The sequence below is a fragment of the Thamnophis sirtalis genome, unplaced genomic scaffold (assembly GCF_051295495.1).
Source record: "Thamnophis sirtalis isolate CommonGarterSnake01/CBP01778 unplaced genomic scaffold, rThaSir2_p1.2 scaffold_17, whole genome shotgun sequence".
NCBI lineage: Eukaryota > Metazoa > Chordata > Lepidosauria > Squamata > Natricidae > Thamnophis > Thamnophis sirtalis.
The window spans coordinates 1,663,772-1,735,069 of NW_028261397.1; the positions used below are offsets into that span (position 1 = coordinate 1,663,772).

The 71,298-nt window shown below is 48.0% G+C and overlaps 2 protein-coding genes across 2 annotated transcripts in view; both read left to right on the forward strand.

The window, feature by feature from the left end:
- Nucleotides 1-1,011: 1,011 nt before the first annotated feature.
- On the forward strand, nt 1,012-22,961 carry SSH2 (slingshot protein phosphatase 2; the record flags this gene model as incomplete). The annotated part of the gene is given in 7 exon segments (XM_087702920.1): nt 1,012-1,105; nt 2,068-2,196; nt 3,799-3,845; nt 6,071-6,217; nt 8,661-8,861; nt 15,363-16,266; nt 21,019-22,961. Coding segments are annotated over 7 exon segments (3,355 nt in total), but the record flags the coding sequence as incomplete, so codon positions are not given.
- A 16,243-nt stretch (nt 22,962-39,204) lies between these two features.
- Nucleotides 39,205-71,298, forward strand: part of CORO6 (coronin 6) — a 44,070-nt gene continuing 11,976 nt past the window's right edge. Inside the window, 6 exon segments of the mRNA XM_087702805.1 lie at nt 39,205-39,256; nt 45,682-45,900; nt 57,714-57,836; nt 64,450-64,579; nt 69,694-69,875; nt 71,149-71,268. Coding sequence (XP_087558931.1) covers nt 45,703-45,900; nt 57,714-57,836; nt 64,450-64,579; nt 69,694-69,875; nt 71,149-71,268 — 753 coding nt within the window. The 5' untranslated portion in view covers nt 39,205-39,256; nt 45,682-45,702.

Here is a 71,298-nt window from a genome sequence, read left to right on the forward strand (position 1 = left end):
TGTTAAAAGTTTGAATTTGGCCCCGTTTTAAAGAGCTTCCTCACCACTGCGTTTCAAGCGAACCGCCGCAGTCCTTAAGTTAGTGGCACGGTTGTTAAATGAATCATCGCGGTTCGTCGCTTGGTCGTTAAGTGAATCTGGCTTCCCCCCCATAGACATCACTCGTCGGAAGGGATCGCGTGACCCTCCCGGAACATTGCGACCGTCATAAATATGAGTTATTTTTCAAGTGTCGGGCATTTTATTCATGGGGGATGCCTCAACGGTCACCAGTGTGAGAAACATAAGACATACTTTTTTCAGTGCCGTTGCCATTTTGGTCGCTAAGTGAACCGTCGTAATTCGAGGACCGCTGTATGTGGCTTCCACACTCAACCGAGGGACTCCTGGCCATAGCTTACACTTCTAGAACGATAAAAACCATTTAAAGAACCATCAAAACAATAAAAGCATCCATAAAATAAATCAATATGGGACACTGTGGCTCAGGGGCCAAGACGCTGAGCTTGTCGATCACAAAGGTCGGTAGTTTGGCGGTTCAAATCCCTAGTGCCGCATAACAGAGTGAGCTCCCGTGACTTGTCCCAGCTTCTGCCAACCTAGCAGTTCGAAAGCAGGTAAGAAATGCAAGTAGAAAAATAGGAACCACCTTTGGTGGGAAGGGAACAGCGTTCCGTGCGCCTTCGGGCGTTGAGTCATGCCGGCCACATGACCACGGAGACATCTTCGGACAGCGCTGGCTCTTCGGCTTTGAAACGGAGATGAGCAGCGCCCCCTAGAGTCGGGAACGACTGGCAGATATGTTCCTGGGAAGCTTTACCTTTACCTTAAAATAAATTAAGTTGAACGCATAGATGCCGCCCACGGATGCGCCAGAGGGAAAGGGAACCGGGAAAGGAAGAGGTTGTGGGGTGCTGTCAGATTCTGCGCCCCTTTCGACCCCCGAGGCCCTTCCTCGCCCGCGTCCATTTCCTCCTCCTGATTTCCCCCTTGTGGCTTCCCTCCTTTCAGCCCCACGGAGCGCGAGCGGACGGAGCGCTTGATCAAGACCAAGCTGCGAGAGATTATGATGCAGAAGGATCTGGAGAACATCACGTCCAAGGAGGTGAGTGGGGTGGGAAGGGAGACCTTTGGGGATCAGGGATCGGACGCTCTTTGGCTAGTCTCCATCAACGGATAGAAACTAGCCAAGGAGGGAGGAAGAGAGAGAAAGAGAAGGAGAGAGGGTAGGAAGGAGAAGAAAGAGGAGAGAAGTAGGGGAGAAGTAAGGGAAGGAAGAAGGGGAAGGAGAGGAGGAAGGAAGGAAGTAGAGAAATGAGGGAGGGAGAAAAGAAAGAGAAAAGGAAGGAAGGAAAATGAGGGGAGGGAAGGAAGGGAGGGAAGGAAGGAAGGAAAGAAATGAGAAGGAAGGAAGGTAGAAGGGAAGGAAGAAAGGAAAATGAGGGGAAGGAAGGACAGAATCTCAACCTGGAGTAAAGGAGAAAAATTCTGACAAAGTGAGAACAATTAATCAGTGGAAAGGTTTTCATTCAGAAGTTGCAGGATTTCCTTGCTGGAGTTTTTAAAGAAGAGACTGGACAACTGTTTCTCTGAAATTGTCTTGGGTCTCTTGCTTGAGCAGGGGGATGGACTAGAAGACCTCCAAGGTCCCTCCCAACTCTGCTAATCTGTGCCCGTAACTCAAGGACTAACTGTATTTTATTTAAAATTGTTTTGCCTGTTTTATTTAAAATATTTCATTTTTAAATTACTTGTTTATTTTTTTAATTTATTTTTGCAAAAAATGTTTTGGGAAAGCTGAGTCCTCTTCCCTTAAGGCCGCCTCAATTTAGAACTGATGATAAATTTCCTGACAGTGAGTACAATTAACCAGTGGAACAACTTGCCACCAGAAGTTGTGGATGCTCCAACACTGGAAGTCTTTCAGAAGACGTTGGAGAGCCATTTGTCTGAAGTGGCGTAGGGTTTCTTGCCTAGGCAGGGGGTTGGACTAGAAGACCTCTAGGGTGCCCTTCCAACTCTGTTATTCTATTACATTCTATTATCTCTCACTCCTTCCCACCCCAGATCCGAACAGAGCTGGAAATGCAGATGGCGTGCAACCTGCGCGAATTTAAGGAATTTATTGACAATGAAATGATCGTCATTCTGGGCCAGATGGACAGCCCCACGCAGATCTTCGACCACGTCTTCCTGGTGAGGCTTTCCTGCCACCGGATAGTCTCACACAAATGTACCCCTCACTTCCAGTTCCACTAGTGAAACCGCTTCCAAAGTTGGAGTAAATTCCCCAAAGTTGATTCATGGGTTGCGATTCTGCGTGCAGCGTGGTAGAACGGAGAGTTCAGTTTTGGAAGAATTGTACAACTTAGATCAGGGGTGTCCACTTTAAGATCTGTGGACTTCAATTCCCAGAATCCCCCAGCCAGCATGCTTTAAGAGGGGAGGGCTTCCACTCCCAGAATCCCCCATCCAGCAGGCTTTAAGAGGGATGGGCTTCCACTCCCAGAATCCCCCAGCCAGCATGCTTTAAGAGGGATGGGCTTCCACTCCCAGAATCCCCCACCTAGCATGCTTTAAGAGGGGAGGGCTTCCACTCCCAGAATCCCCCATCCAGCAGGCTTTAAGAGGGGAGGGCTTCCACTCCCAGAATCCCCCATCCAGCCTGTTTTAAGAGGGGTGGGCTTCCACTCCCAGAATCCCCCATCCAGCATGCTTTAAGAGGGGTGGGCTTCCACTCCCAGAATCCCCCCATCCAGCGTGCTTTAAGAGGGGTGGGCTTCCACTCCCAGAATCCCCCATCCAGCGTGCTTTAAGAGGGGTGGGCTTCCACTCCCAGAATCCCCCATCCAGCATGCTTTAAGAGGGGTGGGCTTCCACTCCCAGAATTCCCCAGCCAGCATCCTTTAAGAGGGGTGGACTTCCACTCCCAGAATCCCCCAGCCAGCATCCTTTAAGAGGGGATGACTTCCACTCCCAGAATTCCCCAGCCAGCATCCTTTAAGAGGGGATGACTTCCACTCCCAGAATCCCCCAGCCAGCATGCTTTAAGAGGGGTGGGCTTCCACTCCCAGAATCCCCCAGCCAGCATCCTTTAAGAGGGGTGGACTTCCACTCCCAGAATTCCCCAGCCAGCATCCTTTAAGAGGGGATGACTTCCACTCCCAGAATCCCCCAGCCAGCATGCTTTAAGAGGGGTGGGCTTCCACTCCCAGAATCCCCCATCCAGCAGGCTTTAAGAGGGGAGGGCTTCCACTCCCAGAATTCCCCATCCAGCCTGTTTTAAGAGGGGAGGGCTTCCACTCCCAGAATCCCCCATCCAGCATGCTTTAAGAGGGGTGGGCTTCCACTCCCAGAATCCCCCATCCAGCATGCTTTAAGAGGGGTGGGCTTCCACTCCCAGAATCCCCCATCCAGCGTGCTTTAAGAGGGGAGGACTCCAACTCCCAGAATTCCCCAGCCAGCATACCAATCTCTGTAAACCTCAGGGACTTTAAAACCTGTGAACTACAACTCCCAGAATTCCTTGCGGCCTGAGGGATTCTGGGAGTTGAAGTCCACCCTTTTCAAAACTGCTGAAGTTGAGAATCTCTGGGTAATTTTGCACAGTATCTGAGACCAATCGGAAGGCAACAACGCTCCAAAGAATTCTTAGCCGGCAGTTTCGAATATTTCCGTCCCCTGATATCGCCATGTTTTTGCATTTTTTTAATTATTACTATTATTACTCGCGTGACCAGCCACGCTCTTGGCTGACGTGACAACTGTTGTGTTGTGTTTTCTCGCCCGCTTCTGCAGGGTTCGGAGTGGAACGCCTCCAACCTGGAAGAATTGCAAACCAGAGGGTGAGTTGTTAGGGTTGGGATTCAAAAATTTTGGGACATCGGTTCTCTGCCCTCTGGTTGCTGGGTGGGCGTGGCCCACTTGGCCTCCTGCACCATGGGGCGGGGGGGGGCATTTTTGCCTATTTCTGAACTTCCGGGAGGCCCGTTTTGCCCCCTCCCAGGGACTCTGCGCGGGCCCCGCTCTTAGCTGGCATCCAAAACGGGCCTCGTGGAGACTCCTGGGAGGCGAAAGGGGTGGGCGCGGCCAGCCAGTCCTTCCAACTACCAGTTCGGTGACCCAGATGTAAAATTAGCATCCGAACCGCCTGAATCCCACCGCTGGTGAGTTGGCCGTGAAAATTGTCCTCACGACAACACAAGCTTTGCTCTTTTGCATGCCCATATGCCTTTTCTTCTCTCTGCCCCTCCAAACCCCTACCCGATTGCGAGCCGCCAACAGCTCTTTTTTTGCTATATTTATAAATATGTTTGCACAGAGACCAGCCGGGGCTTATCTTATCCTTGGCTGTTGCCAAACTCCCTGCAGGAAAAGGGTTCCCAGGCTGAAAAAGGAGGTTAAGCCGAAGGGGAAGAAGTGTGATGGGCTCCAAGGACATTTGCAACATCTGCAGGGAGGAGGGGCACAGATACTTTCACACCTGCATCTCTGTTGGAGGCACTTGGTCCTCATCCCTCCCTGTAGCAAAGGGAGAGTAACTGCACCCAAGGCCAGAAGGGTGGGGGTTTTGTTTGTTTTGTTATTTGCTTGCTTATTTATGTGTTTATTTGTTTACTTTGGAGTATGAGGTTTAGTAATATTTCTCTTTGTCTGAAGTGGTTTCTTGCCTTAAGCAGGGGGTTGGACTAGAAGACCTCCATGGTCCCTTCCAACTCTGTTAGTGTATTCTTTTCTATTCTATTTCTATTTCTTTTCTATTCTATTTCTGTTCTGTTCTATTCTATTCTTTTCTATTCTATTCTATTTCTGTTCTATTCTAATTCTATTCTAATTCTATTCTATGTTCTATTTCTATTCTATTTCTATTCTGTTCTTATTTCTATTCTATTTCTATTCTATTCATTTCTATTTCTATTCTGTTCTATTCTGTTCTATTCTGTTTCTATTCTATTTCTATTCTATTCTATTTCTGTTCTTTTCTATTCTATTTCTATTCTATTTCTATTCTATTTCTATTCTATTCATTTCTATTTCTATTCTGTTCTATTCTATTTCTATTCTATTCATTTCTATTTCTATTCTGTTCTATTCTGTTTCTATTCTATTTCTATTCTAGTTCTGTTCTGTTCTATTCTATTTCTATTCTATTCATTTCTATTTCTATTCTATTCATTTCTATTTCTATTCTGTTCTATTCTATTTCTGTTCTATTCTATTTCTATTCTATTCATTTCTATTCTGTTCTGTTCTATTCTATTTCTATTCTATTCTATTTCTGTTCTTTTCTATTCTATTTCTATTCTATTCATTTCTATTTCCATTCTATTCATTTCTATTTCTATTCTATTCATTTATATTTCTATTCTGTTCTATTCTATTTCTATTCTATTCATTTCTATTTCTGTTCTATTCTATTTCTATTTCTATTCTATTCTATTTCTGTTCTATTCTAATTCTATTCTAATTCTATTCTATGTTCTATTTCTATTCTATTTCTATTCTGTTCTTATTTCTATTCTATTTCTATTCTATTCATTTCTATTTCTATTCTGTTCTATTCTGTTCTATTCTGTTCTATTCTGTTTCTATTCTATTTCTATTCTATTCTATTTCTGTTCTTTTCTATTCTATTTCTATTCTATTCATTTCTATTTCTATTCTGTTCTATTCTGTTTCTATTCTATTTCTATTCTATTCTATTTCTGTTCTTTTCTATTCTATTTCTATTCTATTCATTTCTATTTCTATTCTATTCATTTCTATTTCTATTCTGTTCTATTCTATTTCTATTCTATTCATTTCTATTTCTATTCTATTCATTTCTATTTCTATTCTATTCATTTCTATTTCTATTCTGTTCTATTCTATTTCTATTCTATTCATTTCTATTTCTATTCTGTTCTATTCTATTTCTATTCTATTCATTTCTATTTCTATTCTGTTCTATTCTAATTCTATTCATTTCTATTCTATTCTATTCTGAATTATATTCTCTTCTTTGTATAAACAATAAAGGCAGGATGCAAACAAATAAACGAGCAATGCAACCCCTCCCATTTCCCTGCAGGGTGAGGTATATTCTGAACGTCACTCGTGAAATTGATAATTTCTTCCCGGGAGTTTTCGAATACCACAATATCCGAGTTTACGACGAAGAGGCGACGGATCTGCTGGCTTACTGGAACGACACCTACAAGTTCATCTCCAAAGCAAAGTGAGTCCCTTCTTGCTGGCTTCCTTTTGGGTCTGCAATTCATTCGGCCTCTCGTGGTGGCTTCCAATATATTGGGCAGTGTAGAATCGTTCAAGAGCCGGGGCGGAGCGACTCCCAGAATGCCTGGCTGAGGGATTCTGGGAGTTGAAGTCCACCAGTCTTAAAGCTAAGATGGCTGAGGGATTCTGGGAGTTGAAGTCCACCAGTGTTAAAGCTAAGGTGGCTGAGGAACTCTGGGAGTTGAAGTCCACAGGTCACCATGTTGCCTGTAGCTGCCCGTCCCTGTTAAAGAGCCTGGTGAACTTAAACCAGGGGTGTCCGATCTTGGCAACTTTAAGACTTGTGGACTTCAACTCCCAGAGTTCTGGGAGTTGAAGTCCACAAGTCTTAAAGCTAAGATGGCTGAGGGATTCTGGGAGTTGAAGTCCACCAGTCTTAAAGCTAAGATGGCTGAGGAATTCTGGGAGTTGAAGTCCACCAGTCTTAAAGCTAAGATGGCTGAAGAATTCTGGGAGTTGAAGTCCACAAGTCTTAAAGTTGCCAAGATTGGAGACCCCTGATTTAAACTACAGCAAAATGGCTGAAGCAGGAGGAGGGAATTCCATCTGATTAGGGAAATCAAGACTTGGGGTGCTGATCCCTCACTTTTGGGAAACACAGCTCTGACACAGACTCCGGTGTGTGTAAGTTGGTAGATTTCGGTCCTGCTTTTCTGCCTATGAGATCAAAATGGCAAGATAGATGGATAGAGGCCGACAGGCAAATGAAAGAGAGAGGTAATGGAGAGACAGACACAGACAGACAGACAGATAGATATACACGGACAGACAGACAAACCCATATAGACAAAGAAAGATAGATGAGAGAGAGAGAGATTGTAGATTAGATAGATGGACGGACGAATGGACAGACGGATGGATGGATGGATGGATGGATATAGACAGACGGACGGACAGACAGATGAGAAAGAGAGAGATTGCAGATAGACAGACAGACAGACAGACCTGATGGATGGATGGAATATATAGATATATGATGGATGGATGGATGGATGGATGGATGGATGGATGGATGGATGGATGGATGGATGGATGGAGGGAGGGAGATATAGAGAGAGGGACAGACGGATGAGAGAGATTGCAGACAGACAGATAGACAGGCAGACTGCATGGATGGATGGATGGATGGATGGATGGATGGATGGATGGATGGATGGATGGATGGATGGATGGATGGATGGATGGAATAGATAGATATAGGATGGATGGAGATATAGAGGGACAGACAGATGAAAGAGAGAGATTGCAGATAGACAAATAGACAGATAAACAGGCAGACTGGATGGATGGATGGATGGATGGATGGATGGATGGATGGATGGATAAGAGTTAGTGAGAGATGATGGATGGATGGATGGATGGATGGATGGATGGATGGATGGATGGATGGTAGATAGATGGATGGATGGAGGGATGGATGGATGGATGGATGGATGGAATATATAGATATATGATGGATGGATGGATGGATGGATGGATGGATGGATGGATGGATGGAGGGAGGGAGATATAGAGAGAGGGACAGACGGATGAGAGAGATTGCAGACAGACAGATAGACAGGCAGACTGCATGGATGGATGGATGGATGGATGGATGGATGGATGGATGGATGGATGGATGGATGGAATAGATAGATATAGGATGGATGGAGATATAGAGGGACAGACAGATGAAAGAGAGAGATTGCAGATAGACAAATAGACAGATAAACAGGCAGACTGGATGGATGGATGGATGGATGGATGGATGGATGGATGGATGGATGGATGGATAAGAGTTAGTGAGAGATGATGGATGGATGGATGGATGGATGGATGGATGGATGGATGGATGGATGGATGGAATAGATAGATATAGGATGGATGGAGATATAGAGGGACAGACAGATGAAAGAGAGAGATTGCAGATAGACAAATAGACAGATAAACAGGCAGACTGGATGGATGGATGGATAGATGGATGGATGGATGGATGGATGGATGCAATAGATATATAGATATAGGGGGGGAGGGGATGGATGAGTGGATGGAAGGATATAGGCAGAGGGACAGACAGGCAGATGAAAGAGAGATTGCAGAAAGACTGACGGACGGATGGATGGATAGATATAGACAGATGAACAGTCAGATAGATGAGAAAGAGAATGCAAATAGACAGACAGACATGATGGATGGATGGATGGATAGTAGGTATATAGAGAGACAGACAGACAGTTCGGTGGATGGATGGATGAGAGATGGACAGATGGGCTGGGTAGGTGGACGGACGGACGGACGGGCAGGCGCTGGGCAATGGCCAGAACCTTCCCTCCTTGTGCACATGATGCGCTGACCCTCTTCTCTTTCCTTCCCTCCTGCTGTGCCCCCCCTTGCCTCCCCCCCAGGAAGAACGGCTCCAAGTGCCTGGTCCACTGCAAGATGGGGGTCAGCCGGTCGGCCTCCACCGTCATCGCCTACGCCATGAAGGAGTACGGCTGGAACCTCGACCGGGCCTACGATTACGTCAAGGACCGCCGCACCGTCACCAAGCCCAACCCCAGCTTCATGCGCCAGCTGGAAGAGTACCAGGGCATCCTCCTGGCCAGGTGGGCACAGGCGGCTGGAACGGGGGGGGGGGGGCTGGGGGGGGCACACACACACACATGCAAGCAGCCTTCGACGTACAACAGTTCATTTAGTGCAGTGTTTCTCAACCTTGGCGACTTTAAGTCCTGTGGACTTCAACTCCCAGAATCCCCAGCCAGCTTTGCTGGGAGTTTCCGATTCTGGGAGTTGAAGTCCACAGGACTTAAAGTCGCCAAGGTTGAGAAACACTAATTTAGTGACTGTTCGGAGTTTACATCCGCCCTGGAAAAAAAGGGACCGTGTTTCACACTTACGACCGCTGCCGTCACATGATCAAAATTCAGCCGGTTGGCCACTGACTCGTATTTATGACGGTTGCAGCGTCCGGGGGTCACGTGATCCCCTTTTGCGACCGGCTGACGAGCAAAGTCCGTGGGCGGAAGCCGGATTCACTTAACAACCAGGTTACTAGCTTAACGACCACAGTGCTTCGCTTAACAACCGTGTTGCTAAGGTAATCTTGTAGCGGCAGCGATTCACTTAATAAACGTGGCGAGAAAGGTCGTAAAATGAAGTGAAGCTCACTTAGTGACCATCTCACTCAGCAAGGGAAATTTTGGGGCTCCGTTGTGGTCATAAGTTGAGGACTGCCCGTAACCCCTGGTCCTGGCAACTGACTCACCTATATGACGGTTGCCAAGTGTCCCAGGGTGGTGGTCACGTGATCCCTTTTTGTGAACCTCTGACCAGCGAAGTCAATGGGGAGGCCAGATTCACTTTAACAACCGGGTGACTCACTTAACGACTGCAGTGATTCACTCAACAACGGTGAGAAGAAAGGTTGTAAAAGGAGGCAAAACTCACTTAGCAATAGACTTTTGGGCTCGGTTTTGGTCATAAGTAGAGAACGACCTGTATAGGGTCGTCCTCAAGCGTGGGGTTGGACTAGAAGACCTCCAAGGCCCCTTCCCTTCCTTTATTCTGTTATTATTCTGCTACTAGCCCATAACCAAACGTAATTTCTAATGTTGGATTTTCCCCCTTACCGGAGGGAGCCCCCTCATGGAGAAGTGTGAAGCCGTTGGCAACTCCACTGCGCTGTACAGTAGAAGCCATTTTGCAGCAGTACAGTAGAAGCCGCACAACAGGCTGTATCTTAACAGAATACACACCCCGAGGGGTGTGAGGGGTGTCTTACCCCCACAGTATTTCTCTCCAGGGAGTAAGTCCTCTGTGTTGCAAGTTTGGTTGAAATTGCTCAAGGCGTTCCAGAGTTATGCTGGAACACACACAGACAGAGACACCCACGGCCGTGTTTATATCTATATATAGATATAGATTTCTCATGCAACCTCCGGGCTTGTGTTTGTAACAGGAGCCACAATCTTTGGCAACTTGTTTTGTGTTTCCAGTGACCAGACTCCCCGTTTCCAGCCACGTGGCTGTCAGATGCCCCGGGGGGGTCTCGGATATCAGGGGGTTTCGAAAGGGTGTTTTTGAAGGAGCAGCTGGCCAGAAACGAGACCGGAGGGAAGGAATTTGAAACGGGCCAGAGATGGGCTGGCTCCCATCCGAAAGCTTCGCAGTTCGGCCAATCTCAGTGCGGCCGTTGCGAAGGAGGCTGAGGAAGCTCCTTTCAGAATGCAGAATGGGAGGAGACCTTAGAAGGTCCTCCAGTCCACCCTGCTGCCCAAGCAGGAGAGTCCACATCGTTTCAAACAAAAGGAAGGTTGTCCAACCTGTTCTTAAAAGCACCCACAACCTCTAGAGGCAACTTCTGTTCCACTGGTTAATTGTTCTCACTGTCAGGAAATTCCTCCTCAGTTCTAAGTTGCTTCTCTCCTTGATTAGTTTCCACCCATTGCTGCTTCTCCTGCCCTGAAGTGCTTTGGAGAAGTGGTTGACACCCCCACTTCTTTTGGGGGGAAACCCCTTAGGTATTGGAAGATGCCATCATGTCAACCTATTACCTCTTTTCATTAAACTAGACGTCCCCAATTCCAGCAACTCTTTTTCATACCTTTTCGCCTTTAACACAATAACAGAGTTGGAAGGGACCTTGGAGGTCTTCTAGCCCAACCCCCTGCCTAGGCAGGAAACCCTATACCGTTCCAGACAAATGGCTCTCCAGCATCTTCTTAAAGACTTCCAGTGTTGGGGCATTCACAACTTCCGAAGGCAACTTCTGTTCCACTGATTAATTGTCCTCACTGTCAGGAAATTCCTCCTTAGTTCTCAGTTGCTTCTCTCCTTGATTAGTTTCCACCCATTGCTTCTTGTTCTACTCTCAGGTGCTTTGGAGAATAGCTTGACTCCCTCTTCTTTGGGGCAACCCCTGAGATATTGGAAGACTGCTCTCCTGTCTCCCCTGGTCCTTCTTTCTATTAAACTAGACATCCCCAGTTCCTGCAACCGTTCTTCATATGTTTGAGCCTCCAGTCCCCTCATTATCTTTCTTGCTCTTCTCTGCCCTCTTTCCGGAGTCTCCGCATCTTTTTTTATATTGTGGTGACCACTGTCAGGAAATTCCTCCTTATTTCTAGGTTCTTTTCTCCTTGACGATTTGCTTCTTGCCCTGCCTTCAGGTGCTTTGGAGAATAGGTTGACACCCCCTCCCTCATCTCTATTGCAGCCCCTCAAATATTGGAAGACTGCTCTTATGTCACCCACAAGAATATCTTATGTTCTCAACCTCTCTAGTTTTGGTCACCCACATTATAAAAAAGATGTGGAGACTCTGGAAAGAGTGCAGAGAAGAGCAAGAAAGAGGATTAGGGGACTGGAGACTCAAACATATGAAGAACGGTTGCAGGAACTGGGGATGTCTAGTTTAATGAAAAGAAGGACCAGGGGAAACATGATAGCAGCCTTCCAATATCTCAGGGGTTGCCCCAAAGAAGAGGGAGTCAAGCTACTCTCCAAGGCACCTGAGGGCAGAACAAGAAGCAATGGGTGGAAACTAATCAATGAGAGATTCAATCTGGAAATAAGGAGAAACTTTCTGACAGTGAGAACAATCAACCCATGGAACAGAAGTTCAGAAGTTGTGGGAGCTTCATCCCTGGAGGCTTTCAAGAAGAGACTGGGCTGCCATCTGTCAGAACTGCTGTAGTAGGGTCTCCTGCTTGGGGCCAGGGGGATTGGACTAGATGACCTCCAAGGTGCCTTCCAACTCCGTTAATCTGAATAAAGAGACTTTGGGAAAAGTGCAGAGAGGAGCAAAGAAGATGATTAAAGGCCTGGAGACTAAAACGTATTGAAGAACGGTTGCAGGATTTGGGTATGGCCAATGTAGAGAAGAGAAGGACCAGGGGAGACACGAGAGTAGCATTCCAGTATCTGAGGGGCTGCCCCAGAGAGGAGGAAGAGGGTCAAGCTACTCTCCAAGGCACCCAAAGGCCAGAGAAGGAAGAATGGATGGAAACTGAACGAGGAGAGATTCAACCTGGAAATAAGGAGGAATTCCTGACAGTGAGAACCATCAACCCATGGAACAGAAGTTGTGGGAGCTTCATCCCTGGAGGCTTTCAAGAAGAGACTGGACTGAAATGAACAGAAAACAGCCTGTCAAGGATCCTTAAAACGATCCAAAAACAAGCCATTCGGGGCCAATTTCTGGGCTGTTTTCAGGGGTTGGGCTAGAGGACCTCCCAACGTCCCTTCCTACTCTGTCAATCTAATCTAAATCCTTCCGTTCCCCCCCCCCCCATCCAGTCAGATCTGAAGAAGCTTCTTGGATGAGAAGCGAAATGTCTTCAGAGAAAGAGAAACCCCTGATGGGCAGCCAGAGGGTCCTTGGGCTGACACGACTGACCCTTCCCCTGGTCAGGGCTGGGGGGCCGCAGGAGGTGACCTGGCACCTTTCTCCTTCTTCCTGGAAAGAGGCCGCAGGGTTCCTGGGAACAGGTGGCCAAACAGGACCGGCAGCTGACCGGTGGCCAGAGCGTGTGACCGGGACGGAGGGCCCAGTCAAGGGACAAAGCAACCTGATCTCTGGAGGCCTCAGAGCTTCATCCCGAGCGGATCCCCTCCGTCCTGTTTTTCTCCTTCACCTCTCCTTGCTCAAGTCTGCAAAAGGCTTGCGTAATATTTCTTCTCCCTCGGGTAGTCCTCGACGTATCACCGCTATTGAGCCCCAGGTTTCTGTCGTTAAGCGAGGCTGTTTGCCTCGTTTTGCAGTCTTTTTTTGGTCCCCGTTGCTAAGTGAATCCCTGCAAACGTTCAGTCGGTGATACGGTTGATAAGTCAGTATCATTCCCTTTGCTCATAAAATGCAATCGCATAAGCCCGGGACGCTGCAACCGTCATAAATACAGGCAGTCCTCGACTTAGGACCACAACGGGGCCCAACATTTCTGTTGCTGACTGAAACATTTGTTAAGTGAATTTTACAACTCTTTTTTTTTTTTTTGGCCGACGTCATTAAGTCAATCACAGCAGTTGTTAAGTTAGTAGCACAGTCGTTAAGTGGGTCTGGCTTCCCCCGTTGACTTTGCTCATCAGAAGGTGACAAAAGGGGATCACATGAACTGCTGCGACCGTCATAAATACGAGTCAGTTGCCAAGTGTCCAAATTTTTATCACGAGGACGCCACAAAGGTCATGCGCGTGTGAAAAACAGCCGTAAGTCCCTTTTTCCAGTGCCGTTGTAACTGTGAACGGTCATTAAGCAAATTGTTGTGAGTCAAGGATTAGCTGTCTATGCCGGTTGCCTAATGTCGGACTTTGGATCATTTGGCCATGGGGGGTGTTGCCAGCGTCGTAAGTGCAAACAACGGTACAAAGCGGGGGGAATTTGATTTAAATCACGCTGATTTAAATCACGCTGATTTAAATCACGCTGATTTAAATCACGCTGATTTAAACCACGCTGATTTAAACCACAATTTAAATCACGCTGATTTAAACCACGATTTTAAATCACGCTGATTTAAATCGCGCTGATTTAAATCACGCTGATTTAAACCACGATTTAAATCACGCTGATTTAAATCACGCTGATTTAAATCACGCTGATTTAAACCACGATTTAAATCACGCTGATTTAAACCACACTGATTTAAACCACGATTTAAACACGCTGATTTAGACCACGATTTAAACCACGCTGATTTAGACCACGATTTAAACCACACTGGTTTAAATCACGATGATTTAAATCACGCTGGTTTAAATCACAACGATTTAAGTCATGATTTAAATCATCGTGATTTAAATCACTCATAAAAAGTCTTGATTTAAATCCATTCGATTTAAATCATGCTCTTTAAAGAGCCGCAGCGGCTCCTCCTCTGAGCCGCGGTTGACTCACCGACCGTCCCATTCACTTCAATGATGCGGCAAGGGTGATGCAGCGAGGACACTACCAGGTGAGGGACGTGGCGGGCAGCAGGCGAGTGGATTCCCGCTCCCAGGCGCTCCCCGGGTGGGTCTGAAATGCCAGGCGCTCTTTCAATGGAAGGACTCCTGGATGGCGGTTGGAACCTTCCGTGGGGTGATTTGCAAAGGAAATGAAGGTTTCCTAGGGAGATTTTGCAGATCCCGGAGGCTTTGGGGGAGTCGCCCAAAAATGTCGATATCGCCGCATCTTCAGCCTCCTCAGGCTGCATAACGAAGCTCCCTCCACGCGGAGCAGAAACTCAACGATTAACGCATCTGACGTAGAAAACGACATTTGGATAGATTTTTTTTTTACTCCAAAGGCATTTTATTAAAAAAAAACATTTGATTTTAAAACATCTGATTTAAATTTTTAAAAAACCCGATATTTTTAAAGCATTTTTTTAAAAAAAAAAACATGGGTTTTTTTAATCCAACAGTAAATTTTATTGTTGCTGTAACTTCAAACAGTCTCTAAATAAATGACTATAAGTTGAACACTATCTGTGTGTAAAATAAATGAATTAAAAGAACCCTCCATTTTCTCTCTCTCCTTCCCTCTTTCTGTCTTTCTCTCTCCCCCTCTCCCTCCCTCCTTCTCCCTCCCCCTCTCTCCCTTGCTATCACTCTCTTCCTCCCTCTCCTTCCCTCTCTCTTTCTCTCTCTCCCCCTCTATTTCTCTCTGTGTCTTTCCTTCTCTTTCTCTCTCCCTCCCTCTCCCTCCCTCTCTTCCTCCCTCTCCTTCTCTCTCTTTCTCTCTCTCCCCCTCTATTTCTCTCTGTCTCTTTCTTTCTCTTTCCTCTCTCTCTCCCTCTCTCCCTCCTTCTCCCTCCCTCTCTCTCCCTCGCTATCATCCTCTCCCTCTCTTCCTCCCTCTCCTACCCTCTCTCTTTCTCTCTCTTTCTCTCTCTCCCCCTCTATTTCTCTCTCTCTTTCTTTCTCTTTCCTCTTTCTCTCCCTCCCTCTCCTTCCCTCTCTCTTTCTCTCTCTCCCCCTCTCTTCCTCTCTTTCTCTCCTCATCTCTTCCTCCCTCTCTCTCTCTCCTTCACACCCTCTTCCTCTCTCCCTCCCTCTCTGTCTCACACCCTCTCCCTCCCACACACACCCTCCCTCCCTCTCTCTCTCTCTGTCTCCCTCCACAGCAAACAACGTCACAACAAGCTCTGGCGTTCGCACTCGGACAGTGATCTCTCCGACCACCACGAGCCCATCGGCAAATCGGGCATGGAGGTCAGCAAAAAGGAAATCACCACCTCGGCCGACCGCATCTCCGACAGCAAGTCCTCCAGCAGCCTCGTGGCGGTGCCCGTGGGGATGGCCGCCAGCCCGCACGGACCTTTGCTGTGCCATTTAGGCTCCGGGCCTTTGGCGAACCTTCCAGGCAAAGAGAGGGTCATCCAGTTACAAATCGCTCCCCGGGATTTCGAGGCCGAGCAGATGGAAGACCAGCTGAATCTGAACAACCTCAACGGGTGCCCTTCCGGCGGCTGCCCGGCGGAGTCCGAGTCGCCCCTCGACAACTGCAACCCACCGGAGAGTTTACTTCAGCAAGCGGGGGGCGCCATGAAACCGGCCGGCGGGTTTCCCGATTTGGCGGTGTCCGATTTGGAAAACGACGCCCTCAAACCCGGCGACGGGAACGTCCACCTGATGCCCATGGAAGAGTTGGAGTCCTGCTTGCGAGACACGCCCAGCCCGCCCGCCAACCTTTCTCAGCCGGAGGAGGAAGAGGAAGAAGAGGAGGAGGAGGAGGAGGAAGAAGAGGAGGAAGAAGAGGAGGAGGAAGCCACGGCCGGAGGAGACTTCGGCACGGATCGGATCGACTTCTTCAGCGCTTTGGAGAAGTTTGTGGAGCTCTCGCAGGAGAAAAGGCCCCGGGCCTCATCCCGGGTGGAAGACGTGGGCAACGGGCGGAATGGAACGCCCCGGATCTTGGCCTTGGAGCTGCTGCCTTGCGATCCCACCGAGCAGGCCCAGCCAAGTGCCTCTGCGGGCAGCTCACCACAGGCCTCGGAGGCCTCCTCTGTGGAGGAGGAGCAGCTGAAGGTACCTAAGACCAATGCGGGGGGGGGGGGCATTTTGAGATGGCCCCCATCACTCCTAGGGCCTTCTAAAGCAGAAGTCTCCAAGCTTGGCCACCTTAAGACTTGTGGACTTCAACTCCCAGAATTCCCCAGGCAGCCATGCTGGCTGGGGAATTCTGGGAGTTGAAGTCCACAAGTCTTTTAAGTTGCTAAGTTTGGAGAGCCCTATTTTAAAGCTATAGATGGGGGCGGGGGGAGACAATAGAAATAGTGGGGTGATAAGTGGGGGAACAATAGAAATAGAAACTTTGGGGCCCAGGAAGGCAGCCTTCTCTGCCTTTGCCCCCACTGTGTGGAATAGCCCCCCCGCTGGAGGTGAGATGGGGACACACAGCCTCTCCTGGAGAGGAATTGCAGATAGATATTGAGAGACAGACAGACAGGTTGTGTGAGTGAGAGATTCTAGATAGAGAGATGATAGATAGATAGATAGATAGATAGATAGATAGATAGATAGATAGATAGATAGATAGATAGATAGATAGATAATAGATAGATAGATAGATAGATAGATAGATAGATGATAGATAGATAGATAGATAGATAGATAGATAGATAGATAGATAGATAGATTGATTAATTTGATATAGATAGATAGATTAGATATGATAGATAGATAGATAGATGTAGATTAGATATGTTATGATAGATAGATGATAGATAGATAGATATAGATAGATAGATAGATGATAGATAGATAGAGATAGATAGATAGATGATAGATAGATAGATATAGATAGATAGATAGATAGATAGATAGATAGATAGATAGATAGATGATAGATAGATAGAGATAGATAGATAGATAGATAGATAGATAGATAGATTTGATATAGATAGATAGATTAGATATGATAGATAGATAGATAGATGTAGATTAGATATGTTATGATAGATAGATGATAGATAGATAGATATAGATAGATAGATAGATGATAGATAGATAGAGATAGATAGATAGATAGATAGATAGATAGATAGATAGATAGATAGATAGATAGATATAGATAGATTTGATATAGATAGATAGATAGATAGATAGATAGATAGATAGATAGATAAATAGAGAGATAGAGAGATAGATGATAGATAGATAGATAGATAGATAGATAGATAGATAGATAGATAGATATAGATAGATTTGATATAGATAGATAGATAGATAGATAGATAGATAGATAGATAGATAGATAGATAGATAGATAGATAGATAGATAGATAGATAGATAGATAAGATAGATAATATAGATAGATATAGATAGATTTGATAGAGATAGATGAATGGATGGATGGATGGGCAGACAGAGATGATAGATGGATAGATGATAGATAAATAGATAGATAGATAGACAGATAGACAGACTGACTGACTGACTGATTTATAGACAGATGAGAGATTGATTGATAGATAGATAATATACAGACCAATGGTAGGTAGGTAGGTAGATAGATAGATAGATAGATAGATAGATAGATAGATAGATAGATAGATAATAGATAGATAGATAGATAGATAGATAGATAGATGATAGATAGATAGATAGATAGATAGATAGATAGATAGATAGATAGATAGATAGATAGATTGATTAATTTGATATAGATAGATAGATTAGATATGATAGATAGATAGATAGATGTAGATTAGATATGTTATGATAGATAGATGATAGATAGATAGATATAGATAGATAGATAGATGATAGATAGATAGAGATAGATAGATAGATGATAGATAGATAGATATAGATAGATAGATAGATAGATAGATAGATAGATAGATGATAGATAGATAGAGATAGATAGATAGATAGATAGATAGATAGATAGATTTGATATAGATAGATAGATTAGATATGATAGATAGATAGATAGATGTAGATTAGATATGTTATGATAGATAGATGATAGATAGATAGATATAGATAGATAGATAGATGATAGATAGATAGAGATAGATAGATAGATAGATAGATAGATAGATAGATAGATAGATAGATAGATAGATAGATATAGATAGATTTGATATAGATAGATAGATAGATAGATAGATAGATAGATAAATAGAGAGATAGAGAGATAGATGATAGATAGATAGATAGATAGATAGATAGATAGATAGATAGATAGATAGATATAGATAGATTTGATATAGATAGATAGATAGATAGATAGATAGATAGATAGATAGATAGATAGATAGATTAGATATGATAGATAGATAGATAGATAGATAGATAGATAGATAGATAGATAGATAGATAGATAGATAAGATAGATAATATAGATAGATATAGATAGATTTGATAGAGATAGATGAATGGATGGATGGATGGGCAGACAGAGATGATAGATGGATAGATGATAGATAAATAGATAGATAGATAGACAGATAGACAGACTGACTGACTGACTGATTTATAGACAGATGAGAGATTGATTGATAGATAGATAATATACAGACCAATGGTAGGTAGGTAGGTAGGTAGATTAGATAGATGGATGGATGGATAGATAACAAGACAGACAGACTGACTGATTGATTTATAGAAGATGAGAGATTGATAGATGAGAGATTGATAGATAGATCATAGATATAGACAAACGAATGATAGGTAGGTAGGTAGATTTTCGTAGATTCATAGGTGATAGATATAGGCATAAATGAGAGGGAGGGAGGGAGGGGTAGTTTGTGGGGGGTCCCTTTCTTGACAGCCCCCCCCCTGGATTTGGGGGTGGGTGGCTCATGGTGGAGACAAGCCCTCCTCTCCCCAGAGAGCCACGCAGGCAGCTGCTCCAGTTCCCTTGGCTGCTGGCGCCCCCTGCTGGTCAAGGAGTAACCAGGGCTCTAGATCAGTGGTCCCCAACCTTTTTATCGCCGCGGACCAGTCAGCCTTTGATAATTTTACCGTGGCCCACTGAGCGCGTCAATGACCAGCGCTAGTAGCGTAGCCTTGCGCAGGCGCAGTTCAGTATGGCTAGCGTAGATAGCGTAGCACAAACTGCGCCTACGCAAGGCTACGCTACTAGCGCTGTCTACGGTAGTCCTACGTAGCTGCGCAGGCGCTCTTAGGTTTTTTTCAGGAATCGGCCAGCGCTGAAGCGCTGAAAAGGAATGAGAAGGGCGGCGCTGGACACAGGGGGGCGGTGGGCCGCTGGTGACGTCAGAGTGCCACCAGCGGTCCAGTAACACCCCTTGTGCCAGTTAGCCCTAATTTGCATACAGAAAGAAACTATGGCCCCCGGCCGCTGCAGCGATCATGGCCCCCGGCCGCTGCGCGGCCCGGTGCCAGGTACTCCACGGCCCGGCACCGGTCCACGGACCGGGGGTTGGGGATCACTGCTCTAGATAGCATATTTGCTCCATTCAGGGGAGGTACAACCCCAACCGGAGCCCCCTCCCCTCCTCCCTCCTTACTAGATGGGAGACCCCCAACCCATTTCCAAGCCAGTCTGGGTCTTGGCCCTATGGACTGGTCAAATGGAGTGTAACCACTCCATTGGTTTGCCATTATAGACCATATTCCTCGACTTAATGACTGGTCATTTAGCCACTGTTCAAATGGGGGGGGGGGATAAAGGTGGTCCTCGACTTACGTCCACAATTGAGCCCAAAACTTTTGTTGCCAAGTGAGACATTTGTTCAGTGGGTTTTGTCCTATTTTACGACCTTTCTTGTCACAATTGTTAAGTGTGACCACTGCGGTCGTTAAATTAATAATGCGGATTTTGCTTGTCAAAAGGGGGGGTAATCACATGATACACACCCACCACCACCTCCCAGGATACGGCAACCGTCATAAACGTGAGTCGGTTGTCAAGCATCCAAATATAAATCTGGTGGCCATTGGAGATGCTGCGACGGTCGTAAGTCTGAAAAATGGTCCTCCCAAATCACTTTTCTCAGTGCCGTTGTAACTTTGAACAGTCACCAAGTCAACCGTCGTAAGTCGAGGACTACCTGTACTTAATGGCCCATCTTTGACGTCCCAACAGTCTCCCTTCCACCCCAAAGTCACCTGACTTCACTACAGGTGCAAACTGCAACATTTGTGTTATGACTGCAGATTCACTTAACAACCACAGATTCACTTAACAACCACAGATTCACTTAACAACCACAGATTCACTTAACAACCGATGCAAAAAAAACACACGCCAGCCTGAGATGATAAGTTTGAGGACTGATCATGCACAGAAAGTCCATTGTAACTTTGAAAAGTCGAAATTTAGAAATACAGGCACTCCTCGACTTAACGACCAGAATTGAACCGCAAATTTCTGCTGCTCAGACATTGAGACATTGGTTAGGCGAAGTTTGTCCTGTTTTACCACATTTCGTGCCCCAGTTGTTAAGCGAATCCCTCCAGTTGTGGAGTTAATAACCCGGTTGTTAAGTGAATCTGACTTCCCCTCGCTGGCTTGGCTGGTCACAAAGTCACAAAAGGGGATCGGGTGACCCCCAGGATGCTGCAACCGTCATAAATATGAGTCACTTGCCAAGCATCTGAATTTTGACCACGTGCTACAACGGTCGTAAGTGTGAAATACGGTCATACGTCACTTTTTTCAGTGCAGTTGTAGCATTGAATGGACACTGAACAGATGGTCATAAGACAAGGACTACCAGTATGTAATTTGACCCGATCTGACATGAAAATATTGTTGGGATCGTTCATTAAGCTTCTTCCCTTTTTTTTTCTCTTTTTTCCAGCTCTCGGAACCAGAGCCATCCGTGGGCCTGATCCGCTCCCATTCCCCCGTCGTCTCGGTCAAAGAAATCGTCACGGAGATCGAGTCCATCCATCAGGGAGGATCCCAGGGACCCGTCAAGGCAGAGACCACCAGCAATCCGCTCCCAACGCCCAAGAAGACCCCCCTCCACGAGACCCCAGCCGAGGCGACCTGGCCTTCGAACACCAAGCACGGGAAAGCCGAGGAGGCAGTGGACGCGGCTGGTCCAGTCCCGAAAGAAGCTGCACGAGAACCGTTGAAACCGGAACACAAAGAGTCTTTGTTGCCCCCAACGCCTGCCTCTAAGCCAGACACGGAAGGGAGGGGCTCAGCCGAAGACCCCACAGAAGTCCGAATCCTCCCTGGGCCCAAATGGTGTCCCGGTTCTGTCCGACGGGCCACTCTGGAGTTTGAAGAGCGTCTACGGCAGGAGCAGCAAGATTTGCAGCACGCTTCTCCGGTCGCCCTTTTCCCCGTCCGGAAGAATTCCCGGAACGAGTCTGATTCGGGCGCAAAAGGTAGAAATGACGATGCAGCTCACGAGCCAACCCAATTTTCGAGAAATAAGGAGATCTCGAGAACAGGCAACGGCTCTGAGACGGAGACTGTCTCTGAACCTCCAACGTCGTCCGAGCCTTCCCATCCACCGGAAGTCCCTGCGGAGTTGCCAAGCGTGACCCGCGAACACCGGATGGTGCTTTGGATGGAGGGTGACGAGGGACCTCCTCTGCTCAGCCCTCTCCCCAAAAGAATTGAGATCATCGAATACACGCCCGCTTTGCCAGGCACGGAGGTGGCCGAGAAGGGTATCACTGCCCGGACCCCGGAGAAAACCCTGGATGAAAACTGCAATACCGCTTTCTGTTCGGAGACTCCTGGGTGCAGCCCGGATTTGTCTGGGACACCAGAACAGGAGGGTGTCCCCTTCAGTGAAGCCCTCTTCTCTTGGGGAAGCCCGAAAGGGGGGGAAACGCGGGAAACACCGTCCAACCCTGAAGCTCCCTCTTCTTCGGCCGACCAGGCGAGACACTCCCCTCCACCCTGTTCACGTCAAAACTACCGTCTCGGTCTGGAGGGGGTCACTCAGGACAGCACAAGCACTGAGCCTGAGCCAGCTCCCTCGGGGGGCTACGCTGGAAACGGGCACTTCTCCCTGGAGGAGAGGGGAAGGGCCTTCCCGTCCTGGACACGCTGGGACCCCAATCTGGGGAAAAATCCTCCGGGCATTCCCTTGACCTATCCTCTTCACTGCTCTCTCCCTCGCCGTTCCAGCTGCGACGGCTGCACCAAAGACAACGGCCAGGGGACAGGCCTGGTTAAGCAGCTGGCGAAAGAACTGGAATCCCGCCTGCGGCAAGCCGGACTCACCGCACCCTCTCAAATGAAACGCTCGGCGTCTTTGGCCAAACTAGACTCTCTGGGCTCGCTGAAGGACGACTTTCCCCGCGGTGGCTGCTGCCTGCCTACCAGCGCCCGAGCCGTCTCGCCGGAATCTCTCCGGATCCCCACGCCGGATCCAGCCATCTCTGCCCTGACCCTCCTGTCTCCCGAACCCACCCGGCATTTGGTGGAACCGGTCAAGCTGTGGGAATGCCTAGCCCTGAGCCGGCCGGTGGAACGGCCCCTGGCTCAATTCGCCCAAGACTTCACCCCAACCTGTGGGCCCCCGGAAGGAACGTGGACTTGGGGCCACAACTTGGGGCAGCCGGCCGCGCTCGCTCGAAATCCCCCCGTCAGAACTCGGCTGCCCAGGAGGTTAAAAAAATCTAACGAACGAAAACGAACCACCAACCCCATCTATAATACGATGTGATCCCTGCCTCGGTTTCCCCTCCCTTCTCTTAACCCCCTCCTCCTCCTCCCCCCCCCCCTTCAAACTTTTCACAATCCCTCGCAGATGTAATATATATACCGAAACATGCACTTTATTAGTTAGGTTATTGTTTTATTTGTACGGTCCCTACGTTTTTTTGCATGTACATTTTCGAGGCGGCTGAAATTCGAGTTTAAAAAAAACAAAACCCAACCTCCATCCGTACGAGTGGACTGCGAGATGACCCCCCCGTGGCGTTTTTTTGTGTGTGTGTGTTTGTTGTTTTATTTCATTTTTGTTCTTCATTAGGTGGTGGTTGTGTGTTTTTTTTTTTTCTATGACAAGATTTTACCTCTATTTTTTTTTCCAGCTTTGCCTTAAAAGAACACCCTTTGTTTGCAAAAAAGAAGTCGTCGTGGTTTTTTTTCCCCTCGCCAATGCCCCGTTGTAGGGTTGGGGAGCAAAGCCCCGCTCTGCTAATTGGGGTGGGGTGGGGGCTCACCAGAACCCCCCCCCCCCCAAGTCTCACGTCCTCCTTCCTGGGTTGAACCCCTGGATCCAAGCAGCTGTGAAGTTTATATTTTTTTTCTCTGCTCGCCCCCAAGATGTCCAGTAGAAGCCACAATATTGTAGCACACACATCGGGACGATATTGTGCTCGTAATGCCACCGATTTGCACAACGCCGCCCCCTCCGAACCCCCAAAAGGGCCATCCTGATGCATTTGATTAGGGGGTGCAACCAGCGGTAGGGATCTAATCCACTTAACAACCGGTTCGCCGGAAATGTGAGTGTGTGTTTCCGCCACATGGCGAGATTCTGCTCGGCTCCATTTTCGCTCTCCGGAGTGGCGGCTGCTTCTCTCCACTTCTCCTCTTCCCGGGAGAGAAAGTGTTGCTTGTGCAGTTTAGCACTTCTGAGCCGCCGCTTTCCTCTAAGTCCCATCTGTGCGGCACAGAGAAGCAGCAGCCATGTTGAATGGGCAGCGGCTCCAGGGCGGAGCTGGGGAGTGTCATGTCCCTGGGCCGCCACCCAAGGCGAATTGCGAGCGAGCGGCATGCTTACCTTTGGTGAGCAGAGCAGGCGAGGCACGGAGATTAGCTGGACGGTCTGGACCGCGTGGCAAAGGGAAAATAATATATTGGGTGGGGATAGCGGATGGTCGATTATACCGGTTCTCCGAACGGCGCAAAATCATAACAACCGTTCTGAACCTGTCCGAAAACGGCTGAATCCCACCCCTGGGTGCAGGTTTTTGGCCCGAGAGGACAATCCTCCAAGGCTTGTCCCCGATTTTCTCCCCTTCTTCCCCGGCCGTGGTGCCCTTTCGAAAGATCTGCCCACCTCCGCAGCTGGCAGGGAAGGGTCTGTCCCTTGTGTGCCACCCAGGGTCTCTACAATATAGTGGCCATTCAGTAGCTTTGCCCACTGCGTTAGGGCAGGGAACGCACCCCACACCTCAGAAACAGCTCCTTTTTGAGCGGCAAAAAAAGGAGGATTTAAAATTGTCGTTTTTTAAAAAAAAAAAAAATATTTATTTTCCGGAATGGGTGTTTCTTTTAAGGCAGGCATTGGAAAAAGGGTCTGACCTTCCACTTACTTGAATAAAAACAGTGGGCCTTCTCAAAACTCGCCGGCCATCTCTGTTTCCTTTCTCTCCACTGTGCAAAGCTCTTGAGGGGGGGGGGGTCGTGGGGTTTCTCCTTGCCTTTCCGCCCTCCCCCCCCCCACTCCTTCCTATCAGAAATGAATGAATTAGGGTAAGGGGTTTCACCCCGCTTGATCCTATTCCTCCCAGCCTCGTGCCATCAAAACTGGGAGGGGGGGATATTGTATGTCTGTGTGTGTGTGTGTTTGCGTGTTTGTGTTTCTGTACATAATAGGACTTGTTGTAAACGTACCCAGGGGTGGGGAGAGAGATTTTTGTCCTGCTTCTCCCCCCCCCACCCCATTCGCTCTACGTGTCAAAAGACTTAACATCTCTTCTGTCAACTGGAAAGCCCGTTTCCCCCCCACCCCCCCAATTTAGCCGAATTGTCTCCTGTGTTTTGCACAACCCTTTCGGAGTAGCTGAACTGTTTTAACGTCTCCTTTCTTGGCTCATTACCAACTGCTTTGCTATATTTTAATTTAATTTAATTTTTTTTAAAAAAGGTATTTGAAAAGTAAGATGGGATGTTTCGTTTTTGCCAACTGGTGCCAAAACGCATGTGAGGTGTGGTTTTTATTTGTAATTTTCCTCTTTTTTTTTTTTTTGCCTTTTCATCAACCCCCGTTGCGTTATCTGCCTCGTGTCGGTACCCTCCGAAGCACCTCGCCTTCCCTGGGGTTCTTCGTAGACAGATGTGTATGTACGATGTGGTCCTTTTGCTGTTTTTCTTTCCTTTTTCTGGAAATCAGGGTTTTCTAAAAGTCTGTGTCAGTAACACTTCCAGTGGCGCGGAGTGTATTCGTGCACTGAATTGTTCCACCTTCTTAACCGCAGCCCGAAGAGGGAGGGGGAAAAAATCTGCATTTTTTGCAAACTTGGCGGGCGAGGAGAGTCTCTTTGTCGTTTCATTGTAAACAAATATATCATTTATTTCTTCGAAGGCCAAGAAACTACTTCCAGAAGAATCCGTATTTTCTGCATCGTGCGTTTTTTATTATTCTCTTCCTGGCCTCTGTAAATCTTTAGACCAATTCAGGACCAAAAAACTTGAGGCCCAGAAAGAGTTTAGAGTAGACGTCCCCAAACTTGGCAACTTTAAAACTTGTGGACTTCCAACTCCCAGAATTCCCAGCTATGCTGGCTGGAGAATTCTGGGAGTTGAAGTCCACTAAGTCTTAAAAGTTGCCAATTTTGAAGACCTCTGGATCGGAGCAACATCTGGGGGAATTGCACCCCAAAACTGTCTGGGAAAACGGGTGCCCAGTTCGTCTTCTCTTGGGGCTCATGATAGGTTTAAGCAGAGCACTTGAAATGCTCCGTTGACTTCCCAGCTCAGGAAGGTTCCCCTCGGTTAGAGGGCTTCGGGGTCCCTATCCTCTCTCATAAAGGTCTCCGACCTCCGAGTCTTAACTTGAATGATGTTCAAATTGTTGCAGCTCAGTTTGGACAAGTGGGGTTTTGGGGGGGGGTTGGTGTAGAGAGGATGTCCAGAGTTAGTTTTGGAGGAAGTACCCTCCCCCGAATCCCACCTAGATGCCTATACCCCTTAATTGTGAGGAGGGGGCTACTCTGTGGCCAGAATGGGACAACTCGCCACGGGCCTTCTTGCTACTTCTTACAACCTGGCGTGACCATCTCGTTGCGGCAAAGTGGCCGCCAGACAATTCCACGCGGGATAACGCCACGCGATAAACGTTGCCCGCCACTGCGTCTTCGACACTACGTCGACAAAAAATATAATGCGGAAGAAAACAGTGGAGGATAAAATTGCGTTGAGTTATCCCACCTGGAATTGTCTCGCGGCGAGTTGGCCGCGGTGAATTGTCCTGGAGCAGTGGTGGTGAAGCTTTTCATCACCGAGTGCCCAAACCGCAACGTGCATGACCGTGCGTGAATGCCGGAGCACTGGAAATTTGAAGAGCAGCTCGCCGGCGCACGGATGTCTGTTTTTTTGGGCTGTTTGCCGGCACTGAAGACCAGCTGGCACGCTGGAAACCACAAGAGCAGGTGGCGACGGCGCGCTAGCCCACAAAGAGGGGTCTACATGCCACCTCTGGCCCGCGTGGCATAGGTTTACCCTCACAGTCCTAAACCCTTCTGGGATTACCTTCAGCCCAGCTGACCACTGGAGTGGAGGTAATGAAAATGAATTTCAGTGAAAAACCCCAGCACGCTCCATTGTCCTTGTTGCTCTTGGGTGGGTCAAATATCCCGCTTTGCCTGGAGAAATTCCCCCTCCTTGAAGCGGGGACGAATTCAGGAATTCTCCGTTCCAAAAATTCCTCTCCGATCGGTTGTGGTGCCGGAGGCTTTTCCGGATGGCTTAAGAACGAATACTTGATTTTATCTGCGTCCTTCTTCAAAAAGGAAGGCGTTTGAATGGATCTTAACGGGGGGCGGGGAGGGGGGGTGTCTCCCCATCAGATCCAACCAGCTCCCCGTTTTTTCTCACACTGATGCCAAAAGAGGGAGCCCCGGTCCTACCGGTTGGGAGAGCCAGGCCTGATTTTTTTTAACGAACCGGTTCGGCCGAACCGTTCCGAACCGGTAGGAGCCCATCTCTCTTCTGCTGTCTGAATCTCTCCCTATCATCTATTTTTGTTTTTATATTATGTTCTCAGTGGGCCTTTTCTTCCCTGCAGGGGGGGGGGTGAATTTAAAATTGCACCATCCAGGGGGGCTATTTCAGTGTATGAGAATTGGTCGATTTGTCTTTGGGTGGGTGGGTGGGCCGACAGGAGCCCCAAATTATTTGCCTCCCTTTCTTAAGCCATCAGGGTCTCTTCTGGAAGCAAAATGTGTGCCTTGCAGCTCATTGGAGGGGGGGGGAGTCTCTTTTTTTGGGGGGGGGAGCATCCTCCTCCTTCTCTGCTCTTTTTTCAGTCGCACCCCAGGCATCTGCAGTCTTGGGGAGGCAGCTTCCCCCCCTCCCCCCAAATCCCCTTTTTCTCACCATCTAAAACCGAGAGGTCTGGAAAAAAAACTTTGTGCATTTGGTAAGTTCTTTGCTACTGGCTCATTTGCAGCTTACGCTACGTCGATTGATGAAAAATGCTGATCGGAAGCATTGCTGTTTTTTTTTTCTTTTTCTTTAAGGGTGGGGCGTTATTTTTTTCTTCTTCTGGCTTCTGTCCTGGCTCCTCTCTTTGCATTCAGAAGATATGCATATTGGGGGGGGAAGGGGGCATCCCTTCCCTCCAGTGGTCCCCATTTCCTTGTCCCCCCTCCCCAAACCCTCAATTTTTCATTGTACTGTCAATCTTGTAGAGTCTTGCTGGGGGGGGGGACAGAATGGATACTTACGGGACCCCCGGCAGGTGAGTGAGTTCCATCTGTACTGAAAAGTGTGAATGGTGATGACTTAATGAGTACAGCAGTATCTCTCAATCTTGGTCCCTTTAAGGGGGCGTGGACTTCAACTCCCAGAATTCCCTTGGCTTGAGGGATTCTGGGAGCTGAGGTCCACGCCTCTTAAAGGGACCGCGTTTGAGAAACGCTGAGACTCAACTTTCCTTGAGCATTGTGCTACATTTCTAGCTGTGTCACCACAGCCCCCATTGTGTGTGCGTGTGTTCCCCACAGCAGCTGAGCATCCTCAGCCTTTCAACACCACCCAAGGGCGGGGGCTTTGCCATTCCCCCCAAAACGAGGGGCCGGAAATTGTAAATCTGGGTCCATCTTCCCCCTCGATTCTCACCGCCACTCCGGCACCTATCCAGACCAACGATGACCCCCTTCAATAGGCAGGAAAGGAAGAGTAGCCCCCCGCCCCACCATGCTTCTTCCCCCCCCTGTTATTTTTGGGTTGGGGGGGTCTTTGTGTGGTGCATCTCGTCCAGGGAGAATTAATTTTGCAAAGGCTCCCTGGGACAGTTTTCCTCCAGAGTGCCATCCACCTTTTGGAATCGGGTGGGTGGGTAGCTGTGGTCCCTGTGGGGGGGGGGTCTTTTCCAAATGAGGATTTGCAGGATGGATCCTGGCCACCTGAAAATTAGGGGGTCTCCTCTACCACGTGCCCCTGCTCGCGTGGCATGGAATGGGGCGGGGTTTTTCCAGCAAATTCAGGACTGGGAAAGGGGGGTGGGGAAACCATGTTCATCCCCCACTTTTTCCTTTTTCCTTTCCATCCTGTCTTCTCCTCCACCCTCCATGGTGCTCCCTGACTCTCCCGGAGACTTCTAAGATAGACTGCCCGGACACAAGGATGCTCGGCTGTTTTTAAATGTGAACTCCCACCCTCGACGGGGGCTGACTCGATGTTCTTGTTACTGAATAAATTTTTATTTTGAGAACCGGAGGCCTCTTGTCATCAGTGGGGCAGGGATCGGGGGGGGGGGAGGGGGAAGAAGAGGGGCCTCGGAGGTCTCCCAAACCTTCCCGGCTTTCATTACAGCTAGTCTCGACTTACAACCATTCACTCAGTGACCGTTCAAAACCACAACAACGGCACTGAAAAAAATGACATGGGACCATTTCTCGCACTTACCGTCCTCGTAGTCCAGTGATCGAAATTCAGACACCTGGCAACTGATTGGTATTTATGACGATCGCAGTCTGAATGGGGAAGCCAGATTCACTTAACAACTGTTTGACTCACTTAACAACAGCAGTGATTCCCTTGACAAATGGTGGCAAGAAAGGTTGTTAAATGGGACAAAATTCACTTAATCCTCTTAGCAATTGAAGTTTTGGACTCCGTTCCAGTTGTAAGTTGAGAACTACCTGTGTATTTTATTTCTCGCGAGTAACAAATGTAAGATTTTAAGGCCACCTTTGGCTTCTACTAGGGATTCTTCTGATACTTGGAAGTGAACCAAATCTTATCTCTAGGGGTCTCCTGCCCCCATCCTAAAGCCGTAACGTGGGTCCGAATGTCCTTGTGGATTGCGGTTTTGTGTCACCCAGAAGTCATTCCCGCTGGTATTGTATTTGTTTGGAAAAATCAGAAAGACAAGAAAAGGTGGCCTGCCTGATTTAAACTCAGATGGAAGAACCTCAACTCCCAGAATGCTATGATAACTCAGGCATTCTGGAGGGTAAAATCCCCCCCAGGGTCATAAATACAGGTAGTCCTTGACTTACGACCACAGTTGGGACTGTAACTTCCTAAGCAATTCAATATTTGAGAAGTAAGTCATGCCTGATTTTACGAACTTTTTTTGATATAGCCATTAAGTGAATCACTGCAGTTGTTAACTGAGTCACACAGGCATTAAGTGAATCCAACTTCCCCCATTGACTCTGCATGTGGAGAGCCACCTGGGAAGGGGTAAATAGGGTCACAGGACCCTGGGCTCTTGCAGTCATCGTAAATACATGCCAATGGCCAAGCACCCAAATTTTGTGACCACGGGGATGCTATGGCCGTCGTAATTTTTTTTTTCAGCGCTGTCATGACTTCAAATAGTTTCAGCAACAACTTTAGTCACTAAATAAAGCATCATAAGACGAGGACTATCTATATTTTTCATCCTAAATGATTCTGATTTTAGTATTCGATGAAATGGCACATCATCCAGAGACGGATGGGCAGATAGAAAGCATAAACTATAAATAAGTAAATAAATGTAGGGTACTTTGCAAAGTGGGAAGAAAGACGGAAGGTGATTTGCTTCCAATTTAGCTTCCACAACTCTCCATAAAACATTGTTGGGAAAACCCAAAGGTGCTTTTTTTCCCCAAGAGGCAACGAGGCTTTCTAGTTTTTCTTTTGAAAACGTTTCCCTTCTCATCCAAGAAGCTTCTTCTGCTCTGACCGGATGGTCGGGAAGGGAAGGATTTATACGCCTTGGAGACAGCTGGTCATTTGCATCCTTTTAGAGGGTCGTTGAGGCCACTTGGAGGTTTCTCTGTGTCCTCAGGGTCACCCGAGTGGTGGAAATGGGGGTGGAGCCTTGTTGGAACTGCTGAAAGGACTGTTGTAGAAGGCTCCACCCCCTTTCCACCACCCAGGTGACCCTGAGGACACAGAAAAACTTCCAAGTGGCCTCAACGACCATCTAAAAGGATGCAAATGACCAGATCTCTGTAAGAAGTATAATACTTCACCTGTCTATGGAGATTCTCCGTCCTCCAACTTTCAACTTTAATAAGATTTGTATGCCGCCCACTCCCTTGGGACTCTGGGAAGCTCACAACAAAAGTAAAAACATATAAAAATTTTTAAAAATACAATTATTAAAATTAATCTATCATCCATTCAATCAAGTGGGGCTGGATATTAATCAACAGCTCCAGGCCTGCCGGAACAGCCAGGTCTTGGTTGCTTTACGGAAGGACGGGAGAGTGGTGAGGGTCTGGATCTCTGCGGGTAGCTCATTCCACAAGGCCAGTGCAGCTACAGAGAAGGCCCTCCCTCGGGGAGCCGCCAGCCGGCATTGTCCGATCGACGGCACCTGGAGGAGGCCCAACCTGTGCGATCTTATTGGTCGTTGGGAGGTGAATGGCAGGAGGCGGTCTCTCAGGTAGCCAGGTCCAATACCATGTAGGGCTTTAAAAGTAACGACTAGCACCTTGAAGCGGGTCCGGAGACCAATGGGGAGCCAGTGCAGCTCGCGGAGGATAGGTGTAACATGGGTGTATCTAGGTACACCCATAATCGCTCGCGCGGCTGCATTCTGGACCAGCTGCAGTCTTCGAACACTCTTCAGGGGCAGACCCAAGTCATGGTTATCCCAAAGGTGCTTTTTCAAGAGGTAATTGGACTTTCTGTTTTTTTTTCAAAGACATTTTGCTTCCCATCCAAGAAGCTTCTTCGGCTCTGACTGGATGGTGGGGAAGAGAAGGATTTATACTCCTTGCAGACAGCTGGCCATTTGCATCCTTTTTAGAGAGCCGTTGAGGCCACTTGGAGATTTATCTGTTGTTGAGGCCACTTGGAGTAGGGCAAATGAGTGTGGAGCCTTCTTGGAACTGACTGTTGTAGAAGGCCCCACATCCATTTGCACCACTCAGGTGACCCTGAGGACACAGAAAAACCTCCAAGTGGCCTCAACGACCCTCTAAAAAGGATGCAAATGACCAGCTGTCTGCAAGGAGGATCAAATCCTTCCATTCTCTGCTATTTGGTCAGAGTTGAAGAAGCTTCTTGGATGAGAAGCGAAACGTCTTCAGAAGAAAAACCAAGAAAATCCAGTTGCCTCTTGGGGGTAAAAAAAGACACATTTGGGACAACCATGACCTGGATGACGGAGAAGCTCCAGAAAATCTTGTCGGGAGACGTTTTTCATTGAGCCCTGACATTGTTCCACCATTTGCTGTGTCCAACTGGATTTACTGGAAACTAGAGTTTAATGTGTAAATAGACACATTGCAAACGAGCAGTGAGCTCTCTGCCTCAAACTCCGGGTGCCTCGGTCATGTGATGCAGCAAGCAAGCCACGATTTGTTGAATCATGGCTTATTCAACAAGCCATGGTTCATTGAATCATCCTCAAGCCATGGTTTGTTGAATCGTGGCTTATTCAACAAGCCATGGTTCATTGAATCATCCTCAAGCCATGGTTTGTTGAATCGTGGCTTATTCAACAAGCCATGGTTCATTGAATCATCCTCAAGCCATGGTTTGTTGAATCGTGGCTTATTCAACAAGCCATGGTTCATTGAATCATCCTCAAGCCATGATTTGTTGAATCGTGGCTTATTCAACAAGCCATGGTTCATTGAATCATCCTCAAGCCATGATTTGTTGAATCGTGGCTTATTCAACAAGCCATGGTTCATTGAATCATCCTCAAGCCATGGTTTGTTGAATCGTGGCTTGTTGGATAAACCCAACTGCCTTAATGATGGCAACGGACTCCTATTTATGACGGTCTCAGCATCCCTGGGTCACGTGATCCCCTTTTGCGACCTTCTGACGAGCCAAGTCCCTGAGGAAGCCAGATTCACTTAACGACCGTCTTGCTAACTGAAGAACTGCGGACGTTCACCGAAGAACAGTGTCAAGGAAGGCCGTGGAAGGAGGCAAAACTCACTTAAGGACTATCTTGCTTAGCCATAGAGTTTTGGGGCTCAGTTTTGGTCATAAGCCAAGGACTACCTGCATAGGGTAGTTCCCGAGCACGGGGTTGGACTAGAAGACCTCCAAGGCCCCTTCCCTTCTGTCATTCTGTTGTTATTCTGCTATTTCTCATGCAAACTCAGGAGGAAGCCAGATTCACTTAACAACCGTGTGGCTAACTTAACTGCTGCAGCGATTCGCTTAACAACTGTGGCAAGGGCACAAAACAGGGCAAAATTCAGAATGGTCTCGCTTAGCGACATACATTTGGGGCTTGGTTCTGATCGTAAGCTGAATCCTTCCTTCTCCCTCCCATTCTCCCTTCCTTCCTCCCTTCCCTTCTTTTTCTTGTTTCTTTCTTTTCCTTTCTTTCTTCCCTTCCCTTCTTCCCTTCATTCCTTCTTTCTTTTCTTTCTTTCCTTCCTTCCCTTTGCTTCTTACCTTCTTCCTTTCGTAAAACAAGGGCAAAATTCAGAACAGCCTCACTCAGCGACTTAAATTTGGGGCTCGGTTCTGATCGTAAGTCGAATCCTTCCTTCCTCCCTTCCCTTCCTTCTTTTTCTTTTTCTTTCTTTCTTTTCCTTTCTTCCCTTCCCTTCTTTCTTTTCTTTCTTTTTCTTTCTTTCTTTCCTTCCTTCCCTTCCCTTTTTACCTTCTTTCTTTCTTTCATAAAGCAAGGGCAAAATTCAGAATAGCCTCGCTTAGCGACGCAAATGTGGGGCTCGGTTGCGATTGTAAGTCGAGACTTCTGGTAATTCAACAAATAAATAAGACTTCTAAGGCCACGTCCTTCGGTGATTCCCAGGACTGTGAAAGTCCGTATCGAAAAACACGAACGTCAGCGAAATGAGGCTGTCAAAAAAAGAGGATTTGTGGCCCATCGCTCTGCAGTTTTCCATCCTGGTTACTAAATGGATCGATGTGGCCAAGCTATTTATATCTAATTTGTGTCCTTAATAATGGCAAGGAAGGCAGTACAGGGAGTCCTTGCGTTACGACGACAACTGGGCCGGAATGGTCCATTGCTAACTACGGCAGTTGTTGTAAAAAGATTTTACCGTCTTTTTTTTGCCACCGTTGTTAAGTGAGCCGTGCAGTTGTTAAGTGAATCCGGCTTTCCCTGTGGATGTTGTTTGTCAGAAGCTGGCTAAGGAGGTCAGGAAGGGAGACCGTCATGAACCTGTGATGCTGTAACCGCTGGGGGGGCCAAGGGCCCGGATTTTGATGCACTGTCCGTCTCAGGACACGTAAAATGGTCGTAAGGAGAAGCAGTCCTTGAGTGAGGACCATACGGAGGCCTATCCGTCATGGCTGTTCCTCGTGGGCCTTATAAAGCGCTTTGGTCTCACACGGCCCACCTGATTTTATCACCTTTATTTGCGATGGTCGTAAAGCGACCACTGTGGTTGTTAAGCGAGCACCAAGGCCGTAAAGTGAGCAGTGCAATGGTGGATCAAACCAGGGTTTGCTATAGGTAGGTTTTACAGGAAATTGGAAGTAAATGTCCTTCCTTCCTTCTCTCCCTCCCTTCCTCATTCTTTCTTTCCTCCCTCCCTCCATTTACCCCTTCCATTCTCCCTCCCTTTCTTCCCTTCTTTCTCTCCCTCCCTCATTCTTGCCTTCCTCCCTCCATCTACCCTTCCATTCTCCCTCCCTTCCTTCCCTTCTTTCTCTCCCTCCCTCATTCTTGCCTTCCTCCCTCCATCTACCCCTTCCATTCTTCCTTCCTTCCCTTCTTTCTTTCTTTCTTTCCTTCCTTCTCTCCCTCCCTTCCTCATTCTTTCCTTTCTTCCTTCCTCCTACCCTAATTTTTTCTTCCTCCCTCTCCCATTTTCCCTTCCTCCTTCCCTCCCTTCCCTTCTTCTTTCTTTTCCCTTATTCTTTTCTTTCCTTCCCTTCTTCCCTCCATTCCTTCTTTTCTTTATTCTTTCCTTCCCTTCTTACCTCCCTTCCTTCTTTGTTTCCTTTTCTTTCTTTTCCTTTCTTTCCTTCCTTCCATTCTTCCCTTTCTTTTCCTTTCTTTTCTCCTTTCATTCTTTCTATAGTCATACAATCCTAGAGCTGGAAGGGACCTTGGAGGTCTTCCAGTCCAACCCCCTGCTCAAGCAGGAGACCCCATACCCTCACAGACAAATGGTTTTCTAGTCTCTTCTTGATGACCTCGAGTATTGGAGCAGCCACAACTTCTGGTGGCAAGTCGTTCCACTGATTATTTATTCTCACTGTCAGGAAATTTCTCCTTAGTTCTAAGTCGAATCTCCCTCTGTAAAGTTTACACAATTGCTCCTTCCTTCCTTCTCTCCTTCCTTCCATCCTTCTCTCCTTTCTTCCTCCCTCCCTCCCCTTCCTTTCCTCCTTCCTTCCCTCCCTCCTTCCTTATCTCCTTCCTTCCCTCCCTCCTTCTCTCCCTTCCTCCTTCCTTATCTCCCTCCCTCCTTCTCTCCCTCCCTCCTTCTCTCCCTTCCTCCTTCCTTATCTCCCTCCCTCCTTCTCTCCCTTCCTCCTTCCTTCCTTCCTTCCTTTCCTCCCTCCCTCCTTCCTTCCTTCCCTCCCTCATTCCTTTTTCTTTCTTTCTCTCTCTTTTTCTTGTTATTTCGTTCTTTACAAAATCATAGAATCCCAGGGCTGATGGGGACTTTGGAGGTCTTCTAGTCCACCCCCTTCACCCCAAGCGGTGGTCCCTGTACCATTCCAGACAAAATGGCTATCCAGTCTCTTCTTTAAGGAAACCTCAACCTCTGGTGGCCAGCTGTTCCGCTGGTTAATTATTCTCCCTGCCAGGAAATTTCTCCCTAATTCCATCTCCTTTGATGATTTCCCCTTCATTTTTCCCTTCTTTTCTTCTTCACCTTCCCCCGCTCCACTAAAGCAGCCCACCCCCCCATTCCTCAACCTGCTGCCCACCCACCCCCAATTGGGTTGTTCTAATTTTATTTTTTTACACTTCTTCAAGCAAACGGGACTCCTACCGGCCGTCCGCTGAGGGGCAGCTCAATGCAAAGGCCACGCTGTCCAGCAGAGGTCGTCCCCCACCAAGGCCACAGGCCCCCCGTGGCATGGAGAGGCTGAAGACCCAACCAGAAACCCTCAAAAAACCTAAAACAGCTAGAGCAGAGGGTCTCCAACCTGGGGGATTCTGGGAGTTGAAGTCCGCCAGGTTTAAAGCTTTGCTGACTGAGGAATTCTGGGAGTTGAAGTCCACCAGACTTAAAGTTGCCAAGGTTGGAGACCCCAGCTGAGGAATTCTGGGAGTTGAAGTCCACCAGACTTAAAGTTGCCAAGGTTGGAGACCCCAGCTGAGGAATTCTGGGAGTTGAAGTCCACCAGACTTAAAGTTGCCAAGGTTGGAGACCCCAGCTGAGGAATTCTGGGAGTTGAAGTCCACCAGGCTTAAAGTTGCCAAGGTTGGAGACCCCAGCTGAGGAATTCTGGGAGTTGAAGTCCACCAGGCTTAAAGCTTTGCTGACTGAGGAATTCTGGGAGTTGAAGTCCGCCAAGGTTGGAGACCCCGGCTGAGGAATTCTGGGAGTTGAAGTTCACCAGGCTTAAAGCTTTGCTGACTGAGGAATTCTGGGAGTTGAAGTCCCCCAGGATTAAAGTCGCCAAAGTTGGAGACTCCGGCTGAGGAATTCTGGGAGTTGAAGTCCGCCAGACTTAAGGTCGCCAAGGTTGGAGACCCCGGCTGAGGAATTCTGGGAGTTGAAGTCCACCAGGCTTAAAGCTTTGCTGACTGAGGAATTCTGGTAGTTGAAGTCCGCCAAGGTTGGAGACCCCAGCTGAGGAATTCTGGGAGTTGAAGTCCACCAGGCTTAAAGCTTTGCTGACTGAGGAATTCTGGGAGTTGAAGTCCGCCAAGGTTGAAGACCCCGGCTGAGGAATTCTGGGAGTTGAAGTCCACCAGGCTTAAAGCTTTGCTGACTGAGGAATTCTGGGAGTTGAAGTCCACCAGGCTTAAAGTCGCCAAAGTTGGAGACCCCTGAGCTAGAAAAGTATTTTGCAGGTTGGAAAGGGGAAGAGGAAGTGGGGTGGAAACCCCTTTTTCTTCACAGGAAATGCGAGCCTGCTCTAAATAATTCCATTTATTTCTTCTGTTGAAAGCGATTGATGTTGCTAGTTGTTAATATATTACAGTATTCATTGGCTTCACTTTTTAAAAAAAAAAGCTGCTGGTTATTGACTTAATAAATCCTATTCACTGATTAAGAGCATTTCTATTTTGTTTATTCCCTGCCTTCTTAGGATACGCCTCAACTTACAACCGTTCCTTTTAGCGTCTGTTTCAGGTTGCAGCGGTCCTGGAAAAAAGGGACAGGATCGTTTTTCACACTTACGACCATTGCAGCCTCCCCAGGGTCACCTGATTGGAATCCAGCCACCTGGCGGCTGACTCATAGTTATGACGGTCACAGTGTCCCAGAATCACTTGAAACCCCCCCCCCTTTTTCTTGCAACCGTCTATAAAGCAAAGTCCATGGGGGAAGCTGGATTCACTTAACGACCATGTAGCTAACTTGACAGCTGCAGTGATTCGCTTAACGACCGTGGCAAGAAAGGTGATAAAATGGAGCCAGATTCACTTAACGACTGGTCTTAGCTAGGAATTTGAGGCTCCATATTGTTATTACCTGTATTATTTCCACAAATATATAATTTGACTTTGGGGAGCGTAGAAAAGGGGGGTCTAAATTTTTTAAGGGAGATCAGGAGACCCAGGCCCCCTCAGGAGCCGAAAGAGGGGACCCTCCCCTGCCTCCGACGCGGCTCTTAGCTCCCCCATTTCTAGAACTGGGGATACGGCTTCCTCTGCAGAGAAATCTTTCAGGTTTTGAGGTTTCCGTATGCTGCAGTCCAGTTCGCTGCCAGTGGGTCGGGGGGGTCTCCGGGGTTGGGGTATGGAATAGGGGTTCTGGGTATTAGCCCCTCTTCTTGCTCCCCCTGCAAAAGGGGATGAGGGCAGGGGGGGGAGGTTCCTACCAGTTTCGACATTTCAGCTGAACTGGTAGTGGTATTGAATGGCCTCGGTCACGGAACTGGTAGTGAGGGCTGGCTGGCCACGCCCCTGAACTGGTTCACCTCCTCGGACCCTCGCCCTGCCTCGCCTTTGCCCCCTGCCTCCCCCTGCCTCTGCCAAAGGCTGCCTGCCCTTCAGGTTTTGGTCTCCTTATTGCTTCTGGGGGTGGGGGGTGAATGAGACCACCGAATGGGCAAAAACGGCCCATTTCTGCCCCCCCCCCCCCCTGGGGACATATTTGCCTGCTTTTCATCTCCTTCTTGCTTCTGGGGGGGGGTGAAAAGAGCCCCAAAAAGTGGTGAAAATGGCCCGTTTTTCACCTCCCTCACACCTTCTGAAGATAGAGAAAGAAAGAAAGAAAGAAAGAAAGAAAGAAAGAGAGAGAGAAAGAAAGAAAGAAAGAAAGAAAGAAAGAAAGAAAGAAGCAAGGAAGGACTGATAGGGAGGGAAGGAACGGGGGAGGGAAGGAAAGAGAGGAATGAGGGAGAGAGAAGAAAGAAAGAAAGAAAGAAAGAAAGAAAGAAAGAAAGAAAGAAAGAAAGAAAGAAAGAAAGAAAGAAAGAAGGAATGACTGATAGGAAAGGAATGAGGGAGAGGGAAGAAGAAAGAAAGGAAGAAGAAAGAAAGAAGCAAGGAAGGACTGATAGGGAGGGAAGGAACGGGGGCGGGAAGGAAGGAGAGGAATGAGGGAGAGAGAAGAAAGAAAGAAAGGAAAGAAAGAAAAAAAGAAGCAGAGAGAGAAGGAATGACTGATAGGAAAGGAATGAGGGAGAGGGAAGAAGGAAGAAAGAAAAAAGAAAGAAAGAAGGGAAAGAAAGAAGAGGAAGGAAGCCCGTTTTTCACCTCCCCCACCTTCTGAAGATAGAGAAAGAGAGAGAGAGAAAGGAAAAGAAAGAAAGAAAGAAAGAAAGAAAGAAAGAAAGAAAGAAAGAAAAAGAGAAAGAAAGGTCTGTACCCCCTCCCTCCCCCACCCTTAGTTGCCACCTGCCTCAGTGGAACTGCCCCATCTGGAGGCAGTCTATCTTAGAGTCCTGGAATTCCAGGACTGGAAGGGTCCTTTGAGGTCTTCTAGTCCACCCCGCTGCCCAAGGCAAAGGAAGGAACGTGGGGACCCACCGCAGGGGGGAGCTGAGCCACGCCCCCTGCCTCCTTTACCGAACGAAAAAGAGGTGGGCCACCCCCTCCTTAGCTGCGACCCCCAGCCTGCCCACCTGGCCATCAGTCGAGCCTCCCCGTCCGGAGGCAGCCTATCTGCAACCACGTCCCCTTTTGCAGGGGGGGGGGCGACCAGAAGAGGGGCTCATGACATCCCCCTCCCCCCCAGCCCCCTTCCTCTCCGCGGCGGGCACGGGCAAGGGGGCCGCCGCAGTGCCCCCCCCCCGGTGCCAGGCGCTCGGCCGGGCAGCCGCCTGCCCAAGCCCTGCCGGCTGGTCCATCCTCTCTCCCCCCCCCGGGCCCCTCCAGCCCCCTCCCAGCCCCACCGCCGCCGCAGGAGGAGGCTATATTAGGAAGCAGCCCTGCACCAGCGCCGCGCCTTCTATAGCCGGCCGCCGCAGAGCCGGGGCGGAGTTTCCGCGCCCGCTGCGCTTCACGGGGTTCCCCGGAGAGGTCGCCCCCCGGCCGGGCAGGGTAGGGCAAGCGCCCCGCGGAAGGCGGCTCGGGTGGTTGTCGCTCGCCCGCCCACCCACCCGCCTGGAAGGGGGAGCCCCGCGCCGCCGCCGCGCCTTCTTCCTACGAGCAGGTGAGCGAGGCTGGGGCGGCGCGGACGCCCGGGACGACCCCCGACCCAATTCGTTTCTCCCTTGGGACCCCTCTCTCTCCTCCGCCCCAAAACCCGCTGCGAAGGTCCCACGCCGAGTCTTGCGGCTTCTGGGTTTGTAGAAGGGGAAGAAACTCCGCCGGACTTTGCTTGGCCCGTGGGAATTTGGGGTGGGGTCTGCGGAGGACACGGGCTATCCCTGAGGAAGACAAGGTGGAAAGTAGGACCCCCCAATTCTTCTGGATAAAAGGGGGGAAAGGAGGGGGGGAAAACTCTGGCGGACTTTTTTTAGCCGGTAGGAATTGGGGTCCCGGGACCCCCTGCGGAAGCCCACCCCCCACGTGTATAGTCGGGGGAAAGACCCCCAATTCTTCCCCCTTTGGAACGTTGGCTGGATAGAAAGGGGGGAGGGGGAGGAAGGGAAGGAGGGGGAAACTGCCGGAGTGGGAATTGGGGTGGGGTCTCGGGGCGAAACCCCTCCCACCAACGTGAAAAGTCGGACCCCCAGTTCTTATGGCTTTGGGGCTTTGGCTGGGTAGAAGGGGAGGAAACTCTGGCGGACTTTTTCTGGCCCATGGGAATTGGGGTCGCAGGACCCCCTGCGGAAGGCCCCCCCTAAGTGGAAGGTCGTAGGGCAGACCCTCAATTCTTCCCCCTTGGGAACTTTGGCTGGATAGAAGGGGGGGAAACTCCGACGGACTTCGTTTGGCCTGTGGGAATTGGGGTGGGGTCTCGGGGAGAGTCCCCCTGCTGAAGGCAACGTGGAAAGTAGGGAACCCCCCCCCCCAATTCTTCCAGCTTTGACTGGATAGAATGGGGGGGAAGGGAAGGGGGAACTCTGCCAGACTTTTTTTGGCCCGTGGGAATTGGGGTCTCAAGACCCCCTGCGGAAGCCCCCCATACGTGAAAAGGACCCCCAATTCTCCCCCCTTTGGAACTTTGGCTGTTCCAAAGAAGGGGGGTGAAAAGGAGGGAGGGGGAAACTCCGTGGGACTTTTTTTGACCCGTGGAAATTGGGGTGGGGTCTCAGGGCGAGACCCCTCCCACCAACGTGAAAAGTCAAACCCCCCAATTCTTATGGCTTTGGGGCTTTGGCTGGATAGAAGGGGGGGGGAAACACTGGTGGGCTTTTTTTGGCCCGTGGGAATTGGGGTGTCAGGACCCCCTGCGGAAAGCCCCCCCTAAGTGGAAAGTCTTAGGTCAGACCCCCCAATTCTTCCCCCTTGGGAACTTTGGCTGGATAGAGTGGTGGGGGGGGAAGGAGGGGGAATCTCCGCCAGACTTTTGACCTGTGGGAATGAAACCAAAGATACCCCCCCTTTTTTCCTTCTCTGCCCCCCAGACCCCACAGACATGCCTAAAGGCTCATCTTTAAACAAACTAACATTAAAGGAACTTTTAGCAATCCTGGTTTAGTCTCCCATGGGCTAAGGATCCATCAACTGGGATTACAGGACTTTAGGGGCTGAATGGAACCTCCATATCCCAGCGCAGTCTATCAGGGAACCCCAGTTTAAAGCAGCAATCCCCCAAACCCATCCTTTCCCTGACACACACACACACACACACACAAACACACACACACACACCACACACATTTTTTTAAAGTTTTTATTTTTATTTTTTAGAAACATATCAATGCACGAACAGGATGCGTCCCCTGAACTGTCACACATTTTGATGCAGATAAAATAGTATTAATCATATTTGTTTCATTTAACAAGCTGATATAATTCCAGGAATCGTACACACATTGATATTAAATTATAATCTTTCATTATTTAGGGTTCCAATATTTCCGGTGTGTTGCTCTCCATGCCTATTGAACTTGTTCCTCCCTCCCCCCCGGACCTCTCCCCCAATTCCAAATGGCTGCTGGTCCTGCTTTCAGCTTCTTAGATTTTTGTGGTGGGTATGATTCGCACTCAAGGCTGGTCTCGTTAAGTTTCTCTCTGGCAAAACTACTGAGCAATTTTTGGTTAAAAAAAAATAAATCCATTAAAAGTTGGAAGCTTTGGGCTCAGAATAACAAAGTTGAAGGGGACCTCAGAGGTCTTCTAGTCCAACCCCCTGCTCAAGCCCATATTTGGGAAGCAAAGGGTGTGACTTATGGATAAGAGCTTAGAGCATTTCCGTCCTCCTTAAAAAGTGGGTATCGCAGGGCGCTATAAATCCCAGATCCTAGTCCTAGGAGGGTCAGACTAGATGACCCCCAAGGTCACTTCTGACTCCTGTTTTTCTCAGATTACAGATAGTCATTGACTTTCGACCACAACTGAGCCCAGAATGTATGTTGCTAAGTGAGAAATTTGTTAAGCAAATTTGTTGGCCCCGTTTTGCGATTTTTTTCCTTGCCATCGTTGTTAAGCAAATCGCTGCCGTTCTCCAATGGCCGTTAAGTGGACCTGGTTTCCCCATTGACCTTGGCTTGTCAGGAGGTCGCAAAAGGGGACCCCATAACTTTGGGATCGTCATAACTGTGAGTCATTTGTCAAGCATCCGCAACGGTCATAAGGGAGAAAAAATGGTCACGAGTCACCGCTTCAGTGCTTTTGGAAGTTTGAACCGTCACTAAATGAAGAGCTGTAAGTCGAGGACTGCCTGTTCTGTCTAGGCCTGGCTGCCACCCATTGAAAAGCAGTACAGGTAGTCCTCAACCTATGACCACAATTGAACTCCAAGTTTACGTGGTTAAGCAAGGCCCCATTTTTTCACCGTTCTTGCCACCGCCGTTAAGTGAAACGCTGCAGTTGTTAAGTGACCCACACGGTTGTTAAGTGAATCTGACTTCCCCGTTGACTTTGCGTATTAGAAGGTCGCAAAAGGGGAACCATGTGACCCCGGGGGACACTGCGACCGTCGTAAGTGTGAGTCAGTTGTCAAGTATACAAATATAAAAATCATGCGACGATGGGGATATTGCAGCGGCCTTAAGTCCCTTTTTTCAAGCACTTCAGTCACTAAACGAGTAAGGTTGTAAGTCGAGGACTATCTGTATTTGTGGGGTGGCTGGCACAGTAGCCCCAGGCTGGTGTCCGGACTCCATTTTCCGGGCAGAAAAAGAAGATTTCTATAAGAAAATCCCCTTTCAAAACAGATTTTAATATCTGAGCTGGGATTTGTGATGGTCCTACCACAGCAGGGACAAAGAATTAGGGATAACACAACAAAATTGTACAAAAATTAGAAGTGAGAACTGCAGTTTGGCCAAACACAGCAAAAATTAATCCTGTGGAACTCACCGCCACATGACGGAGCAGCAGGGGTGGGAACGGCAGACTGCATCCTTTGAAAAGATATTGGAGGTTTTATGTATTTATTGTTGGAAAAAGTTTTTTCGTTTTTATTTCTCTCACATAACATTCACAAATATACAGGATTAACTCTCATTAATCCAGTGTTTCTCAACCTTGGCGACTTTAAGTCCTGTGGACTTCAACTCCCAGAATCCTCCAGCCAGCACAGCTGTGCTGGCTGGAGGATTCTGGGAGTTGAAGTCCACAGGACTTAAAGTCGCCAAGGTTGAGAAACACTGCGTTAATCATATTTCAATATTTTCAATATTTATAATCGTTTTTCCTCCTCCTCAAGTTAAGGTTGCTTTCTCTACCATCCCTTCCACGCGTCTCATTTTATAACAACCCTCCTCCTTCTTCTTCCTTCCCCTTTTTCTCCTTCCCTCCCTTCTTCTTGGGGTCTCGGGGTGAGACCCCCTTGTGGAGGACCACCCCCAATTCTTCCCCTTTTGAAACTTTGGCTGGATGGAAGGGAGGGGGGTGGAGTGAAAAGGAGGAAAGGATCTTAACTTTTTCTGGCCCGTGGGAATTGGGGTCTCGGGACCCCCTGCGGAAGCCCCCCCACCCATCCCAGGTGGAAAGTCATAGGGCGGACCCCCCAATTCTTCTCCTTCCCTCCCTCCCTTCTTCTCCTCTCCTCCTCTCCTTCCCTCCTGTCCTATGGGGATTTTAGAGAGGGGATTATCACGGCCACCACCAGGGCCTGGCTGGGGAGGGGGTGGGTGGGGGGATCAAGGGAGTGGATGTGTTGAGCCCCCTGCCCTTTGAGGCCCTTGCCAGGCGGGCATCCACTAAGCCCTTTTGATTGATGGGCTTTGCAAAGTTTTCGCACACCTCTCCCGAGCCAGGATTTCTCCCTTGGCCGTGATTGGAGCAGGAATGATGCTGCCTAAACCTTTTCGGGCTGTTGTGGCCGTCAGACCTGAGGCCAGTGCCCAGTTGGCACTTGGGCCCTTCCCAAACCATTGCCAGTTTGCATAACCGTTGGTGAATTGAGTGAGGGGCTGTGCAATCATTTAATACCTGTGGGTTTCTAATTCCCAATCCACAATAGAGCTGAAAGGGACCTTGGAGGTCTTCTAGTCCAACCCCCTTCTCAAGCAGGAGATGCTCTACAATTCTGGACAAATGGCTGTCCAGTCTCCTCTTGAAAACCTCCAGTGATGGAGCGGCCATAACTTCTGGTGGCAAGTTGTTCCACGGGTTAATTGTCCTCACCGTCAGGAAGTTTCTCCTTAATTCCAAGTTGCTTTTCTCCTTGATTCTTTCTATTTCTATTTTATTTCTATTCATTGCCCTTCCTTCCTTCTTTCTTTCTTTCTTTCTCTTTCTTTCTTTCTTTCTTTCTTTCTTTCCTTCCATTCTTCCTTCCTTTCTTTTCATTTCCCTTCCTTCCTTCTTGTCTTCCATCCTTCTTTCTTTCCTTCCTCCCTCCCTCCCTTCTTCCTTCCCTTCTTCCTTCCTTTGTTCCTTCCTTCTTTTCATTTCCCTTCCTTCCTTCTTGTCTTCCATCCTACCTTCTTTCTTTCCTTCCTCCCTCCCTCCCTTCTTCCTTCCCTTCTTCCTTCCTTCCTTCCTCTTCATTTCCCTTCCTTCCTTCTTGTCTTCCATCCTTCTTTCTTTCCTTCCTCCCTCCCTTCTTCCTTCCCTTCTTCCTTCCTTTGTTCCTTCCTTCTTTTCATTTCCCTTCCTTCCTTCTTGTCTTCCATCCTACCTTCTTTCTTTCCTTCCTCCCTCCCTCCCTTCTTCCTTCCCTTCTTCCTTCCTTACTTCCTCTTCATTTCCCTTCCTTCCTTCTTGTCTTCCATCCTTCTTTCTTTCCTTCCTCCCTCCCTTCTTCCTTCCCTTCTTCCTTCCTTTGTTCCTTCCTTCTTTTCATTTCCCTTCCTTCCTTCTTGTCTTCCATGCTACCTTCTTTCTTTCCTTCCTTCCTCCCTCCCTCCTTCCTTCCCTTCTTCCTTCCTTCCTTCCTTCCTCTTCATTTCCCTTCCTTCCTCCCTCCCTCCCTCCCATCCATCCATAGAATAATAGAATAACAGACTTGGAAGGGATCTTTGAGATCTTCTAGTCTAACCCTCTGAACCCTTATACGTACCATTTCAGATAAACGGCTGTCCAGCCTCTTCCTTAAAAAACCTCCAGTGATGGAGCCTCCCACAACTTCTAGTGGCAAGCAGGTCCACTGGTTAATTGTCCTCACTGTCTGGAAGTTTCTCTTTAATTCGCTTCTCTCCTTGATTAGTTTCCATCCTTTGCTTCTCCTGCCTGCCTGCTGCTACGTTGGGGAACAAGTTGACTCCTAGAATTCCCCAGCCAGGCAGGAATTCTGGGAGTTGAAGTCCACAGATCTTAACATTTATGCCATTTTGCCCCCCTCTCTTGACCCATCGCTTGGGGCAGGGATGTGGAGCTGGAGAAACATCTCCTCAATCTTGGCTTCCAGGAACAGGAGCCTGTCGTGTTCTGTTAGATGTTCTTCCCAATCCAACATTTCTCAGCCTCAGTCACGTGATGATGGGCGGACTTCAACTCCCAGGATTCCCCAGCCAGCTCTGGAATTCTGGGAGTTGAAGTCCACAAGTCTCTAATAGTTTCAAGGCAGGACACCCTTGAGTTCAGTAGCAGGGGTCCCAAAGCAAAGAGGAATAACCCTCCTAATCTAGAACTCACTTGCAGGGGCCCAAAAGATATAAAGGAAATAAAGGAACAGCTTTAGAGGAAAACCGAGACGGCAGAGGAGGAAAACTGCAGCTTTGGAGACTGGAAACCGGGGAGGAAAGAAAAGTGGAAAGGAGAGCAGATTTAATCAACCTGACATCCTTTGATCATCTTCATTTTACGACCCCGCAATCCCTTTGTCAGGTGGAGGCTGGGCTACTGAACAGAGCTGAGTGTTTTAATGGCCGGATGCCTTTCCCTGTTGCCAATGGGGAGTTTTGTTCGGCAGATCTATTCTCATTATGCCCAGAGAGAGAAATATCGGCCTCTACCTAGGATCATTCTGACATTCTTTTAATTCATGCCCAAAATTGTGACTTGTCCACCTAGGCGCTGCGGTGGTCCAGCTGCCCGGCTCATCTTATTGTCTCTCTCTCTCTCCCCCTCCCCCAGCGCCCGCCCACATCCCACGCCATGAGTCGCCGGGTGGTTCGGCAAAGCAAGTTCCGGCATGTCTTCGGACAGCCGGTCAAAGCTGACCAGATGTATGAGGACATCCGAGTCTCCAAGGTGACCTGGGACAGCTCCTTTTGTGCCGTCAACCCCAAGTTCCTGGCCATCATCGTGGAATCGGGAGGAGGCGGGGCCTTCATGGTACTGCCCCTGAGCAAGGTAGGTGGGCTTGAGGAGGGGCGGGGAGTCATCCCCATGGGGAGGGGGCATCCATTGAGGGCCCCCAAGCTTTGGATTTTTGCCCCCGAGGCGCTCCATAGCTATTCACAACAACCTTGCGAGGGAGGTTATCCCCCAAAAAAATCTATCGGAAAGTGAGAGGAAAGAAAAATACATATAAAAAGAAGAAAAAGAGGAGGAAAAAAAGAAAGTAGGAACGGGATTAGTAAAATAAAGTGAAATATGTTAATCTTGGTGATGGTATGTAGCTAATTAAGATGTGATTGAACTAGACTGATATTATTAATTGTGCAAATTATTAAGTAAAATGTTGATTATAAAATACTGAACTTGAAGAGATATGTTACCTATAGAAAATAAATGGAAATGAAATGATCAATTTCATTTATTTCTAAAAGGATGAAGATGACAAGCTTTATGTATGTATATATGTATGTATGTATGTACGTACGTACTGGTATGTATGTATGTGTATCTCTCTCTATATATATATGTATGTATGTATGTACTGGTATGTATGTATGTATGTGTATATCTATCTATATCTATATCTCTCTCTCTCTATCTCTATCTATCTAGCTATCTATCTATCTATCTATCTATCTATCTATCTATCTATCTATCTATATGTATGTCTTTGGTTATTCGGGTTTTCTCCCGCGTAAAATTGGAGGTGTCTTGGCGACGTTTCGACGAAGTCTCATTCGTCATCTTCAGGCTTCGTGCTTCTAGGAGCAATATATGTATGAATGTATATGTATGTATGTATGTGTATATCTATCTATATCTGTATCTATCTCTATATGTATGTGTGTATGTGTGTATGTGTATGTATGTATATATCTATTTCTCTCTCTCTCTCTCTCTCTCTCTCTCTCTCTCTCTCTCTCTCTCTCTCTCTCTCTCTCTGTATGTGTGTGTGTGTATATATATATATATGTGTGTGTGTGTGTGTGTGTGTATGTATGTGTATATTTATCTATATATCTATGTATCTATTATCTCTCTCTCTATATATATATGTGTGTGTGTGTGTGTATGTGTATGTATGTATGTGTATTTCTCTCTCTATATATATGTATGTATGTATGTATGTATGTATGTGTATCTATCTATCTATCTATCTATCTATCTATCTGTAAGTAAGTATGTCTGTCTGTCTGTCTGTCTGTCTATCTATCTATCTATCTATCTATCTATCTGTAAGTAAGTATGTCTGTCTGTCTGTCTGTCTGTCTATCTATCTATCTATCTATCTATCTATATGTAAGTATGTATGTATGTATGTATGTGTGTGGGTGTGGGTGGGTGTGGGTGTGTATATGATTTAAAATTGGAAAATATGGGAAGAAAATAATACGGCTAAAATGGGAAATGGAAATACAGTGTAATATGAATTATGTATATATGAAAATGTTAAAGGGAGTAACCGGACAATACTCTGTTTACAAAAGAAATTTAAATATGTAACAAAAAATTAAAAAAAAACTTTGCTTTTTTAAAAAAAACCATCCCTGCGAGGGAGAGAATCCCTTTGGCCTATAGCTGGCAAACCTATGGCACGCCTGCCAGACAGAGCCATCTCTCCAGGCACGCCAGCCGTCGCTCGATGCTCTTCCAGTTGGTCTTTGTGTGTGATGGAAACCATGATTTGACCTCTTAACACGATCAACAGCCCAACTTTTGAGAAGGACGCAGAGAAAGGGACGAAGGAAGAGTAGTAAGGATGTTCAGGGGATGAGAAATGGAGGGGCTAGGAGGAGGGATGGGAAGGGGTCAAGCTTGGGTGCATTTAATCTTGAGAAAAGGAGGATGGAAGTGGAGATGGACAGGACTTGGTCAACCGCTGAAGGACGTCAACGGAAGAAGGATGACTCATATCTTTTTCTTCTTTGGCTCCAGTGTCCGAGATGAGGGTTAATGGATTGGATTAAGATCATGTTTCTCGACCTCAGCACCTTGACGATGGGTTCGTTAACCGGATTCGTTTTTTTATTCTGGGCAAGGAAGGTGGTTTTTTTGGAGTCCCTTTTCTGGAGGGGTTTGAAGGCCCCCAAAACCAAAGCCAACTTTGTCTACTTTCAGGAATGGGAGCCCATCATGTTCTGGCATCCTCACCACTTGGATGGTCTTCCTTAATCCAATGTCTTTCAACTTCAGGAACTTGACAGTGGTTGGACTTCAACTCCCAGAATTCCCCAGCCAGCTGTGCTGGCTGGGGAATTCTGGGAGTTGAAGTCCACCCATTGTCAAATAGCTGAGGTTGAGAAACATCATCTTAAGCCAATCCATCATCCCACATCTTAAAAAGCCAAAGACATGACTCATCCTTCTTCCGTTGACGTCCTTCAGCTGTTGACCAGTTCCTTCCAGCTCCCCTTCCGTCATCTTTTCTCAATAAATGTACCCATTTCCACTCCTTCCCATTCCTCCTCCTCGCCTTCATTTCTCATTCTCCTGAATATCCTTGATACTCTCCTTCATCCCTTTCTCTGTGTCCCTCTCAAAAGTTGGCTCGCAAGATCGAGATGAACCCAACGGAACAACGAATGAGAACATTCTCCGTTCAGTCGTGACCTATTCTTGGCAATTCTCTCCGGCCAAGTCTTTCCGCGTCTTCTGAACTTACACTATGAGTAAATAGTCTCCCCTGATTAGGGGACGTGATGGAAAACACCCCAAACTGCAGGAGATCGAATCATTTCTTTTGGCCGGTGACATTAAGCCCACTCTCTCTTACACAGCACAGAACAAAGAGAAGGATTTCCTTACAACCTTGTGCAAAGTTGGTGTGAGTGTGTGCATGCACACCCGTGTAACAGACTCCAGCCAGGAGTGAGAAATCGGTTTGCAACTGATGAGGAAATGGAATTAACAGCGAGGAGAAGTGAGTTCCCTTGAAAAGGAAGAGAAGATGCTACAATTGAAATGTGGATTTGTTCCTTTGACGCACAAAGGCGCCGGATCTCAGTGTTATTTGCACAAGCTGATCCCTGCAAAAAAAGAAAAAGAAAAAGCAGGCCTAAGAGAGTAGAACAGAACAGAGAAACAGAGTTGGAAGGGACCTTGGAGGTCTTCTAGTCCAGCCCCTGCTCAAGCAGGAGACGCTAGACCAGTGTTTCTCAACCTTGGCAACTTTAAGTCCTGTGGACTTCAACTCCCTGAATTCCCCAGCCAGCTATGCGAGGGAATGGGAATTCTGGGAGTTGAAGTCCACAGGACTTCAAGTTGCCAAGGTTGAGAAACACTGGTCTAGCGTCTCCTGCTTGAGCAGGGGGTGGACTAGAAGACCTCCTCTTAATTCCTCTTAATTCCACATTGCTTCTCTCCTCAATTAGTTTCCATCTGTTTTCCTTCCTTCATTCCTTCCTCCGTTCCTTCGTTCCTTCGTTCGTTCCTTCCTTCCTTCCTTCCTTCCTGCCAGCTAGCCAGCCTGCCATCCATCGAATTACAGTGCTGGCAGGGACCTTGGAGGTCATCTAGCCCAACCCTCTGCTCAGGCAGGAGACTCGGGACAATTTCAGACAGATGGACTATCCAATCTCTTCTTAAAAACCTCCAGTGTTGGAGCACCCACAACTTCTGGTGGCAAGCAGTTCCCCGGGTTGAATTAACGTTTTGGAAATGTGGGTTACTCTTTAGAATTCCATAGACATTTAGGGCGGGTCAAAATATGCAGGTCATCCTCGACTTAACAACCACATTGGAGACCAGAATTTCCACTGCTGAGCAAGCGCGTTGTTAAGTGAGCCATACCCGATTTGACAACCTTCTTTGCCATGATTCTTAAGTCCCATCACTTGGTTGTTAAGTAAGTCACATGGTCATTATGCAACTCCAACTTGATTTTGCTTATTGGAAGCGTTGAGAAGGTCAGAGGGATCACGTGACCATGGGGTGCTGCAAATTTTGTCAGCGCCGGTTGTGGGTCACTTTTTTGTTGTTGTTTTGCAATTTTGAACCATCGGTAAACAAATGGACGTAAGTCGAGGACTACCTGTGCTGGGTAAACTACAAGCAATTCATGGAACATCAGGAAGATTACAAAGGTTCAAATACGACTTGCAAATTCTATCACAATGGAAGTCAACAGAACAACAGATTAAGAGAGTGGGAAGGGACCTTGTAGGTCATCTAGTCCAACCCCCTGCCCAAGCAGGAAACTCTACACCATTTCTGACCAATAGCAGCCATGTCTCTTCTTGGAAGCTTCCAGGGATGAAGCTCCCACAACTTCTGAAGGCAACTTCTCTTCCATGGGTTGATCAGAAAATTCCTCCCTATTCCCAGGTTGAATCTCTCCTTGGTCAGTTTCCATCCATTATTCCTCATCTGGCCTTCGGGTGCCTTGGAGAGTAGCTGGACCCCCTAACTCCTCTCTGGGGCAGCCCCTCAAATACTGGAATGCTACTCTCGTGTCTCCCCTGGTCCTTCTCTTCTCTACATTGGCCATACCCAAATCCTGCAACCGTTCTTCAATATGTTTTAGTCTCCAGGCCTTTAATCATCTTCTTTGCTCCACTTTGCACTTTTCCCAAAGTCTCTTCATTCAGATTAACGGAGTTGGAAGGCACCTTGGAGGTCATCTAGTCCAACCCCCCTGGCCCCAAGCAGGAGACCCTACACCATTTCTGACAGATGGCAGCCCAGTCTCTTCTTGAAAGCCTCCAGGGATGAAGGTCCCACAACTTCTGAAGGCAACTTCTGTTCCATGGGTTGATAGTTTTCACTGTCAGAAAATTCCTCCTTATTTCCAGGTTGAATCTCTCCTTGTTCAGTTTCCATCCATTCTTCCTTCTCTGGCCTTCAGGTGCTTTGGAGAATAGCTTGACCCCCTTCCTCCTCTCTGAGGCAGCCCCTCAAATATTAGAAGATGCTCTCCTGTCTCCCCTGGTCCTTCTCTTCCCTAGACTGGCCAGGCCCAGTTCCTGCAACCGTTCATCGTAGGTTTTGGCCTCCAATCCCTTCATCATCCTGGTTGATCTTCTCTGCATTCTTTCCAGAGTCTCCACATCTTTTTATAGTGTGGTGACCAAAACTGGATGCACTACTCTAGGTGTGGCCTTACTAAGGCTTTACAGAGTGGTATTAGTCCCTCCCTTGATCTTGATTGTATCCCTCTGTCATTCAAACTTTTCCTCCTGTTTTTATTTGACGTCTAAAAACTTCCAGACACACATGAAGGAAGAGCCACAGAAGGCCACTGCAGCTTTCTCCAGCCACCAGACGTGGAATTGACAAAACCCCAAAGCTCCCCGTGTTTTTTCCCCCTGCTCCTTACTCCTCCACCCATTGACATCATTTCTGTCGTGGCTCAAGGTTGTGTACGATGTCCCCACAGACAGAGGCAGGGCACTGAGGTGGGGATGTGTGATGCGTTGCTCCCAACTCGGGCAAAAAACGGGAGATGGACAGAGCCAGTGGGACCTCTGCTGGCCCCCCCGTCTTGCCCTCCAAGGACAATTTCCAGGTGGCAGAAAATGGTCTGAAAACAGCCTGAAAAATGCCCAGAAACTAGGCATGTGTGCACCCAACAGCTGGTGTTTGGGTTTCCGGTGCTCTAGTGCGTGCACATACACGCACATGAATGCATGTTCCGATTTGGGTACTTGGTGCCGAAAATGGTTCGCCATCACTCTACTCGGTTGTCCAAGCCCAAAATTTCGAGCCCGGCGGCAGAAGGGATTCTGTTGTAAACAGAGGAGTGGAGGACTCTTCTCGTGAAATACCTCTGGACCCTCAATTGTGTTAATACAATACAATAGCAGAGTTGGAAGGGACCTTGGAGGCCTTCTAGTCCAACCCACTGCCTAGGCAGGAAACCCTATTCCATTTCAGACAAATGGCTATCCAATATCTTCTTAAAGACTTCCAGTGTTGGAGCATTCACAACTTCTGGAGGCAACTTCTGTTCCACAGGTTAATTGTTCTGACTGTCAGGAAGTTTCTCCTAGGTTGCTTCTCTCCTTGATTAGTTTCCACCCATTGCTTCTTGTTCTGCCCTCAGGTGCTTTGGAGAATAGTTTGACTCCCTCTTCTTTGGGGAAACCCCTGAGATATTGGAAGACTCCCATCATGTCTCCCCTGGTCCTTCTTTTCATTCAACTAGACATCCCCAGTTCCTGCAACTGTTCTTCATATATGTTTTAGCCTCCAGTCCCCTAATCCTCTTTCTTGCTCTTCTCTGCACTCTTTCTAGAGTCTCCGCATCTTTTCTACATCGTGGCAACCAGAACTGGATGCAAATATTCCACGTGTGGCCTTACCAAGGCCTTATAAAGTGGTATTAACTCTTCACGTGATTTTGATTCTCTCCTTCTGTTTATGCATCCTAGAACTGTGTTGGCTTTTTTGGCAGCTGCTGCCCACAGCTGGCTCCTATTTCAATGGTTGTCCACTAGGACTCCAAGATCCCCTTCACAGTTACTACTATTGAGCCAGGTACCACCTATACTGTACCTGTGCATTTCGTTTTTCTTGCCTAAATGTAGAACTTGATTTTTCTCACCCTTGAATTTCATTGTGTTAGATAGTGGCCAATGTCTGATATATATGTTACTGATATATAAGAGCCAAGGTGGCGCAGTGGTTAAATGCAGCACTGCAGGCTACTGCTAGATCAGCAGTTCAGCGGTTCAAATCTCACCGGCTCAGGGTTGACTCAGCCTTCCATCCTTCCGAGGTGGGTAAAATGAGGACCCGGATTGTTGGGGGCAATATGCTGACTCTCTGTAAACCGCTTAGAGAGGGCTGAAAGCCCTATGAAGCGGTATATAAGTCTACTGCTATTGCTATATATAATGTGGCTTCCAGGCAGATGAGCTGCATTTGAGAATGTTTTGCCACTTTGTGAATTTCTCTCCCCCCTCGCTGACGTCCTCCCTTCTCTTTCCTCTTCCCTCCTCAGGCAGATGCCCTCTAAGTGCCCCCTTCTCTCTCTCTCTCTCCCTCTCTCTCTCTCTTTCCCCCCACTCCCCGCCCTTCCTGTCCCGGGCCAGCCAGCCAGCCCGAGAGATGGACTGGAGCAGTTGTCCGGCTGAGTCACAATAATAAGTGACTCACTTTGGGAACAAAGAGGAGGTCAAGCGGAGAAGGGGGGGCAGTTTTTCCACGGCTCAAATTTCCCTGGGCTGGGGGGGGGGTGGCAGCAAGGTGGCCCCGCTCAAGGTCAGGGTGCCTAGAGGAGAACGCCAACACCCAGCGGGCCTCTGCGTGGAAACGGGTGTGTGTGTGTTGCAATTGCTCACCCAGGTGTGTTTCCTGCTTTGCGCTGTGCCACGTTTTCTCATTGGGCTGCCTGTGGTCGTAAGTCGAGAGCAGGTACTCCTCGACTTACGACCACAACTAAGCCCCACCGTTTTCTGTGTCCGAGCGAGTGTTTTGTCCCGTTTTATGACTTTTCTCGCCACAGCCGTTAAGTGAACCTCTGCCGTTGTTAAGGGCCGATAAGCGAATCTGGCTTCTTCCGTCGATTTGGCTTGCCGGAAGGTCGCAAAAAAGGGGAACGTTGGGACCCCCGGCCGGGATGCTGCGACCGTCATAAGTACGAGTCGGTGGCCCAACGGCTGGATTTTGATGGTGGGGAGGTGCGACGGGCGTTAAGTGTGGGAAACGGCCCTAAGACAGATTGTCCAGCGCTGTTGTAACTCTGGAGGGTTGTGAAGCAGAGGGGCCGGAGGGCCGGTGGGCAAAGCTTGGCGTTTTGGCTTTGCCAATGTTGACTTGACATTATGGGGTGTTTTCTTCCTTTGGCTGTTTTCCTTCGGCTCAGATTCCCTTTGAAAGGGAGTCTGTGAGGCCAACGTCCAGGATGCCTTTCTCTCCACAATGGATCAAGCCCAGGGGTTGCATTTGCCCCCCCCCCAACAATGACCTCTGACCTTTGTGGCCTCTCTGCTTTCGATTCCCCTTCCTCCTCCTCCTCCTCCTCCTCCTCCTCCTCCTCCTCCTCCTCCTCCTCCTCCTCCTCCTCCTCCTCCTCCTCTCCACAACTCCTCATTCCTTCTAGCAGGGATGCCATTACCTAGTTGGGTGGTGAAACATCTGCAAGAAAACCACCAGGCTCAGAGAGCACCAGGGACCCCACAGTCCTCTTCCTCCTCCTCTTCCTCCTCCCTTCTAGTACTGATGATGTTACCTAGTAGGGTAATGAAATGTCGGCAAGAAAACCACCAAGCTCAGAGAGCACAAGAACCCCACAGTTCTCCTCCTTTTCCATCTTCTTCTTCCTACTCTTCCTACTCCTCCACCCCATTCCCTTCTAGCACTGATGATGTTACCTAGTAAGGTAAAAAAATGTCTGAAAGAAAACCACCAAGCTCAGAGAGCACAAAGGACCCCACAGTCCTCTTCCTCCTCCTCTTCCTCCTCCCTTCTAGTACTGATGATGTTACCTAGTAAGGTAAAAAAATGTCTGAAAGAAAACCACCAGGCTCAGAGAGCACCAGGGACCCCACAGTCCTCTTCCTCCTCCTCTTCCTCCTCCCTTCTAGTACTGATGATGTTACCTAGTAAGGTAAAAAAATGTCTGAAAGAAAACCACCAGGCTCAGAGAGCACCAGGGACCCCACAGTCCTCTTCCTCCTCCTCTTCCTCCTCCCTTCTAGTACTGATGATGTTACCTAGTAGGGTAATGAAATGTCGGCAAGAAAACCACCAAGCTCAGAGAGCACAAGAACCCCACAGTTCTCCTCCTTTTCCATCTTCTTCTTCCTACTCTTCCTACTCCTCCACCCCATTCCCTTCTAGCACTGATGATGTTACCTAGTAAGGTAAAAAAATGTCTGAAAGAAAACCACCAAGCTCAGAGAGCACAAAGGACCCCAGCCGCCGCCGCCTCCTCCTCCTCCTCCTCCTCCTCCTCCTCCTCCTCCTCCTCCTCCTCCTCCTCCTCCTCCTCCTCCTCTTTCCTTCAGCACTGATGATGTTACCTAATAGGGTAATGAAATATCTGCAACAACCAAGCTCAGAGAGCACCAAGGCCCCCACAATCCTCATCTTTTTTCACCCCCGTCGTTTCTCCTCCTCCTTTTCTATCTTCTTCTTCTCCTCTTCCTCTCCTCCCTTCTTTTCTCCTTTCCTCCCTCCCTCCTTCTTCTCCTTTCCTTTCCCTCCCGTCCCCTCCCCTCTGCTTTCTCTTTTTATCTTCCTTTTTCCTTCACCCTTCCTCCTCCTTTCCTTTTGTTCCCCTTCCTTTCCCCTTTTCCCTCCCCTCCCTTTCCCTTCCTTTCCTTTTTCCTTTCCCCTTCCCTTTTCCTTCTCCTCTCTTTTCCTTCCCCTTTCCTTCAATTCTCTTTCCCCTTCTTCCTCTTCCTCCTCCTTCTTTCCTTCTCCTCTCCTCTCCTTTCTTTTTATCTTCCTTTTTCCTTCACCCTTCCTCCTCCTTTCCTTTTGTTCCCCTTCCTTTCCCCTTTTTCCTCCCCTCCCTTTCCCTTCCTTTCCTTTTTCCTTTCCCCTTCCCTTTTCCTTCTCCTCTCTTTTACTTCCCCTTTCCTTCAATTCTCTTTCCCCTTCTTCCTCTTCCTCCTCCTTCTTTCCTTCTCCTCTCCTCTCCTTTCTCTTTTTATCTACCTTTTTCCTTCACCCTTCCTCCTCCTTTCCTTTTGTTCCCCTTCCTTTCCCCTTTCCCCTCCCTTCCCCTTCCTTTCCCTTCCTTTCCTTTCCTTTTTCCTTCTCCTCTCTTTTTCTCCCCCTTTCCTTCACTTCCCCTCCTCTTCCTCCTTCTTTCCTTCCCTCTTTTCTTCTCCTCTCCTTTCTCTTTTATCTTTCTCTTTTTTCTCTTTTCCTTTTCCCTCCCCTCCCTCTCCCTTTCCCTTCCTTTCCTTTTTCCTTTCTCCTTCACTATTCTTTCTCCTCTCCTTCCCCTTTTCCTTCCCTCCCCTTTCCCCTTCTTCCTCTTCCTCCCCACTTCTCCTCCTCTCCTTCTTCTCTCTCTTTTTATCAGAAGGTAGGAAGAAAACTCCGAAGCAACAGAGGGGGAAACATCTCCTCTCAAAGTCACCCAGCCTAAAAGTTTGACGTTTCAAAAAAACCCCAAACCCCTCGCTCTTCAAATGAGACCCAAACGCTCCGATGCCCAGGGCCGGATCAGGATGTCCTTGCCCTGCCAGGCGCGCCTGGGAGTTGGAGCTCGGGAACTACCGTTTATTCCTATCCTGAAGCGGAGCGAAGAGCGTGACGGGGCTGCCAAAAACGGCCCCGATGATTTGGGGCTGGGTTAATGGAGCCGTAACAGTCAGACGATGACAAAATAATTGCTCTGTTTTCTTTGTCCTTGGCAAAACGGACGAGTGATAAAACGCACCTTGCCTGGACCGCAAAATCGGGGTGGGGTGAGGGGGCTCCCAGTAGATCCTGGCGGGGGGGGGGCTCTAAGCTTACTTGGTTTTATTTATGGCAGGGGTGTCCAAACTTGGGAAGTTCAAGACTTGTGGACTTCAACTCCCAGAATTCCCCAGCCAGCCAAAATGGCTGGCTGGGGAATTCTGGGAGTTGAAGTCCACAAGTCTTAAACTTCCCAAGTTTGGAGACTCCTGATTTATTGGTATCTTGCCTTTATTATTTTTTTACGAATAACTCAAGCGATAAACGTGTCCAATACTCCTCCCCCCTCCTGTTTTTACCGCAACAACAACCCTGTGAGGTGGGCTGGGCTGAAAAAGTAGCCCAAAGTCACCCAGCTGGCTTTCAGGCCTAAGGCGGGACTAGAACTCTCCATCTCCAAGTGATTGGCCCAAAGTCACCCAGCTGGCTTTCATGCCTAAGGTGGAACTAGAACTCACCGTCTCCTGGTGATTGGCCCAAAGTCACCCAGTTGGCTTTTATGCCTAAGTGGAACTAGAACTCACCGTCTCCTGGTGATTGGCCCAAAGTCACCCAGTTGGCTTTCATGCCTAAGATAGAACTAGAACTCACCGTCTCCTGGTGATTGGCCCAAAGTCACCTAGTTGGCTTTCATGCCTAAGTGGGACTAGAACTCACCGTCTCCTGGTGATTGGCCCAAAGTCACCCAGTTGGCTTTCATGCCCAAGATAGAACTAGAATTCACCGTCTCCTGGTGATTGGCCCAAAGTCACCCAGTTGGCTTTCATGCCAAGATAGAACTAGAACTCACCATCTCCTGGTGATTGGCCCAAAGTCACCCAGTTGGCTTTCATGCCTAAGTGGAACTAGAACTCACCATCTCCTGGTGATTGGCCCAAAGTCACCCAGTTGGCTTTCATGCCCAAGATAGAACTAGAATTCACCGTCTCCTGGTAATTGGCCCAAAGTCACCCAGTTGGCTTTCATGCCCAAGATAGAACTAGAACTCACCATGTCCTGGTGATTGGCCCAAAGTCACCCAGTTGGCTTTCATGCCTAAGTGGAACTAGAACTCACCGTCTCCTGGTGATTGGCCCAAAGTCACCTAGTTGGCTTTCATGCCTAAGGTGGAACTAGAACTCACCGTCTCCTGGTGATTGGCCCAAAGTCACCCAGTTGGCTTTCATGCCTAAGATAGAACTAGAACTCACCGTCTCCTGGTGATTGGTCCATGCCTAAGATAGAACTAGAACTCACTGTCTCCTGGTGATTGGCCCAAAGGCATCCAGTTGGATTTCATGCATAATGTGAGACTAGAACTCCCAATCTCCTGGTGATTGGCCCAGAATCACCCAGCCGGCTTTCAGGCCTAAGGCAGGACTAGAACACACAACCCCAGGCTGGGATCTCCCTCTGGAGCCTGGCGTGGGTGGCATATAGTAAGTTTAACAAGTAAATGAAACCCCCTCCTTCTCCCTGTCTGTTGGCAGATGGGCCGCGTGGACAAGAACGTCCCTCTGGTGACTGGACATTCGGCCCCCGTGCTGGATATCGACTGGTGCCCCCACAACGACAACGTCATTGCCAGCGCATCGGAAGACACAACCATCATGGTAAGCGACGGTGCCAGCAGGATGTCACCGCCCTTCAGAGCTTTGGCACGTGGGTCATCCTCGACTTACGACCACAATATCTATTTTTAGTCATTGTCATAAGTTGAGTCATCGTGGGAACGGATCCAACTGGACAACTGTTTTTCCCGTGGATTTAAAATTCAAGTCGTACCCTCGAAGCAGGTTGAACGGCCTGCTTGTAATTGTGAATCCGGCTTAAGGTAAAGGTTCCCCTCGCACAGATGTGCTAGTCGTTCCCGACTCTAGGGGGCGCTGCTCATCTCCGTTTCAAAGCCGAAGAGCCAGCGCTGTCCGAAGACGTCTCCGTGGTCATGTGGCCGGCATGACTCAACGCCCCCGAAGGCGCACGAAACGCTGTTCCCTTCCCACCAAAGGGGGTTCCTGTTTTTCTGCTTGCAATTTTTATGCGCTTATGCGCTAGGTTGGCAGAAGCTGGGAGAAGGAATGGGGGCTCCCTCCGTTATGCGGCGCTTGGGAATCCAGCTCAACTCATGCCATTTTTTTTTGCCAGAAATGGGGCCGAAAGTCGCAAATTGTGACACTACAACCGGTCATAAACAGAGGCACCCAAAGTGCAATCAGGTTGGCTGATTGGCGGGGGGCGGGGCAGCGGTCATAAATTCGAATTTCGCCGACCTTTTCAGAGCTTATCATAAACTCAAACCGTTATTAAGAGAAGGACGGAAGGTCGAGGATTATCTGGGTTTGGCGTCCTTGGTCAAAACAGGATTCGGATTGGTGGTGGGTGGGGGTCTTGGACGAAGGCAGGGGGTGTCCCAACCTGGGAACCTTTTAAGACTTCTGGATTTCAACTCCCAGAATTCCAGTTATTCTCTCCTCTGCCATCCCAGTGATGGCAAACCTTTTCGGCACCGAGTGCCAGAACTGGAACATGCGCCCACCGGAGCCCTGGAAACCCAAAGACCATCTGGCGACAGCACATGTGCCCACAGAAAGTGGTCTGTGTGCCACCACTGGCACAAGTGCCACAGGTTCACCATCCCCGTTTTATACCATCCCATCCCATCCTCTATTCCCATGATGGCAAACCTGTGGCCTGCGTGCTAGAGGTGGCGCACAGAGCCCTCTCTTTGGGCATGTGTTCTGTTCCGTTCTGTTATCTGTTCCGTTATCTGTTCTGTTCCATTCCATTCTATTCCTTATTCAATTCTATTCTTATTATTCTATTCTATTCCATATTCTGTTCTGTTCCATTCTGTTATCTATTCTATTCTACTCTATTCTGTTCCATATTCTGTTCTGTTCCATTCCATTATATATTCTGTTCTGTTCTGTTCCATTCCATTCCATTCTATTCCTTATTCAATTCTATTCTTATTATTCTATTCTATTCTATTCCATATTCTGTTCTGTTCCATTCTGTTATCTATTCTATTCTATTCTACTCTATTCTGTTCCATATTCTGTTCTGTTCTGTTCCATTCCATTATCTGTTCTGTTCTGTTCCATTCCATTATCTGTTCTGTTCTGTTCCATTCCATTCTATTCCTTATTCAATTCTATTCTTATTATTCTATTCTATTCCATATTCTGTTCTGTTCCATTCCGTTATCTATTCTGTTCTGTTCTGTTCTGTTCCATATTCTGTTCTGTTCCATTCCATTATCTATTTTATTTTATTCTATTCTGTTCTATTCTATTCTGTTCTGTTCCATATTCTGTTCTGTTCCATTCCATTATCTGTTCTGTTCTATTCTATTCTATTCTGTTCCATATTCTGTTCCTTTCCGTTCTCTATTCTATTCTATTCTATTCTATTCCATTCCATATTCTGTTCTGTTCTGTTCTGTTCCGTTATCTATTCTATTCTATATTCTGTTCTGTTCCATATTCTGTTACGTTCTGTTATCTATTCCATTCTATTCTATTCCATATTCTGTTCTGTTCTGTTCCATATTCTGTTTTGTTTCATTCCGTTCTGTTCCGTTATCTGTTCTGTTATCTGTTCCATCCCATCCCATTCCTTATTCTATTCTATTCTAATTCTTTTATTCTATATTTCTATTCTATTCCATATTCTGTTCTGTTCCCTTCCGTTATCTGTTCTGTTATCTGTTATCTGTTCTATTCTGTCCTTATTGTTATTCTACTCTACCCTTTATTGTATTCCTACTCCTATTCCTATTCTTGCCAATCCACTCCCTGCACTGCACCAGCCTCTTCCTCATTTCTCGGCTGGCCAAACCAGGCATTTGCAGAGATTTTCAGGGGCGAAAAACCCAGCACTCCTTCCTTTCCTTGTCCCAGCTGAACCAGAGCCCTGGGACATTTTCCAAGCCCCCCAGGAGCAGCCTGGGCTCCTTACTGACACTGCAGGAAATCAAAAGCAGCAAGTCAGCACCCAGAGGCAGCAAAATGCCCGCTGCGGAGGGCGCAGGGCATCCGATCCGCTACCCCTTTCTCCGTTGGCGCGAAGAGAAAGGAGCGGTTTCCCTTTCCCGTGGCTGTCTCTCCGGGGGGCCAGCATGAGGGGGTGGGCTTGGGACCCCAGGCCCGGTCTTGGAGCTGGCACCTTTTCCACGGGCATGAGGCAGCATTTTAAGGCTAAAATTAGCAGCCAGGAGTCAGCACCTAAGAATAGACCTTTCCGCGCAGGAGGCCAAGAGGAGGAAGGGATGGGCAGTTCAACGCACACAGCCGGGCGCATTTCCCCCCCCCTCTTGGTTTGCGCCCCCAAGGCAGCTTTTGCGAAGAGCAAACACTTTGGGTGTGATGGAAAAGTGTCTCTGCTGGCAACAATAAGGGTGGGTGTTTCAGAGCCCCCACCTTCCCCCCCCCCAGCCTCACCAGGTGCCAGCAGCGTAACTGTTGATGGATGCATGCAAAAGGTTTTGACATGTGAGAACTGAACTTTCTTAAGGACACAGCTCTCTCGGGGGGGGGGGGGGGGGAGGAGGTTTCTCAGCCTTGGCAGTCTTCACATGGGTGGGCTCCCACTCCCAGATTCCCCCAGCCATCCTGCTTTAAGAGGGGTGGGCTTCCACTCCCAGAATCCCCCAGCCAGCAGGCTTTAAGAGGGGAGGACTTCCACTCCCAGAATCCCCCAGCCAGCCTGCTTTAAGAGGGATGGACTTCCACTCCCAGAATCCCCCAGCCAGCCTGCTTTAAGAGGGGAGGACTTCCACTCCCAGAATCCGCCAGCCAGCATGCTTTAAGATGGGAGGACTTCCACTCCCAGAATCCCCCAGCCAGTGTGCTTTAAGAGGGGTGGGCTTCCACTCCCAGAATCCGCCAGCCAGCATGCTTTAAGAGGGGAGGACTTCCACTCCCAGAATCCCCCAGCCAGCCTGCTTTAAGAGGGATGGACTTCCACTCCCAGAATCCCCCAGCCAGCCTGCTTTAAGAGGGGAGGGCTTCCACTCCCAGAATCCGCCAGCCAGCATGCTTTAAGAGGGGAGGACTTCCACTCCCAGAATCCCCCAGCCAGCCTGCTTTAAGAGGGGAGAGCTTCCACTCCCAGAATCCCCCAGCCAGTGTGCTTTAAGAGGAGTGGGCTTCCACTCCCAGAATCCGCCAGCCAGCCTGCTTTAAGAGGGGTGGGCTTCCACTCCCAGAATCCGCCAGCCAGCCTGCTTTAAGAGGGGTGGGCTTCCACTCCCAGAATCCGCCAGCCAGTGTGCTTTAAGAGGGGAGGACTTCCACTCCCAGAATCCCCCAGCCAGCCTGCTTTAAGAGGGGAGGACTTCCACTCCCAGAATCCCCCAGCCAGCCTGCTTTAAGAGGGGAGAGCTTCCACTCCCAGAATCCGCCAGCCAGTGTGCTTTAAGAGGGGAGGACTTCCACTCCCAGAATCCCCCAGCCAGCATGCTTTAAGAGGGGAGAGCTTCCACTCCCAGAATCCCCCAGCCAGTGTGCTTTAAGAGGAGTGGGCTTCCACTCCCAGAATCCGCCAGCCAGCCTGCTTTAAGAGGGGTGGGCTTCCACTCCCAGAATCCGCCAGCCAGTGTGCTTTAAGAGGGGAGGACTTCCACTCCCAGAATCCCCCAGCCAGCATGCTTTAAGAGGGGAGGACTTCCACTCCCAGAATCCCCCAGCCAGCCTGCTTTAAGAGGGGAGGACTTCCACTCCCAGAATCCGCCAGCCAGTGTGCTTTAAGAGGGGAGGACTTCCACTCCCAGAATCCCCCAGCCAGCATGCTTTAAGAGGGGAGAGCTTCCACTCCCAGAATCCCCCAGCCAGTGTGCTTTAAGAGGAGTGGGCTTCCACTCCCAGAATCCGCCAGCCAGCCTGCTTTAAGAGGGGTGGGCTTCCACTCCCAGAATCCGCCAGCCAGTGTGCTTTAAGAGGGGAGGACTTCCACTCCCAGAATCTCCCAGCCAGCCTGCTTTAAGAGGGGTGGGCTTCCACTCCCAGAATCTCCCAGCCAGCCTGCTTTAAGAGGGGTGGGCTTCCACTCCCAGAATCCCTCAGCATGCTTTAAGAAGGGTAGAGTTGGATGTGATGTGAAGCCTTGAGAAACTTGTAGTATCTCCCTCAAACCCCAATTCATCCTCAAAAAGCGGCCCCCGCTCTCTGTTGTGATGTGCCCAGTATCAAAAAAACCCCAATTCCCGATGGATCTGACAGGCGCCAGGTTGGCGGATCTCCGAGGGTTGGACAGACGTTTCGAAATCTGAGTTCAAATCTCCATCTGGGCTGCAGCTCTCTTTCAGTCCTTTCTCCCTAGCAGAGTTAGCCAGGGGGCCCATATCAAATATTTTGTTTTTTGTTTTTTTTAAGATTAAGTAATGGGTTTTCCCCCCCCCTTGGGGCAGAAGAGAATAGGGGCAACAGGCAGAAGTCCCGGTCTGTTTCACAACTCCAGGTGTGAAGAAAAGGTGAAAAGAGAATGAAAACATCTGCTGATGTATTTCTGTTTTTAGCTGCATGTGAGGCTGATGCCCTCACGGTGCTAAACTCTGGATGAGCTAAGCAGGATCGGGTGGATTGGAGTGGGGGCTACCAGGTGATCCCAGGGTTGTAGCGAAAGGGAAAAGGAGAGACTACTGACGTCCCCAATGTAGCATGGACCATCCTCGGAGGGCATGGGGCTCATGTATGTTGATACCTCTGTGGCGTGTTAACAACAACAACAACAACAATAAAAACTGGGGTGCAGTCAAGTTTTCTGGTGGTGGGCAACGTCTGTGGGGTGCAGTGCTGTGGACTGGGGGGGGGACAGAAATCTCACATAAATGTTTGGGGGGGGGATGAGGCCAGTGTGAGCATCCATCTTTGTAGCAGAGGGTGTGGTTTAAGAGAGCAGGAAAGGATTCCTTCGGCTTTGGAACTCCCTGCCTCAAGAAAGTGGGCTGATCGTCTCACTCCGGGCTTTCAGGGAAGCTAATTCAAGGTGTCAAAATTATCTGCTGCCTTTACATTAGATTTAGCATCATGAAAAAGTCATTGGTATTTTATTTTATTTTATATATTATTTTACTTTGTATATTATTTTATGTTATATATTATTTTATTTTATATATTATATTATTTTATTTTATATATTATATTATTTTATTTTATATTATATATATTATATTATATTTTATATATTATTTTATATTATATTTTATTTTATTTTATATATTTTTTATTTTATATATTATATTATTTTATATATTATATTATATTTTATATATTATATTATTTTATATATTATATTATATTTTATATATTATATTATTTTATATATTATATTATATTTTATATATTATATTATTTTATATATTATATTATATTTTATATATTATATTATTTTATATATTTTTTACTTTATATATTTTTTATTTTTTATATTTTTATTTTATATATTTTTATTTTATATATTTTATTTTATATATTTTGATTTTATATATTTTTATTTTTTATTTTATATATTTTTGATTTTATATATTATTTTATATATTGTTTTATTTTATTTTATATATTTTTTTATTTTTTTATTTTATATTTATTTACTTTTATTTTATTTTATTGGACTCTATTCTATGTATTCCATTCCATTCTATTCTATTTTATTATTTTTGTTTTATTTCAATTTTTTATTTTATTCCCTTTTATTTTATGCTTTATTTTATTTTTATTTATATCCATTAATCAATGGATAAATAATTAATCAGTGGAACAGAAGTTGTGAATGCTCTGACACTGGAAGTCTTTAAGAAGATGTTGGACAGCCATTTGTCTGAAGTGGTGTAGGATTCCCTGCCTGGGCAGGGGGTTGGACTAGAAGACCTCGAAGGTCCCTTCCCACTCTGCCATTGTATTCTAAGTCCTCAATTTACCATCTTTCATTTGATAACCATTCCAAGTTACAACAGCACAACAAGGAAGCCAGAATCACTTAACAACTGTGTTACTAACTTAACAACTGCAGTGATTCACTTAACAACGGTGGCAAGAAAGGTCGTAAAGCACGGCAAAACTCACTTAACAAATGTCCCACTTAGCAACGTAGATTTTGGGCTCGATTATGGTCGTAAGTCGAGGACTGCATGTGTACTGCCCATCTCACTACTACCGGCAACTTTTAGCCAAGAAATGCCAGAAGTTTTCACTTGACTCGAACAGTGGCCGTTTTCTCTCCCTCCAGGTGTGGCAAATTCCGGATTTCCTGCCGTTGCGTAACCTGACAGAGCCGGTGGTCACCCTGGAAGGGCATTCCAAGAGGGTGGGCATCCTGACTTGGCACCCCACGGCCCGCAACGTCCTACTCAGCGCAGGTAAGGGACTCTCTCCACCGCTTCCAGTGGGATGGAGTTCCTCAGGTTAAGCCAGTGTTTCTCAACTTCAGGAAACTCTGTTTTTTTTAATGAAAATTTTAAAAAACAAACTTTTACAAATATTTACCTCCCTCCCCCCCACCCTCCCCCCCACCCTCCCCCCCAACCCCCCCACCCTCCCCCCCCCGACTTCCCAGAACCAATACAAGGTATAAATCTTTAACAAAAACATTCTAAAATAAGCTTAAAAAGAAAAAAAAGTTAATAACATCTTTCACTTGAGCTAAAGAGCCGAGGTGGCGCAGTGGTTAAATGCAGCACTGCAGGCTACTGCTAGATCAGCAGGTCAGCGGTTCAAATCTCACCGGCTCAGGGTTGACTCAGCCTTCCATCCTTCCGAGGTGGGTAAAATGAGGACCCGGATTGTTGGGGGCAATATGCTGACTCTCTGTAAACCGCTTAGAGAGGCCTGAAAGGCCTATGAAGCGGTATATAAGTCTACTGCTATTGCTATTGCTATTAACTCCTCCTTGCTAGGCTAACTCTAAACAATTTATATCATTCCTAGTTTCTTTAGTCATAAACTATCTGGAATTTCTTAGTCCCATATTTATTTTGAGTATAATCAATCCATTTCTTCCACTCCAGTTTATATCTCCCGTTTGAACGGTCCTTGAGATATGCAGATATTTTAGCCATCTCAGCTAGGTTTCTTACTTTCAATGTCCATTCTTGAATCATAGGCAAATCTTCCTTCTTCCAGTATTGCACCACCAGCAGTCTAGCTGCGGTTATTAAATGCAAAATCAAGTTAGTCTCTATAACTGTAGAATCAGTAATTATACCTAACAAAAATAACTGAGGGGTAAACTTTATCCTTTTTTAAAGAACATTTTGCATAATCCACCATATTTTTATCCAAAATGCTTTTTGCAAATCCACCATATATGATAATACGTAGCATCAGTACAATCTCATCTCCAGCATTTAGGTTGTAAATTCGGACACAAAGAGGCCAGTTTTTTAGGATCTAAATGCCATCTATAAAACATCTTATAAAAGTTTTCTCTCAAATTTTGGGCTTGTGTAAACTTTACATTTCTTACCCAGATCTTTTCCCATGTATCCGACTTCAGGAAACTCTTAAGGTGGGTGGACTTCAAGTCCCAGAAAGCTTTGCTGGCTGGGGAATTCTGGGAGTTGAAGTCTGCCCACCTTAAGGGTTCTTTTGTTGAGAAACACACAGATCTACATAGAAGCCAGGTGTTTTTTTTCCTTGGAAGCATGGAGCTGCACATTGTCAGAAATGGCTGGGGGAATCTTCCCCTTCACCCTGGAATCCCCCAGGGACCAGGATGGGGAACCCATTGCACACAGAGCCCTCTCTCTGGGCATGGGGGGCTGTCTCCAGTTGTACACCCGGAAACCAGAAATGGCGTTTTTGGCCTGAAAAACAGCCCGAGAGATGGCCTGTTTTCAGAACTTTTTCGGGCCATTTTCCTGCAATTTTTCAACCATTTTTTGGGCCAAAAATGGCCTGAAAATGGCTCCCAAAACCGCCAAAAAACAGGTCATTTTTGAGGCTGTTTTTGGCCCAAAAATCGTATGGAAAATGGGTCCAAAAATAGCCTGAAAATGGCTCTAAAAACAGCCACAAAACAGGCACATCCATGCTGGCCAGCTGGTTTTCAGGTTTCTGGCGCTCCGGTCCATGCGCACGAACGCATATTCCAGGATTGGGCACTCAGTGCCAAAAAGGTGCACCGCCACTGCCCTAGGGACTAGCATCTTAACTCCTCCTTTTAAAGGAAAATTAAAAAAACAGTCTCAGTCTTCCCAGGTTAATTATTTGGCCGTTCTCGCTTCTTCCTTCCTCGACTTTGAAAAATTGCAGCGACTTAATTCTGCTGATCTGTGTTTATTTTTTTATTGAGTGGATGGATGGATTTGAGATTTATAAGGCTGCCTGATTCAGACAGAGTGATTCTGGGCTCAGGTCAACACAAACACTCAATACACAGCAAAAACACACAGACACACACACAAACGCATCACGACAAATCGGCCAGGTGTAAATACGGCATTTTAAAGCTCTTAGAATGAATGAGCCGGAAGGGACCTTGGAGGTCTTCTAGTCCAGCCCCCTGCTTAAGCAGGAGAACCTATATATATCATTTCAGATAAGTGACTATCTCTAGACTCTCCTTGGAAACATCCAGTGATGGAGCGCGTGTGACCTGGATGGGGGGATCTCAAAGATCATCTAGCCCAGAATACAGAATAAGAGAGTTGGGAGGGGTTTGGGGAGGTCATCTAGTCCAACCCAAGCTCAAACAGGAGATCGTCTACCATTCTGGAAAGACGGCGATCCAACCTCTGCTTAAAATCCTCCCATTGATGGAGCACCCACCCATAATCTGCAATTTCTCAATCTTGGCAACTTGAAGACGGGTGAACTACAACTCCCAGAATCCCCCCGGGCAGCTTTGCTAAATATTGCCAGAGTTTTCCATTCTTTCTTCTTATCCGGGATGGCTTCCCAGCATTCCTGCTCTCCTTCGGTTTTGGCCACTTCATTTCGGTCACTCTGTGGGCCGAAGCAACTTTCCTGCAGTTGGGGAAGATGGACGGTACCTTAACACCCCCCCACCCCCCATTTCTTACAAGTTGGGGAGGCTATAAAGGCTCAGTAAGGCCACACCTCGAGTACTGCATCCAGTTTTGGTCACCACGATATAAAAAAGATGTGGAGACTCTGGAAAGAGTGCAGAGAAGAGCAACCAGGATGATGAAGGGACTGGAGGCTCAAACATACGATGGACGGTTGCGGGAACTGGGCCTGGCTGGTCTAGGGAAGAGAAGGACCAGAGGAGACAGGAGAGCATCTTCCAGTATTTGAGGGGCTGCCCCAGAGAGGAGGAAGGGGGTCAAGCTACTCTCCAAAGCACCCGAAGGCCAGAGAACGAATAATGGATGGAAACTAAACAGGAACAAGAAGAGACTGGCCCTCGGTCAGAAACAGTGTAGGATCTCCTGCTTGGGCAGGGGGCTGGACTAGATGACCTCCAAGGTCCCTTCGAACTCTCTTATTGTGTTATTGTTATTCAGAAGTTGTGGGGGCTTTCAAGTTGCCTTCGGAAGTTGTGGGAGCTTCATCCCTGGAGGCTTTCAAGAAGAGACTGGGCTGCCATTGGTCAGAAATGGTGTAGGGTCTCCTGCTTGGACTAGATGACCTCCAAGGTCCCTTCCAACTGTAATCTGTAATATGAAGAACAGTTGCAGGAACTGGGCCTGGCTAGTCTAGGGAAGAGAAGGACCAGGGGAGACAGGAGAGCATCTTCTGATATTAGAGGGGCTGCCACAGAGAGGAAGGGGGTCCAGCTGTTCTCCAAAGCCCCCGAAGGCCAGAGAAGGAAGAATGGATGGAAACTGACCAAGGAGAGATTCAACCTGGAAATAAGGAGGAATTTTCTGACTGTGGGAACTACTAACCAGTGGAATAGCTTGCCACCAGAAGTTGTGGGAGCTTCATCCCTGGAAGCTTCTAAGAAGAGGCTGCCATTGGTCAGAAATGGTGTAGTAGGGTGTTCTGACCCCCCTCATCCCACACCAACATGCACTCCGAGCCAAAGATAAAGTTACGGCATTTAATTAACAGACAGACAGGTCCTTGGCAGCAAACCAGCACAGATAAGCCCTGGCAGCAATCCAGCCTGCCAAGCTCACAATAATGTTCTTCGACATTAGTTCCTGCGTTGACTTCTGCAAAAGGGGCGTGTGCACAAGCTGTCCTTTTTATAGTCTGGAGAGGAGCCTAATGACCACCAGCTGAGTGCAATTACCTCCTGCACTTGCGCAACTGTTCCTGATGCCTATTAGCTCTTCGGTGCCGGGCATCCAGGAACAACTCACTGCTGACATCCAGATCACACTCCCTTGTCTCCTCCCCACTGGTCCAAGACTCCGGCGCCTCCTGGTGGCCAACCAGCTTCTCTGCGCCCTGCTCGGAGTCGGAACCCTGTCCAGGGTCCTCCACATCCTCCAGAGCAGACTCATACAGCCCCTCGCTGTCGGAGTCTGGTGGCAGCTCCAATGGCTCCTGCTGGGCCACAACAGTAGGGTATCGTGCTTGAGCAGGGGGTTGAACTAGATGACCTACAAGGTCCCTTCCAACTCTGTTAATCTGTAAATGCCAGCCTATTTTGTTATGAAATTTCATTGCTGCCCATCTTAAACATAAAAACATTATAAACATCTAATATACAATATAAGTTCAGCCATAATTCAAATGAGGTTTAGATCGGACTGCAAAATAATATTGCGGAAATGGAGCTCCTAATAAATGACTGGTTTTCTTTTGAAACTTGGCTTGAGGCTCATGAATCTATGAGGGCATTTTTCGGAAACCTGACATACAGCTAGTCCCAGGCACACAACATTCAATGACCGTTCAGAGTTACCACGGCGCTGAAAAAAGTAACTTAGGACCAGGTTTCACACTTACGACGGTCGCAGCATCCCCGTGGTCACGCGATCCAAATTCAGGTGCCCGGAAACCGACTCGCACGAGCGAAGGGAATGCAGAAGCCAGACTCACTTAACAACCATGGGGCTGACTTTTAACAGCTAAGAGTGATTCACTGCACAACTATGGCAACAAAGGTCGTAAAACAGGGCAAAAGCTATTTAACAACCATCCCGTTTAGCTACATATTTTGGGCTCAGCTGTGGCCGTAAGTTGAGGACTACTGTAAACCTGTCCCTGGAGGTAAAAAAAATCTAACCTAATTCCATTGACTCATATTTATGACGGTTGCTGTGTCCCGGGGTCGCGTGATTCCCTTTTGTGACCTTCTGATGAGCAAAGTCCACGGGGAAGCCAGATTCGCTTCACGGCCGTGTGACTGACTTAACCAGAGAGCCGATTCACTTAACGACCGTGGCAAGAAAGGTCGTAAAAGGAGTCAAAACACACGAGAAATGTCTGAGTTAGCGACATAAATTTTGGACTCGACTGTGATCCTGAGGATAAACTGTAATGGGGAGGGGGGCAGGGGAGGGGTCCGGGGAGCCTGGGTCTTTCTGTCACGTCCTGACGCCCTCTTCTGCACCAGGGGGGGACAATGCCATCATCCTCTGGAACGTGGGCACGGGGGAGGCCCTCGTAACACTGGACGACCTGCACACCGACGTCATCTACAGCGTCTGCTGGAATCGCAACGGGAGCCAGTTTGTCACCACCTGCAAGGACAAACGCCTGCGGATCATCGACCCACGGCAGCACCTGGTTGTGGCTGTGAGTAAGACGGGCCGAGGGGAGGGTGGCTGGCACTGCCTCTTCTGCCCCCAGCATGCGGGGTAGAGGTGAGTTTTCCTTCCTTGGTTTGGCTGGGCGGCTCAGATCAGCGTTTTCAACCCTGGCAAATTCCATTCCCAGAATCCCCCAGCCAGCTTGCTTTAAGAGGGAAGGGCTTCCACTCCCAGAATCCCCCAGCCAGGATGCTTTAAGAGGGATGGGCTTCCACTCCCAGAATCCCCCAGCCAGGATGCTTTAAGAGGGGTAGACTTCCACTCCCAGAATCCCCCAGTCAGCAATGCTTTAAGAGGGCTGGACTTCCACTCCCAGAATCCCCCAGCCAGCAGGCTTTAAGAGGGGAGGACTTCCACTCCCAGAATCCCCCAGCCAGCCTGCTTTAAGAGGGGAGGACTTCCACTCCCAGAATCCCCCAGTCAGCAATGCTTTAAGAGGGCTGGACTTCCACTCCCAGAATCCCCCAGCCAGCCTGCTTTAAGAGGGGAGGACTTCCACTCCCAGAATCCCCCAGCCAGAATGCTTTAAGAGGGAAGGGCTTCCACTCCCAGAATCCCCCAGCCAGGATGCTTTAAGAGGGGAGGACTTCCACTCCCAGAATCCCCCAGTCAGCAATGCTTTAAGAGGGCTGGACTTCCACTCCCAGAATCCCCCAGCCAGCAGGCTTTAAGAGGGGAGGACTTCCACTCCCAGAATCCCCCAGCCAGCCTGCTTTAAGAGGGGAGGACTTCCACTCCCAGAATCCCCCAGTCAGCAATGCTTTAAGAGGGGAGGACTTCCACTCCCAGAATCCCCCAGCCAGCAGGCTTTAAGAGGGATGGGCTTCCACTCCCAGAATCCCCCATCCAGCATGCTTTAAGAGGGGAGGACTTCCACTCCCAGAATCCCCCAGCCATCATGCTTTAAGAGGGGAGGGCTTCCACTCCCAGAATCCCCCATCAGCATGCTTTAAGAGGGGTGGGCTTCCACTCCCAGAATCCCCCAGCCAGCATGCTTTAAGAGGGGTGGGCTTCCACTCCCAGAATCCCCCAGCCAGCATGCTTTAAGAGGGGAGGGCTTCCACTCCCAGAATCCCCCATCAGCATGCTTTAAGAGGGAGGACTTTCACTCCCAGAATCCCCCAGCCAGTCATTGTGGCTGGGGAATTCTGGGAGTTGAAGTCCCCCCATCTTAAAAGTTCCCAAGAGTTAGAAACATTGCACTAATGCTTTGGGGGTGCCGTGTCTGTGTGATCTAACCCACTAACCCTTGCCCCCAGGAGACCCTCAAGCCCCATGAGGGGGCGCGTCCCGTCCGCGCCATCTTCTTGGCCGATGGCCGCGTCTTCACCACTGGCTTCAGCAAGATGAGTGAGAGGCAGCTGGCCCTGTGGGACTTGGTACGACTGGCTGGCATCCGGAGGGGCAAC